Source organism: Simochromis diagramma, unplaced genomic scaffold (assembly GCF_900408965.1).
Source record: "Simochromis diagramma unplaced genomic scaffold, fSimDia1.1 OVJJ01000582.1, whole genome shotgun sequence".
NCBI lineage: Eukaryota > Metazoa > Chordata > Actinopteri > Cichliformes > Cichlidae > Simochromis > Simochromis diagramma.
In genome coordinates this window covers 154,500-225,668 of record NW_024387397.1, presented here as the reverse complement: position 1 = coordinate 225,668, position 71,169 = coordinate 154,500, and the positions used below count along the sequence as shown (strand labels likewise).

The window sequence follows — 71,169 nt, the reverse complement described above, 5'->3', positions numbered from 1 at the left end:
CGTGAGCTCCCTGTTTCCTCCCCTGGGCTGGGGCTGAAGGTAAATGGCTGCACTCTTCCTGTGTCTGTATCAGTCACCTCACACTTCACTGTCTTGTATCCTGCTGAGTAAATAGGGTAATACTTTTAACAGAGAGAGAACATTTCACCTCAATATCAATCTGTCTGGTTTAGTTGTGGCCTTTTCACCGATCTGTCGAAGGTTGATCAGCTGTGCTGTTGTTTCTTGAATAAAAAAACATTTAGTACCATCACAGTTATTCTGGTCATCACATTTAGACGAGGCTGAATGACGTCATCAACAATCTTCATTGAAGAAAACCATAAAAAACATTAGAATACAGCACTTTTTACAATAAGAGTGGAAATCAATTTAGAAACCTTTATAAACATGCTTCCCTGAACAGCAGATCATGCTCAGCTGTCTTATTCATGTTATTGGTAAGTGATTGTAATAATATTGATACGATTATTATTTGACTGCTATAAAAATGTTTCCTCTATCCTTACCTACAATCTGAATCATCAGCATCAGACTGAAAAACATTTGATCCATCTGAATTCATCCATCTGCTTCTGTCTCACTTCGTTCTTGTTCTCAGTCTCAACTGTCACAGTCTCCTGAACTGATGACCCTTCAGGACGGTTTGTACTTCCTGTCATTTGTCATGTTTCACCACAAATTTAGCAATTTTTAGTCGTCTCTCATTTATGTTGATGATTGTTACACAGCTGGAGTAAATCAGCTTTTCTGAAACATTTTTTCTAAAGGAAATTTATATGAAGACTTGGCAGGTTCATATTTTTGTCATTCTCACAGTTGTTTGTGACACTGATGTGTTTGACATTGATGAGAAAATAATGATAAAGAGTCGAATGTGTGATATTTTTGGATAATGCAGCTCCCCTTTTTTAAATATTTTAAATCAGAAGGCGCAGTTAATGTGTCAGACTCAACTCCTTAACCAACATAAGTGAGATGAATTGATTTTACAACTGCAGGTACAGGAAATTAGCAGAAAATGCTATTGGAGTGAAACCCAACAGTTCCTCACCGTTAATCTTAAGTAATTTCCCCCTGATGAGGTCGAGAGGAAGTGTGTTCGTTACAATGTGGTGTGTGCTCATTTTACTGTTTTTTTAAGAATCTGCTGTTACAAGTGAAAATCTAAAAAATTAGGGAAGGTAAAGCCCCCAAATTGGGGCTGCAGCTGCAGTAATGCGGACGCTGCACCGGTCCGTTGTGGTGAAGAGGGAGCTGAGTGTAAAAGCGAAGCTCTCAATTTACCGGTCGATCTACGTCCCTACCCTCACCCCTATGGCCACGAGCTGTGGGTAGTGACCGAAAGAACGAGATCGCGGATACAAGCGGCAGAAATGAGCTTCCTCCGAAGGGGTGGCCTCTCCCTTAGAGATAGGGTGAGAAGTTCGGCCATCCGGGGGGGCTCAGAGTAGAGCAGCTGCTGCTCCACATCGAAAGGAGCCAGCTGAGGTGGTTCGGGCATCTGACAAGGATGCCCCCTGGGCGCCTCCTGGGTGAGGTGTTCCAGGCATGTCCCACCGGGAGGAGGCCCCGGGCAGACACGCTGGAGGATTATATCTTCTCGGCTGGCCTGGGAACGCCTTGGTTTCCCCCGGACAAGCTGGAGGAGGTGGCTGGGGAGGGGAGGTCTGGGCCTCTTTGCTTAGGCTGCTGCCCCCGCGACCGCGCCTCGGATAAAGTGGAAGAAAGTGGATGGATGGATGGATAAAGCCCCCAAATGTTTTGGGTTCGTAGCGACACTCTTGGTTTCTGACAGAAAACGGTAAGTGGTGAGAATAGAGGCTGTGGTTCAGGGGTTATCAGCAGTAGCATTAACAATATCTGTGAAATTGTAATAATGCTCATTAATATGTTATATATAATATATTAATATGCTCGTCAATATGCTCTAGTGTTTAAAACCCTAGAGTTCAGCAAATTAAATTCAACAAATATATCATGAACACATTATTTGTGATAACCAGTGTTTCAGTCACAGGCCTGTTGGTATATTCAAGTTACACAGTGGATTTTTTTCTTTTGGCTAATACAAAATAAGAACAGTAAAACAGGACACCCAAAATCAAAATCCAGCTTGTGCAAGGAAGATAAGATTAGTTAGGGAAACTATCACAGCAAGTAAACTAAAAGGGCAAACAAGACACAATTGGGAGGCAGAAACCGGTGAATGTAAATACACCCAGCTTCTTTTTTTTTTTAACTCAAAACAACTTAATGTTACTCAAATATAACATAACTGGAAAAAATCAAAATAAACTTACACCGGAGGACTGACAGACACACAGCTAGGTAAACGGTAGATCACAACACAGACACAGAGAAACCGGGCTTAAATACACAGAGAGAGCAATCAGGGAATGGGTAACAGGAGGGGAAACACAGTGGGGCAAATCAGGCATGCAGGCACTACAACAGAGGGAACAGAGACGTGGGACCACGTACACTCACTGAGGTCTGATAGCTAAAGGTAAACAGCAGCAACACTTCCTGTGTTGCATCAGTCACTTCACACTTCATTTTCTCATATCTTGATGGATATATTAGTGAGACTTCCAACGGGTCACAGTAGTGGGGCAGTCAGTCTGTGAGGTCAGTATTTCTTTGTTCATATCTTGACGTTTAATCAGCCAATTCACGGTGTGATGACACTGTCCTATGTCACCACAGAGCAGTTTACAGTTTTTCTCAGTTGCTTGGTGCATTTCTCACAACAGAATTGATCTCTGCACCACTACTAAGGCTCTTCTCAAAACATAGTGCAAACTGCAAAACATGGTGGGATAACTTGCAAAAGTGAGTCACTTCATCAAAAGAAAAGTCAGTTGCTCAAAATAGTAGTCAATGCTTCAAAAGCAAGTCCCTTAATCAAAACAGATAATATATTCATCAAAAGCAATCTTATATCAAAGTGTCAGGGCTGTCACAATTACAAGTCATTACACCAGCACCTTTGGTCACAAAATCAAATGGTTTGAACAGGTTCTCATTGTGAGGATTTCTTTGTAGGGCTTCCCAATGACATGTCAAGTCTGGACAGCATGCATGGCATGTTGAAAACATAAATTGTAAAGGAAATCAAGACACTTCATAGCACTCTTGATAATATTTTAATTGAAACTGTTCACAGCATGTGTGCAACTGGGGAAATACGCAAATCAAACATTTACAGCAAACATAAACTCACTTAGACAGTAAACCTTACTGCAGTAGTTATGAAACAAAACACAAACTGAAAAACAGACACGCTGCATATCAATCATTGATATCTAGACGCTCCCGTCTGTCTGCCCACATATTTGCAGCAACATCACAGCGAATGTCAGCTATCATGGCTGTTAAATGGTGTGAAACGTTTTTCAAACATTAACATGCAAAAATGTTTCAAATTTGTTTTGTCTGCTTTATCGCAGCTATTTCGTGGTACATCAATGGAGCTATTGGTTTGGTCGCACTGCTGATAACAGCATGTGTTTCATTATAAGGAAAAGAATGAAAGGTGAGAACATTTACAGATACAACATTTGTAAGTTGTTCTATGAATGTTAGAGTTGACTGTTTTTGTCTTTCCAGGAAACAAAATGCAGAAGAATGAAAATCCTGTGAGTTTTGAAACATATAATTAAATATTCCTATATCTGCCACTAAAAAGACAATTAAATAAACCGCTCATCTTTGAGGGAGTGTTAACAAGAACTAAACTGCCTTCATAGAAATGCTTTTCCACCAGATGTAACCGCACTATTGTCTGTTTTTCAGGGACTGAGTTCAAACCCTGCAGAGACTCAAACCAATCAGAACTCGGTGAGATCACCCACTACACCCAGAGTTAAAAACACTTCTTCTTATTCTCTAAAAAATTGTAAATGCATGACACTAACTGAAAAAGCATCCAAAAGATAAGAAAGTTAGGCCAAAAATAAAATCAGTAGACCACACCATGAATCGTAAACCTGAAGTAAGAGGTCAAAACACAAATGCAATATCTTGAGACATCATTTCTGAGAAATTAAAGTGATGAATGAAGAGTTGTTTATGTTGCATTACAGTGAGACATATTTTCAAGGATAGCTGTTGGCAAAGTAGGATCCAAGTGCAGAACTCAAATCCATGTTAAACTCAAAAAGCAGCTTTATTGCTGACCTTAGCAGGCCAAATGCAAAACACAAAATAATTCAGGCAACACTAAAAACCTGGAACTCACAAACTAGCCTCTAAGGAACATAGAACATAACAAAGAACAGAAGCAAACTGGGGCTTTAAATACACATGAGGAGATTAGGCCATAGTGGAGACTAGGAACTCAGTTGTACGGTGGCCCTGAGAGGCCACTGCAACTTAACAAAACACCAGCAATAAGAAAAATGCTGCAAAAGCACACAAAACACAACGAAAAGAGGAAAAACGACAACGGAAATAGGAAAAAACAGATTTCCAAAAACACAACGTGTTTCTGGGGAGACAATAACCCGACGGACCAGTTGCAGGAACCAAATATGCTGAGAATTGCGCTGGGAGACACTTAAAAGAAGTGGAGGATTTATCGGTGTTGTGAGGAAAGAAAAGATGAGTGGTATATGTGTTAGCCTAACTATTAGCCTAAAAATCCATCATCAGTATTATATGAATCATGATAAAACACACCTAGCATGTTTTGGCTTCCTGCAACTGGTCCGTCGGGTTATTGTCTCCCCAGAAACACTTCCCTTTGCTTTTGGAAATCTGTTTTTTCCTATTTCTGTTTTCGTTTTTCCTATTTACGTTTTTTCCCCTATGTCTGTTACCATTTTTCTTATTTCTATTTTGTTTTGTGTGTTTTGCAGTGGGGTTTTTTATTGGTAAATGGACTGATTCTTATATAGCAATTTTCTACTCTCCCAGAGTAGTCAAAGCACTGTAAACAACATGCCTCATTCACCCATTCATACAAGCACTTCTAAAGGTATAGGTCAATTGAAAACTCTAAATTGCCCATAGGTGTGAATGCAGGAGTGAATGTGAGTGTGAATGGTTGTCTGTCTCTGTGTGTTGGCCCTGCGACAGACTGGCGACCTGTCCAGGGTGTACCCCGCCTCTCGCCTTATGACAGCTGGGATAGGCTCCAGCACCCCCGCGACCCTGAAAAGGATAAGTGGATGGATATTACTGAGGAGTCAGCATGTTTTTCTCTTCATTGTTTAGGTGGATCCTGAAGTTTCCTATGTCACCATCAGCAACACCTAGAAAACCAAGATAAGGTGTTTTGTTTAGTGATATCTGTATGTTTGTTTGTTATTATTTTATCTATATATCAGACAGCTTTTTTCAGGTTCGTGTTGATGATGAAATGATGCAGTGACTTCTGCTCTACTGTCAATTTTAAAATAACATAGTTCAAGCTGTTGGGAAAAAAAAAGAATTTGCATTTAATGGAAAGACAGTTTTTGAATATTGTTTATGGGTCCAACAGATTTAAAGAAACACCAGTTTTTGGGACAGTGCCCAGCTACATTATAATACACTTATTTTTCCTTTTTTAAAATGAAAATATAATTGGTACCAGGAGTTCTTTGCTATGGATGTGAGCAGTTGCTCTAAGAGAAGGCTGGATAGAAAACATACAACTAAAACTATTGCTAGACTATTGAACAGCACACAGGATTCAGTGCCATGGTCCTAGAGTTTTGAGTTGTATTTGAGTTTCAAATTTGTGTTCTGAAGATCTTCCTTAGCTTCTATTTTTATTATTTATTACCTGTTTTTACTGTTCATCTTATTTTGAATTTTTCCTCTGTCAAAAGAAAAGAAATCCAAAGTACTGAAAGGAATCTATGCTCTTTATTTTGTTCTCATTTTTATGATGATGGGTAGGTTGACAGTTGAGGTCAGGCAGGAGTCTCTGGTCTATTATGTTTGTGGACAACATTAAGAAACAGGTGAAAGACGGCCTGTAGCGGTGGAGGAGTGTTCTGGAGAGAAGTTGTGTGAATGAGAGGGAGACAGGTTTAACAGAGATGCTGCAGGGAGTAGAGGTAATATAGGTGGAGAAATTCAAATACCTGAGGTCAATGAGCCAAAGCAACATTTATGATGTTATTATCATTGTGTAACCACATCATTTCTTTAGGGATTAATACATTTTTCTGATTCTGATTATGTTTTGTTTTTGTCGTCCAGCCACTGATCAGCAACATCAACTCAGCAGAGAAAACTGCTGTTATATTATCAATGTCATCTCATCTGGTTTTATAGGTAAATATAAACTAGATGAGAACTTTAAAGCAATGTTAACAGTTTTTGTGTTTCACGCTGTTGTTATTTTAATCTGATAGAAGATGTGTATTCAAGTCTTAATCCTCTCTTATAATATGACTGTTGTTAAATGCCTTTAATGCCTTTATAGTTTGTGTAAGTGAAATATGTGCAGTGCCAAAAGTCCAGTATGAGTTTTATAACATGTCTTTCATGATGATTAAATAGAATCTGAATCAATATCTTGAATATTCTTTTTTATAGTAATGTAATCTGGAAAACATGCATTTCTATTAATTTGGTGAAACTCTATTTTTGCAGAACAAATTTTAAACTCTCACAGTTTATGTCTGAGCACTTTTTTGTGTATTATTCCTTTTATCCGCCAGAGGTCCTCAGTTTTCCAGTATTTGCACAGTCACCTGTTAGAGACTTAGAGACTTAGACTTAGAGCTTTTTATTGTCATTGTGCAGTTTCTTGCACAGCGAAATTGGGTAGCTGAACCACAAAGGTGCTAAAGTAAGAAGAGAAACAAATATACAACGAAGGCGGAAAATAAATAAATAATTAAATAAATAGAATAAAATAAAAAACAGTGTATATGTATACATATGTGAGTGGAACTATATACATGGTGTATGTGTAGGAAACATTGAAACAGACTGGGACCAAAATAATTGCACATGAGCCAAAAATATTGCACAGAACATGGAAAGACTGAGATATTGCACATAGATGATCAACAGCAGTGTCAGGGTGGATGTGTTGGGGAAGTCTTTACACACTCTTAGTTTGCATTAAGAGTTCTGACAGCCCACGGGAAGAAGTTGTTCTTTAGTCTGTTGGTTTTGCACCTGATGGATCTGAGCCTTTTTCCAGAGGGCAGGATGTTGAAGAGGTGGTGGTTAGGATGGAGGTGGTCCTTTATAATTGCCCTGGCTCTGGAGAGACATCTTGAGCTGGCAATTAAGTCCAGGGAGGGGAGTGGACAGCCGATCACCTTCTCTGCAGTTCTGATGACCCTCTGTAGTCTCTTCTTGTCAGCTGTTGTGCAACCAGCGTACCACACAGGGATGGCGTGCACCAGCACACTCTCGATAGTGGCACGGTAGAAGGACACTAGGAGGTCAGTCTGCAGCCTGTTCCATCTCAGAACCCTCAAGAAATGGAGGCGCTGCTGGGCTTTCTTCACTAGGGCTGATGTGTTTGTGGACCAGGATAGGTCCTCGGATATGTGGGTGCCGAGGAACTTAAAGGAGGACACCCTCTCCACATAGTCACCTTTTATGGAGAGGGGAGGAGGGTCAGTTCTTGTTTTGCGGAAGTCCATGACCACTTCCTTGGTTTTCTTGGTGTTTAGCGTGAGGTTATTGTAGTTACACCATTCTGACAGTCGCTGGACCTCATCCCTGTAGGCGGTGTCATCATCGTTGGTGATGAGCCCCATCAGAGTGGTGTCGTCTGCAAATTTGATGATGATGTTGCAGGGGTGCGTAGGGGTGCAGTCGCTGGTGTAGATGGGGTATAATAATGGACTCAGCACACATCCCTGTGGTGAGCCAGTGCTGAGTGACAGGGTGGATGATCGCTGGTTGCCAACCTTAACTAACTGTGAACGGTCTGTGAGGAAGTTTTTGATCCATGCACATGTGGAGGGGGGGAGTCCAAGTTTACCAGCTTGTCTATAAGAATGTCTTGGATGATAGTATTGAGCTGAAATCAACGAAGAGCATTCTTACTGATGTCCCAGGATTCTCCAGGTGATGCAGAGCGGAGTGGAGAGCAGTGGAAATTGCATCCTCTGTGGACCTATTTGCCTTGTAGGCAAACTGGTGGGGGTCGAAGCTGGGTGGGAGGCAGTCCTTTATGTGTTTTAGGACCAGCTTCTCAAAGCACTTTGCAACCACTGGAGTCAGTGCGATGGGTCTGTAGTCACTGAGGCTACTGATGGTGGTGGACTTGGGGACTGGGACTATTGTTGACAATTTCAGGCAGTGAGGGACAGAGGCATGTGTCAGGGAGAGGTTGAATAGTCTAGTGAACACAGGAGCCAGCTGGTCGGCGCAGGCTTTGAGCACTCTACCAGCAGCTTTAATGACACCACTCCCAAGACTTGTCTCAATTTTCAATTTTGTGCCTCCTGCTCATGAGCTGCAAATCATTTTCAGTAAAACAAGTAAACCATGTTAAAGGATGTTTTAACTCAGAGGAAAGAGAGGAGAGGAGACTTGCTGCAGGAGTTACAATCAAGGATGCACAGATGTGTCCTTTGCAGAAACCTTTGCTTCACAACCCTGGTAAACATCTTCTGCTTGCTTGGTCACAATTTCTGTTTTAAATATATCAATAAAACACCAACAGATAGTTTGAGTCTGTCCTGCCTCCTTCCTGCTCTCCTCACACAACTGTGAAAGACTGAACACAAACTCTCTAAACCCTTAAACCGATTTCATACTGTCAGCGTTCAACAATTGTGATAATAGTTTGTGTTTCTGATGTTTAACTGTCCGTTATTATAAAGTCAAACCTCATGAGCTCTGCTGCTGTTGTAGCCACACTCTCACCAAAACACTTTCAGTTCTCAGAAACGTCTTCAGTTCAACAATGAGGAAGAGGAGCGTCTCAGACCTGCTTTATGTTCTGTAGCTGCAGCTGTGTAATCAAATGATCTATTAGACATCAAAAGTCCAACTGTGGTGGCTGAGGTGTTTGACCCTTCAACAGAACCTTGTTATGTGCTTTCATTTTCTTACATTTTAAAGAAAGAGAAGCTGCATTAATAGAAACATTTATCTTAAACTTCACACATTCAACTTCCTCAGTCGTCTGTTTATTTTCAGGGAGTGAAACACATGAAGCTTAAGTTCAGCCTTCACGGGTACAATGAGGAAGACTTATAATCACACTTCTGTCTACTTCCTGGGTGTTTAGTGGCCAGAGCTTTTCATCACTTCCACTTTCGAACACTGTCCAGCTGATTGCTGACATCACTGGTCAAGTCCAATCGTCTTTCTGTTATGAGTGGCTGTGTGCAGACAGGAATAGGACCCAAGGTGCAGACTCCGGAGACAGTCGTGAACTCAAAATGGCTTTAATGTGATACTCAAAATATAACATAACTGAAAAACCTCAAAATAAACTTAAACTGGAGGAATGACAGAACACACAGCAAGGTAAACGGTAGATCGCGACACGGACATAGAGAAACACAGGGCTTAAATACACAGAAGGAGCAATCAGGGAATGAATAACAGGAGGGAAACACAGCTGGGGCAAATCAGAACTGACGAGACAAAAGGAAGCGTAAACTGAACACACTGAGATAAGACAGAGACCTTCAAAGTAAAACAGGAAACACATAACACAGACTCACATGCAGGCACTACAGAGGGAACAGAGACGTGGGACCAGGGCAGACACAAACACTGACTGAACACGGGGATATAGGAACTAAGGATACACAGAGACGCGAACTAGACAAGGGGATACAGGTGATAGGGGAGACAGAGCAACTAAAGAAGACAGAGACATAAACCATAAGACAGAACTCAAAGAAACCAAAGACTAAAAAGTATAAATAATATAATAAACTCAAATACCCTGGGTCAACGACCCAGGCATCCTAACAGTACCCCCCCCTTAAGGGCTGGCTTCCAGACAGCCCAAACCAAAACACCAAAACAAAAACAAAAAAAAACCCCAACCAGGGCGGGCGGCGGGGGAAACAGGATGGAGGGCTCGAAACAAAACCAAACAAGGAGCCAGAAACAAAAAAAAGAACAAACAATGGAGCCCGGAAAGCAACAGAACAAGAAACAGGCTCACGACAGGCGCAGGCGGCCAGGAAAAACAGTTCACAAACAGTTCAGGGGGGCGGGCAGGCAGGAGACACCGGCGGCGACGGAGTAGGTCAGGAGGCCGACCGGGCGGGAGGCACCGGCGGCGGAGCAGGTCAGGAGGCCGGCCGGGCGGGAGGCACTGGTGGCGGCGTAGTTCAGGGAGCCGTCCATGACGGCGGCGTAGTTCAGAGGGCTGTCCATGACGGCAACGACGTCCAGTCATCGGCCGGACAGGACGTGCAGGCCGTGCAGGACGAGCAGGCCGGACAAGATGTGCAGGAACAGACAGCATGGAGACCTCAGGAGCAGGCGGAGCTGCAGAGGCTGAGGCCGGACCAGGCGGTGGAGCCGGTGGTGGCTGAACGGCCTCGCCAGAACCATCAGCAGACACTGGGACGTGCTGGCTGGGTCCTCCCGGACCCCCAGCTGACAAGGCAACAGGCTGAACGGGCCCCTCGGACCCTCCAGGGGAAACAGGTGGCTGAACGGGCCCCTCGGACCCTCCAGCGGCGACTGGTGGCTGAACGGGCCCCTCGGACCCTCCAGCGGAGACAGGTGGCTGAACTGGCCCCTCGGATCCTCCAGCAGGAAGAGGCGGCTGAAGCGGTTCCTCGGACCCTCCAGCGAAGACAGGTGGCTGAAGCGGTTCCTCGGACCCTCCAGCGGAGACAGGCGGCTGAACGGGCCCCCCCTCGGACCCTCCAGCGGAGACAGGAGGCTGAACGGGCCCCTCGGACCCTCCAGCGGGAACAGACGGCTGAAGCGGTCCCTCGGACCCTCCAGCGGAGACGGGTGGCTGAACGGGCCCCTCGGACCCTCCAGCAGGAAGAGACGGCTGAAGCGGTCCCTCGGACCCTCCAGCGGAGACGGGTGGCTGAACGGGCCCCTCGGACCCTCCAGCAGGAAGAGACGGCTGAAGCGGCCTCTCGGACCCTCCAGCAGGAAGAGACGGCTGAAGCGGCCCCTCGGACCCTCCAGCGGAGACAGGTGGCTGAGCAAACAACTGAGGCGGTAACTGAGCAGGTGACTGAGCCGATAGGTGAGCTAATGTCTGAGCTATGGAGAGAAGTTTAATATGTATCGACTGTTGTAAAGATGGTAGTAATGGTGGGTAAGGCGGTGGATTAGCAGTAAGCTGAGCTAGTTCCCCTGAGCCTCCAGAACCTGAAGAAAACTGCTGGACGGGCTCACCTGAGCCTCCAGCGAGGTCAGAAACAGGTGCGGGTACCTGCCGAACACCAGCCACTCCCACCCGAGGAGAAGGTACGGGTGCCGGAGCTAACTGGTTCCCGGTCATCCTCACCCTGGGAGCCGGGACAGGCACCGTCAACGGCTGGGCAGCTGCTGTCCCCACCCGAGGAGCTGGTACGGGTGCAGCGACAGGCAGAGGCTCAGTCAGCCTAGACACCAGAGCAGGGACCAGCTGGACCTCAGCCTCCCTCACCTGAAACAGGTGCAGGGGGATGCTGGGCCCGAGCTGCCCTGGGAGCAGGAACACAATGGTGCGAAGGAGCAGGCTCAGTAAACACAGACTCCTCTAAAATGTTTTTTAGCTTCCTACCACCACCACGTCTGACAGTCTTAACAGTCTCAGTCTTAGCAGTGTTCATATGATTGTTTTTTTTCCAGCTCAGAGGAACGAAAGCAATCATAACTCACCACCGGGAGTTGTTCCGCAGAAAAAGAGTGGTGACGGTGTGAGCGTCGCCTCCTCCGGGAAGTGGGGGGTGGCAAACTGGGCTGTAAATCCTCCAACGGACCGGGCTGCGATGAGGAATCAGAGAGTTTATGAAGCTCAGAACGCTGCAGTCCCAAAAACAGAGCAAAGGACTGCAGTGGAGTGAGTCTAACGTCCGGCGTCACATAATCTTTCTTCCTCCGCCGCTTAACCCTCTTGTCGGACTGGTAATCCAGGGGTGAAGGCGGAGGTGTAGCGACTGGAGAGAATGAGCACGTGCTCAACCTGATCGCCCGAGACATAGGCGCTGGCTCGGCCGTAGCCATGGCAGTTTGGAGGCTGCGGGGCCCTCCCAAAGCCAAACGTGACCCATAGAAGGGTGACTGGAGCTCCTGGGCATGCCTAGCCTCTTGCCTCACGCTCTCCTTGAGGAAGGCAGAAACTGTTATATCTTGTAAAGCACTTTGTGATTTCTATCTAGAAATGTACTATATAAATAAAATTTTACTTACTTACTTACTTACTTTCAAACACTGTCCAGCTGATTGCTGACATCACTGGTCAAGTCCAATCGTCTTTCTCCCGGCCTTCTTCAAGCCAATCAGCCTCCACTTCATGTACTTTAAATCTCCCTGCTCATCTTTCAATCTCCCTTCCAGACATGTTACTCAGCGCTCCATCCAATTCTCCATCTTAACCACCACCATGTCTGGACTGTGGGGGGTCCTGCCTAAATTCTTTCATCAGCTGGAATCCAATCAGCCGTGAAGGCCATCAGAGTCCAATCACCAAATAGCTTGACTGGATTCTGTTTATCAGTTAATCATCTTCAATTCATCCTAACAATCAGTATTTAAATCACTGTCAGTCTGTCACAAATGCTCTGTGGGAATAGACACAAAGTGCACCTGCTGAATGTGATTTCTCATTACAATAAATTATGTTTATAAAAATCATGAATTTCAGACACATGAAAAGCTGACATACTCAACCTATGAAACATTATCATCAGCAAAAATAACAACTGGATCCCTAAAGCTGTGATGAGGAAGTGACATCTCACTGATGACAGGAAGTACAAACAGTCTTACAGAGTCAACAGTTCAGAGGGTGTGACAGTCGAGATCAAGAACAAGAAAGAAGTGAGACAGAGAAGCACGATGGATGAATTCAGATGGATTCAAATGTTTTCATGTCTGATGCTCATGATTCAAATTGCAGGTAAGAATACAGGAAACATTTAAATAGCAGTCAAATAAATATTGTTCATATTATTACAGTCAACAACCTTTACAGTAAATAAGAGAGCTGAGCATGCTCTGTTTATGAACTTGTGTCTAAAATATCTTCACTCTGACTGTAAAAAGTGCTGTATTCTAATGTCTATCATATTTCTCTTCAATCTTCTCAACAGTATCTGTAACTGAAGCCTCCATGTTTATGAAAGTTGGAGATGACGTCACTCTGCCTTGTGTAAATGTGTTAGACGACCAAAATAACTGTGATGGTACTGAGTGGATCTTTACTTCAACAGAGAAACAGTAGAGCTGATCACACTTGGACAGATTGGTGAACAAGCTAAAACTAAATCAGACAGACTGAGAGTTACAGTGAACTGTTCTCTGCTTATAAAGAAGCTCACAGTCGAGGATGTTGGTCTTTATTACTGTCAACAATACGAAGTCGAGGAAACACCATCTAAACACACTCAGGTTCATCAGTCTTTGGCTCGTCTCTCTGTTATTACCTGTGAGTATTTACATCAAAATATTTTCAGTTCAAATCTTTTCAGGACATAAAATGTTCAATAATCATACTGAAACTGATTAAGATAACTTGACTAATTTCCGCTCTGTTTGTCTCACTTTGTTACATTATGTTCACCAGTGACTGAACATAAGGACACTGATACGGTGACGTTAAGCTGCTCTGTGCTGACATATGAACAGTGTCATCACACAGTGAAGTGGCTGCTCGAAGGTCGAGATGTGGACAAAGAGAACAAAGAAATAGTGACTTCACAGACTCACTGCGCTGCCACTGTGTCTTTTCTGAAGAATAATTATTTATACTCATCACGTCATAAAATATTGAAATGTGAAGTGACTGACACTAACACAAGAAGAGTACAGCTGTTTACCTTCGACCGTCAGCCATCAGGTGAAGAAACAGGTGAGATCAGGATCAGCTGTTAATATAAGTAAAATCACATCAAACATTTACTTAAATATTTCAAGTGTGAAAGTAGAATATTGTTTCTCATGTTTACATCAGATGAGAAACATGAAAAACTTTTGTGCTTTTACTTTTTCATTTATTCAGGTGACACAAAAACAACAAAGAATCCAGCCAGAAAAACTGAAATAAGCACAAAATCAGAAACAACCCCAACAATGAAGAGTCCTTCAAAAGCAGGACTGAAGATTAAGCTGATTGCATAAATATCTGTTTATTTTAAATTTATTTGAGCTTTTGAAATGATATGCAAATGAAAACTCACTTTAACTTTGTATATAAATACTTTTAAATACAAATCATATCACAGAAATTTGCACATTTATTAATAAAATGCTGTTACATTTTTAAAAGAAAGGAATTTACACGGAACAGAAAACTGCAACCAAATAATTTTAATAATCACATTTTTTGTGTTTGACAGATTTTTTGTTTCTTTGAGGTTCATTGTTGTCTCTGTGGGATTAGCAGCGCTTTTAATAACTGCTGCAACAGTCAATATAAGGACAAGACATAAAGGTACATTTAAGATTGAATGATTTTGAATTTTAAAACGAAACTGAAATTGACTTTCTTCTCTCATTTTAGGGAACAAAACTCAGATGGATGAAACCACAGTAAGCACAAATCTCAATAATCCAATATTAAATTAAAACTGACCCATAACTGTGGATGATGATGTAGAAGTGTCTTTGGATAATGGGATTAAATAAACATGAACCAGCTGTCCCTCTCTGAGGGAGTGTTAACAAAAACAAAACTGCCTTCACAGAGACAGTTTTCATCCAGATATAACTGGACTGTGTCTGTTTTCCAGGGACTGAGTTTAAACCCTGCAGAGACTCAGTCTGCTCCTCAAACCAGCTGGGACTCGGTGTGATCACACACTTCACCCAGAGTTTAGACTACTTGTCAAAGTGTGCTCTGTAAATACAAATGTGTGTGACTCACTGTGAGAGCAGACGAGAGATAAGAAAGTTGGACAATGCAAAAATGTGTTTTAGTGCAACTGCAATTTTGTATTTACAGCTCACTTGTTTCAAAATTCCATTTTTTGAATAAATTGTTTGGATGATTGATGTTTGTTTTTTTAAATAGCCTCATATTTAAATTTGTTTATTGATCTGAAACTTTCACATGTGAAAAACATACAAAAAAAAAGGAAATAAGGAAGAAGCCAAAGACTTTTTCACTCCACTGTAAATCAAGTAGTTGTAATCTTGAAGGAAGATTTCATGAATGCTGTTTCAGGGTGAAGAGAGTGTCCGTCATTATCACGAGTTTGAAGCTGGAAATCAAATGGATTATGTTGAAAGTTGTCAGTTTGTCGGCCCTGAAGGAAAAGACAATTTGTGGAGTAAGATGGATAAAGATGGAAATGTGCTAAACAGTGAAAAGAGTGTGTTGGGAAGATGGAACGAGTACTCTGAGGACCTGATGAATGTAAAAAATGAGAGAAAGAGGAGGATGAATGGTCAGTTAAAAGTGTCCAATGTTGGGGAAGTCCTGACATGAAGGGAGCTTAGGAGCAGTTACAGCAAAGGCAGCATTAATCTGTTTATCAAACATTAGATTAGAGTCAAAAAAACACTCCTAGGTTCCTTGCAAAGGTTTTTATTATTATTATTATGAATTCGTAAAGGGCCAAAGTCACAGCTGTCAGGGAGTTTTTCATGTTTTATTTGATTATGCTTCAAATGTTATGTTATACTTATGTTCACATATTTCACCAGACACAGTTTTCTGTTGAAACAGGAAGCTGACCCTGTGACTCTGTGACATTTACCGCAAGAGATCAGTACAGAAACACACATCCACAGAAGTTGACTTGCATTATCTTATTCTTAGAAATTGACTTGTAGCACACACACTTTGTGACACACACACACACAGCTTACACACAGACAGCATCAGGACCTGCGTAACAGGAAATGTGATTATATTTGCATATTGACGATGTAACCTATAAAAATAAACGAATACTGCAGTTCGGTGTGTCTCTCTGTCTGAGATTTACCCGTGCCGCACGTTATCAGTAACAAGTGTCTCAGTGTTGTTTACTCACCTGACTGTTTGTTAACTGTAAATCTCTGACATTTAATTGGTCCTTCGAAGCCGTTAATGGACTGGCATTAATAATAATATTATGCTCCATTTCACAGTGGTATCCTTCCTCAAGTCCCGACGCCGTGACAAACCTGCGTTGAAGTCTCTGCAGAGCGCCCTCCAGGAAGGGTTGAAAGTCCAGGGACGTTAAAATTCGGGTCCTGGCCAACGTCTTATACAGGCCCACGGCGGTGGGGCTTGAAGGAGGACGCCCGATAGACCGGCAATAGACTCGGCAGTTTATTGTTTAGCACAATCTCTTTATTCTCAAATAATTTAGTCATCCACTCTGCTAGGGTGGTTTCTCTTATAGACTTATTAATAGGCTCACTAGTGAGAGGCAGCGGAAATTGCCTCCCGTGAACGATTTCAAAGGGTGTGAGCTTTTGCGAACCCTGGGTTAGTCGCATCCACATCTTTACCAGGCCCAAACACTCAGGCCATTGTCTTCCTGTTTCTTCCATACATTTTCTCAATCTCTGTTTTATTGTGCCATTAGTTCTTTCCACTAATCCTGCGCTTTGCGGATGATAAGCGCAGTGATGTTTGATGCTGAAACCCAGAGCTTCAGAGACTTTACTAATTACATCATTAACAAAATGTGTTCCATTGTCCGATCTTATCAGAGAAGGAATGCCGTATGTAGGAATGAAATGGTTGCATAAACATTTTGCTACTGAGATTGCATCTGCTCTTTTTACTGGATAAATTTCTGGCCATTTTGAGAACACATCCACAATTACTAGAGCGTATTTTGATGCTTGACACTCGTTCAGTTCAATAAAATCCATGTGGATTGTGTGAAATGGGTGTGGTGGTGTTGGGAAAACCTCAGGCCTCTTTTAGGCCTGAGGTTTCCCTGTGCATTATGTTTCTGGCAAATCATGCATGTTCTGATAAACTCTTGTGCTGAAGCTTCAAAATTTTGAGTAAAGAAGTTTTTAGAGAGTATTTCAGACATATCTCCCCGTGACAAATGCGTTAAGCCATGTGTCACTAAAGCAGCTGTCTTATGCAGTGATTTTGGTAACATTGGTTTGCCATTGCAGGTCATTAAGTCATCCTGTAGCTGCGCTCCACATTTCAGCCACTTCTTCATCTTTAAGTACATCAAGTGGTATTAGCTGTGAGGTTTCAGACATCAAAGTCTGTACTGGTTGCTGTGCTGCCTTCTTTGCTGCTTGGTCTGCAAAGTTATTACCTTTAGTAATTTCTGAGTTATCTTTCTGGTGAGCTGCACACTTGCATAGTGCTAGTTGTCTGGGCAACGTTATAACATCTAATAGCTCTTTTAAGAGATGTCCATGCTGGACTGGATTGCCATTAGATGTTATCATGCCTCTATTTCGCCATATCTTTGCAAAGTGATGTACTGCCGCAAAGGCATACTGGCTGTCAGTGTGAATATTTATATCTTGACCTGTGCACAGTTGACATGCACGGATGACGGCAATGAGCTCAGCACTCTGTGCTGAAAAAGAGGAAGCTAAAGGTTTCGCTTCTAAAACAGTGTCTATTGTGGTTACTGCATAACCGACGCAGATGCGACCTAAACTATTTCTGGACGCGGACCCATCCACAAAAATATCTACAAAAGTAGACTGGGGTGTACTGAGAATGTCTGGTCGAGGTTTCGTTTCCTCATCTAGCTTCTGTAAACAGCTGTGTTCTGCACCATCTGCTTCCGTAGGAAGGAGAGTGCTTGGATTTAACTGACCACACCTTTCAACTGTAATGTGTGACTGTGAAAGTAAAATGCCTACATATGAGAGCTGTCTGGCATGAGTCAAAAAAGACAAATTTGCTTGTAGCAAAATGGAAGTTACAGCATGTGGAACTTTAACAATCAGTGTGTGTCCTAAAACAATGTCAGCCGATATTTTAACTGCCTCAGCTGCAGCGGAACAGGATTGTACACAACTCGGCAAACCTGACGCGACTGAGTCTAATTTGCAGGAATAGAATGCGAGTGGGCGTTGTTTTTCCCCGAAAGCTTGCGTTAAGACTGCCTTCATGTAACCGGAACCTCCATCGACATACAAACAAAAAGATTTGTCATAGTCAGGCAAAGCTAAAACTGTGCTTGTTTGCAGGGCAAGTTTTAAGTCAATAAATGCTTTATCTGCCTCTGGTGTCCATTCTATTTCATCTTTCAGAGCTAAGTGTTTGCCATAGATCAGGTTTTGCAAAGGTTGGGCCAGCAGTGCATATTCAGGTATCCAACATCTGCAGAAGTTGCAGAGACCTAAATAACTCATCATTTGTTGTTTGGTGACAGGTTTAGGAGCGTTTTGTACAGCTACTTTTCTGCTGTCTAACAGCTGTCTGCCTTGTCCTGTCAGTCTGTGGCCAAGGTACGTCACTTCTTGGCTCCACAATTGCAATTTATGCTGTGAGACTTTATGGCCTTGCTCTGCTAGATGTTGCAAAACTGGCAGTGTGTTTGCTTTGCAATCCGTCTGTGTGTAGCCTGTAATCAAAATATCATCAACGTATAGCAGGAATTTACCTGGGGCAGGAAGCGTGCAAAATGACATGGATTTTCTCAGAGCTTTTGCATAAAGAGTGGGGCTATTCTGGAATCCCTGAGGCAACCTTGTATAGGTATACTTCTGGTTGTCAAAAGTGAATCCAAATAGCTTTTGTGAGTCAAAGTGTAGTGGTACGGAAAAGAAAGCATTGGATAGGTCTATTACAGAAAACCACTGTTCCTTTGGTGTTACTTGATTTAAAATGGTGTGTGGATTTGCCACCACAGGTGGGATTTGTTCTGTTATGTCATTTATTGCTCTAAGGTCATGTACTAGTCGATATTTCCCCGTCTTTGCTTTTTTCACTGGGAAAATCGGAGTATTACAGGTTGCTTCAGTTGTTTTTACTAAAATGCCTGCTTTTTCCATATCTGCAATTACTGGCCTGATCCCTGTTTTTGCTTCTGTGCTTAAGGGATATTGTGGTTTAACTGGCCTGTAAGTTGTGGTAGTTTTTACTACAACAGGATCTGCTCCTTTTATCAAACCTACATCTGCAGATCCTGTGGACCACAGTGTAGTGGGTAGCTCTTTCAGTTCTGGAAATAACTCTAAAGAGAGTGTGTGTCAGTCCTCACTTTCTACTGCATGTAGACTGGCGTTGTCTGTCATGTGAGTTGATGGGAGTGTGGTAAGGACCCATCCTAATGTGTCAGGACACAAAAAGAAAAATGCTGCTACTGAAACTGAGCTCACAGACAGCTGCAAGTGTTGACCTTTAATAGCATTCAGCCTCTGTTCTAAAAACAAATAAATAAAAATAAAAGAAAAATGTGTAACATGCTCATCAACTTAGCAGTGTCCACATATTTAATTCAGCTTCACACTCCTGTAGCCCTAGCTGTTGTCTACAAGGTTTGGCTTATGAGCTCCTATTATAGATGTGCTCTATATCTCAGTAATTTTTTATCTAAGATAAATGACAGGTTATCAAGCAGATCAAGTGTCTCTATGCACTTAATTAGTTTAGATAGTTTCTTTATTTTCTTCATCTCATATGTCATTATACTGACTTTGAGCAAACCTTAAGCTTGATGCAGACTACTTCATAACAATTATCCACCTCACATCACAACTGACCAAGGTGCCACTTATGATTAATATTATATTTTTATTAATATTATCATATTTTTCTTTCTATATAATAACAACAGTATATTACAACATTTTATCAGTGTAAATCACTATACTACTACTGAGCCAATTTAATAGTTAGGATCATCTTACTCAGCAAACAGATGATTTAGAATTCATCCAATCTGTACAATCTTACTCACCTGACTGTTTGTTAACTGTAAATCTCTGACAACAGCGGTCACAGGGACCAAACACAATCACCTCTGTTTTCTGACAACCAAACATATAAGCTTCTGTGTTTGAGCCAGAGACTGCACTTGTGGGTGAACAATACAAACATTTTATATTTCTTATATCAGTAATGTAACTTGCAACAAAACGTTCTGGGAAGCTTAAACTTAGTTTCAGCATAATTAAATCTGAAACTTTGTTTTATTGAAAAGGTTAATAAAGTTTGAAATTGTATCACAAATAAAATAAATTATTAAATAACACCGGCTACAATATTGGTGACATATGTGTGTTGTTCAACAGAACTTTTTCCCAGGCTTTTGTTTATATGCTCAGTCGAAAACCACTTTAACATAATTTTCAGCATAATTACTATTTTTTGTGACTATTCAGTACTTGAGTATAATTTATTGAATTATTTAGTAATAAATATGAAGTAAAAAGTTTTGATCACAAATGGGATTTTTCCAAAACTAAGCTTGCTTAATAGTTCTGAACTGTTACTGTAAAGTTTATAATAAAGTCATAATAACCTGATATTTAGAATCTCCATATATCATTTCCTTTATGCTTATATGTTGTCAAACAATGGCAGTAAGAAACATAGTGTTAAAATAGCTCTATATAGCATTATCTAATCTTGAGAAGAGGTCAAAGGTCAGTTATGGGGTCTTGCTATATGCTATGAGACAAACATAGCACAGTTGTAAGTATCATAGTTTCTAGGCTCTAAGGCTTTGTCAGTTTAATAGTGAGCTTTACAAGATTGATTTTCGTGCTAAAAGCTGGCACAGAACTAAGTTCGCTTATGACCACTAGAGCTGGAAACAACCTCAAGCAATCCTAATAAGGCTAATCAGCACGGCTAGCATTGTTAAATGTTGTCATTGCTAACATATAGCTAGTTTAACAGCATAGTGAGTAGCGAGAACGCTAAGTTATTGTTAGCTTTTAAAAGAAAAATGTTGGCAACCGTAACCATGGCCTGCGGAGGGTATATAAATGCTGCACAAGGTTCCATTCGTCCCTTTACACTTGCTATTGGACTTGTTTTGACCTGCTCCAACCTCAGCCTGTGGAAAGTTAAGTTTTCGGAAAATATTTCACTGAAAGCGGATTTGACTTGCTCGCCACAACAAGTACTTCATCTTTGGATTGTTTGTACTTGTTTTTCATACAGCAAAGCCTGAAGATGGCTCGTCGTGGACTCGACAGCCCCCTGGACTTCGCTGCAGGTACTTTTAACATTTCTTCAGTTATTTTAAGAGCTACTAAATGACTGTAATAATTTAATAAGTTCCAGTGTGAATATCAAGTTTTAATGTTATCAAAATATGCTTATTCCAAGATTTTTCCCCGTAAAATGTTTGTATGCTTTAAATTTTCCGGGAGAGGTGTAGAAATTATTAAGGACTGGTGTATGAATTTGAAAAAAAAGGTGTTACTTTGATTTGAAGGCTTCAAATTTGACACTTTTTTAATGATTTGGTTAAAAATAGCTTAACGGACTACAATTTGTAAAATGCCCCAAAATCAGTCTCCGTGGTAACAGCATCTTCAGCGTGTCATGACGTCAGAACACACAGGTGTAAACACACCAGATCCCGGTCCCCTCCTAACATCCTGTTCTTCTTGGATCAAAGGCTTTATTGAAATAAACTATAATTTTTCCCCTGCTACAAAACATGATAATAAAAAATAACAAAAATAAATGAATATAAAAAAAGAATATGAAAACAGTAATCATAGTACAGTAGTAATAATGGTATCCTTATGTTATGCTACTACTATATCTTATTATATAGCAGTTAATGATGTGAACTTAGTTGACTTAGCTGTTTTTTGCTTGCATGAACAAGTAGAAGTGTCATTCAGTCTGACATAAATGTAGCCTAAAATGCTTTTCTCTCATCGTCTGCTCAAACTAACAGATGTAGCTCTGTTCCTTTAGCACTTGATGTTTATTACATTCTTAATGTTATTTTAAACTTGTTTCCTCACAGGTCGTCTCGACTACGTGGTTGAGCATCCCACAGAAGAAGGCCTTCCTGAAGTCATCAGGATCCTGGATGACACTGATACCCAGCATGTCAGTGAAGGTGAGTATGGTGAGTATATCCTTCTCTCATCCTCACCCTCTTCTCATGAAGCACAGGATCCTGATGACAGCGAAGAGGAAGGTGAGTACCCTCCCTACCTACCTGAGGACGTTGAAGAGGTGAGTGAAGACACTGACAATTCATCTGACTGGAACGACTCAGAAGAGTGGGCCGAGTGGCCTAGTGACGACTCGGGGTATGACACCATGGATGAGAGAGCTGATTCCCCTCTCATCCAGGAGCTCCCTCCAGAGCCGTTTTGGCACGATTGGCGACATCCTATTGCTCCAGGTGCTGCCCCATTCGTCATACCACCTTTCGGCCAGGCCAACGTCCCACTCTTCCCGGTTGGTGATCCGTCAGCTTCTCCTCCTTCCTCTGCCCCTCCCTCAGCTGCTTCCTCTCCTGCTCCCTTAGCTGCTTCCTCCCCTGCTCCCTCAGCTCCTTCCTCTCCTGCTCCCTCAGCACCTTCCTCTCCTGCTCCCTCAGCTCCTTCCTCTGCTGCTCCTTCTTCCGCTACTCTCTCAACTTCTCCTTCAACCTCAGCTCTTACCTCCTCAGCAAAGAGAAGCAGAGAAGACATCTGCACTGATGAGGTAAGTGCAAAGAGGTGCAAGGTAAGTGATGACACGTTCTATGGCCCTTCAACATCCTCGGGTTCTGTTGGTGTCAGACGCTTCTGGGAAAGGCCTTTTAACCTTTCACTTGATGACAGCGACTCTGACTAGATTATGTTAGAACTTGTTTTTAAACTTTAAATGTTTAAGTTGGCCTTTGCAGTGTTTGTAAATGACTAACATTGTTTTTCTCAAGCTCTAGCTCACCATACAGGACAAAGGTAAGTCCGTACTTAATGTCAACACAAATAAGTAGAAAAGGTTTAAAAATGATGTCGTGAACTGACTGTAGTCTCTTGTTTTTACATAAGGTATAGCCTGTGGCTCAGGGATCAGAGGTAAGGTAAAAACACATAACAGAAGAAAAGTAAAGTGAACAACTCTGTGATCTGTGAATTCATGCTTTTCTCTTTGTCTTTTTGTCTTCAGGTGCTTTACACTTGTCCTCTCCCAGCATTCAGCACTTCAGACACTCAACGCCCAGGACGGAGCTAACACAGAGAGATACTCCACCCAGAAGACAGCCTTACCCCAACCCGATGAGAAGGATGGATGACCAAATGACAAACTGGAGAGTGGTGCTGTGTTCCAGCTATGTAAGTTATCACCTCACATTGGCTACAAACTGTCTTGAAGACTAAATCCTTCCAATAGCTGGTGTAAATCATCGTCCTACAGTACTGTAGGTTTAAGTTTATTTATAGTTATTGTGTGTATATGTTGAGTTTAAAATTGCATTTTAACAACATGCTGCAGCTACCAACAATGGAAATGCTGTTTTGTGTTAAAATGACGTCTTTCTCGTGTTATTGCTTTGCAGGGCAGCTGAGAGTGGACAGAGCTGCACAGAGGACCAAAGATCCACTCTCAGCACTTCATACCTGACTGGCCACAGCACCACCCCTCTTCACCCAGGGTGAGGAGGGCCCTGACCCCACCTGCACAGAGGGAGTTGTGAACATACACTTCTGTGTCGGTGGGTTTAGGAGCCTCCTCACACTCACACGGATGAAGACTGTCACTGGAAGATGTTTCCATTGCATCAGCAGGACGTAAGCATTTGTATAATATTACAGTTTGTGATGTTTTATACATGTTTTTATTGCTTCACTTCAAACTAGGAGATATAAAATAAACCAGTTTTCATAATATTTTCTGTGTATTTAGTTGTTTTCTTAATAAGTTATTTGGAACATCATTGCAACCTGTCAGCTTTTTATTGGGGATTTATAAAGTTGCTGGTGGCTCAAGTGTGTACAGTGGGGTGTTGTTTTTGTCACATGGTAAAAGTGACCTCATAGGGAGCGAAAAGAACAACTGAACAATTTGGGGATTCACAGACTTTGGTAATCATTAAAAGATGAAGAAAAATAGTTTTGTGTGATCAGTTTTAAGTAGTGAGCAGCAATTTAATCAAATGCTGGGATGAAATGGGACAAAAGGGTCATGTGACAGCCACATTAGTTCCCTTCCCTCGTTTAACAATGTGTAAGCAGACTGCTTTAACCTGCAATTTACTGCATGTTATTAGGCTGCATGGTACAACCACAGTCTGCTAACCACCTGTGGTGAGCGAAGGTTTTGAGGCATTGTTCGAACTACTGATGAAGCTTTATCAATGCTTGTTAAGTTTCCCAACCACATTTCATCCCGATGGTCCAAGGCTTACATCTTTATGCTCACAAACGTGCTTCTGTAATTAATCAGTAACAAATGTGTTACTTTAAGTTACAGTGTGAGGGGCATTGATGAACATAAATTAGATTTAACTGGATTATGTGTTTAGGGCAAGAGACAAAGACCTTCATCTGTAAGAGGCTTTTCTTAAATGTCTGATCACAATGTTTGTGTTTGTCTGCAGCATCACTGCAGCAGAGAGGGTATAACACAAGGCCACAGTCATGTGGTATTCTGTCCTGCTATTAAGTGAATAAAATACTGAAAATTAAATCTAGACACTAAATACAGTCACTGGCCACTTCATTAGTTACACCTTGCCAGTACTGTTTTGGGCCTTCTTTCACCTTCAGAACTGCCTTAATTCTTTGTGGCGCAGATTCAACAAAGACCTGGAAACATTCCTCACAGACTTAGTTTCATATTGACATGATAGCATCACACAGTTGCTTCAGATTTGTCGGCTGTGCATCCATGTTGCAAATCTCCTGATCCACCACATGCCAAAGATAATCTGCAGGTTTGACATCCGTTATAAGATGAGTATACTGTGGTCATAAAACGATGGACATGGTCAGCAGCACAGCTCAGGGAGGTGAACTCCAAAACACGTAAAAACACGTACTAACACCGAAGCACGTACAAACTCCAAAACACGCAAAAACTCCAAAACACGTACAAACCCAAAACACGTACAAAAGACAACAGAAGTGCTAAAGGATGCTAGGGGCAGTGTTGAACTTTTGTTACCTAGTGGCTACACAAGCCAGCAAGTACCAACGACCGTATTTGGTGTGTGGTAATAACAGGTAAATGAACATTTTTTTAATTTTTTTTTTATTTGACTATATACGAATTCTTGTGTATAAATACACAAACAATACACATATGCTTTCAATTGTGTAATTTAAGTGATCTAGGTAGCATTGTTTTGGAAGAGTTTGTACGTGTTTTGTCTCTAGGGGCCACCGCATATATTTATATATAAACATTTATAAATAAAACCATTTTTTTTTACATTAGTAATTCCTTTTGTGCATAATTTTATATTATCGTTAATAACAAATTAATTAAAGCAACAAAACAACCTGAAGAGCCGGTTCAGAGCCGAAAGAGCCGGCTCTTTTTAGTGAGCTGAACCGAAAGAGCTGGTTCTCTAAAAAGAGCCGGGAATCCCATCACTACTGGACACCACCTGCATGAGGTGTTTTAGGCATGTCCTGGAGGTAGGAGGCCCCAGGGCAAACTGAGGGCTTGGTGGAGAGATTACATTTCACAGTTGGCTTGGAAATAATTCAGTTTTCCCCCAGATGAGCTGGAAGCAGTGACTGGCAAAAGGGAGGTCTAAGTTTCTCTCCTTAGATTGACCAAACCCATGACCTTGAACTTGGATATATAGGACAGGGAGGATAAATAAAAGGATGTTACATTAAACCAGTGGTTCCCAAACTTTTTTTTTTTTTTTTGCTAGGCCCCTGTTTGTTTTACAAGAAATTCTTCGCAGCCCCCCGGCACAAACACACCCTCAAACCACACACAACCATTTATTGTTTTCAAACTCCACTGCAGTTTCTTTTACACCTCAAACCTTTAGAAAACCAAAAGCAAACAAATAAAAGTAAACTACAATAAATTACAAGTTGCAACAAAATAAACTAATACCATCTTTATTTTAAGCGTAGTTGTTTCTTTCCCCCTTTGTAAGAATAATTTTTCAAAACATGCCTCTCTGTGCAAAGTGGGTTTAAAAACATAAAACGTGATTTGGACAGGGGAAATGGGTTTTGGTTTAGACACAAATACATATGATTTAAAAAAATCTTCTTGTGATCGCACATACTTCTTTTTGTGCCTCTAAAACATCCTTGTTTGTCTTACCGGCGGCTCACTGCCAGGGTTTCTAAAAATGGCGTTCTGAGGAAGCTCATCCAGAAGTTTGAGGAAGCAAAGAAACGGTAAGTTGAGAGTAAAGTCGGGCGTCACATTAGGGCTGGGCGATATGGCCTAAAATCCATATTGCGGTATAATTTGAAGCACGTGCGGTAACGATATATATCGTGAAATATTCTTTTCTTCTGTATAACATATTTTCCACACTATATGGCACACTTAATTAATTTTCTCAAAAATCGAAAGTGTGCCTATGTATGAATTCTGGTTGTGCTTACTGACCTCGAACCGATTTTGGCGTGCAGAAATCTGTTGAAAAATGTTTTAGTACAACTTTGGTAAGCTGCACTGCTTGATGGATTGTCAGAGCATTACGGCTGCCGTAGTGAGGAGCTTCACGGAGTAATCTGGGTCCAAAACTCCGTGGGCTTCAGCTCCCAAAGTCAAACGAACACTGAGAGTTAAAAACGGTCTAAATTCTTTCATCTTTAATAAAATCATCAACCTTGCTGCTTTACCAGGTGTAACAATTAAGTTTAACATCCATGCATCAATGAAAACAGAATTTATTAAATTTAACGGAGTTACAAGTTAACAGGAAGTTAGCTTGCTAGTTTCCACCTAAACATTTCATACCATGTTCTGACTGAGAGATTTTTTAAACTAATTAAAACGTACAGCTCTGCTACCACTTCCAACATAAATGAAGACAGAAAACTAAACAGCAGTGGCTTTTGCAGGGTTACTGAAGTTGGACTACCTGGTATATAATGTTGTGCTACGTGATTGCTAGCGACACAGCTCTGTTAGCATAACATTAGCACAGTGAAGCTGGAGGATGAACGCCAGCTTCACTTTTTTCCACTTGATAAAAGTTAACGTGAGGGATTCTGGTGGTTAGGGACAAATGCAATCGCATAGCGATGACCTCTGCTCCTGTTTTGGGTTTTTATATTTTGCTTTATTCGTCTTGTGATTTGTATTTAAACAGTCGTTTTTGGTCATCTTGTTTCTTCAATTTCTGCATTAATACTTCAGTTCCCATTTTATGGCTTCCTCTTAATTTTGCTTTTGTTACTTTTCCAATCAGCGTAAATGAGGAGGAATGGTGAGTCCTTGCACTGCTTTGCTTGTTTTCATTTGACTGAACTAACTTCATTAGTTATTTGATATTGTATTTTGCACTATCCTACTGTATATTACTGTAATAGTAGTATTCTTATTGTATATATGGTATATCTTATTCCTCTGTTCCTCTGTCTCTCTTGCTGCATTGAGTATGTGTATGACTAAAGAATTTCCCTCGGGATAAATAAAGTTCTTCTTATCTTATCCTTAAGATTTGTACAACAAAGTATTTTCAGTTTTAAGCTGGAAGAATGGGGTTTTGCACAGCTTATCATGTTAATGCAAGGAAAAAAGGGCACGTAGCGCATCGGTGATGTGTTCACTAATATAGAACTAAAATGTGTGTTAGCTTAAAATGAGCAAATCCTTTGTCACAAAGTTGTATATGAATACTGCTCATTGTATAAATTCAGTCATTTTAAAGTCTATCAAAAACATGTTTCTGTGCTTGGAAAGTCAAATCCTGACAATATTAATGAGACGTTTCTAAAATTCTTTTACACAGATGGTCTGAATTTGTGAAGCGAGTGGTATCGCTCTCCGTCCCCGGCATTTATCGAAGTCGGCTCCTCGTTGTTTTTTCTAAGCCACGATTAGGCTCATTGAGAGCAGGCATGTGCATGCAGACAGTGTTTGTTTTTACATCTGGTGGGTAACGTCCCTCCCTATATTTTTGGAACAGTACCTCTGAAGCTTGATTTAGATTTCTGCAGGAAATTTACGTTCTAACTTCAGATGTAACACCTCTTAACACTAAACCGGTCCATTCCACGCTAGTGATGTGCGATACCACTGATTTCCTTTCCGATCCGATACCAAGTAATATTCAGGGTGGTATCGACGATACTGATCCGATACCGATACTTTATACAAAAACGTATTTTATTTATTGTATCTCAAATTATAGCGTCATAATAATTTACAGGACATCACATCAGATTACTTGTTCTTATCACTTAATAATGCAGAGTTCATCATATAGAAATAAAAAAAACTGAAGTTGTGCGCTATTTGAACACCTTGCCTGCCTGCAGCACTAAAGGACTCCATGAGAGACGTCTGTCTCGCCCTAGCAGCACCTGTCCCTCTCATCCTCTTCAGTTCGTCTCAACATACACTCCTCATATTCTGTGATATGATTTACTCTGAGGTGTTTGACAAGGTTAGTGATGTTGCCACAACCATACATGCCAACCCTCCCGATTTTTCCGGGAGAATCCCGGAGCCACCATTCTCCCGAATTTCTACCTGGACAACAAAATTGAAAAACCATATTGCAGCCAATTCCAGTTTCCAACAATGGAGGCAGCTACTTAATTTTATTATTACTCTTATTTCTCTTTCTGGGTCGCAAAAAAACAAACAACTTTTAACATGTTTTCAGGTGAGAATGTAGCTGTGTAAACTTCAAATATCTGAGCCGATCGACACATCGTTTTCAAACCCCCGCTGCCTTTCGCTACTCGGGTTAAACATGATATATAAGTCACTTTGATAACTTAAAAATGTTATTGTTTGGCTTTTTCAGTGTTTTATTTGTTCCTGAGTGAATCGGTTTGGCTGAGATTAAAGTTATTAGATTAGATTAAATTTAACTTTATTAATACCTCGGGAGGGTTCCTCTGGGGTTTTCACACAGCTGAATAAACGTCAAACAGAAAACTAATTAAAGAAAGTGTGAGACGGTCGAGAGTTTACGCCAGCGCCCGGTTATATTTTAGATAGCAAGGAGCAGACGGCAGTTTCACTCCACCGAGGGAACTCATGACGTACTACCCGGCTTTCTTTAGACCGCGAAGGGCGGGTCCTCAGGTGGAAGCAGCCTCTGAATTTCGACACCCCTGCTGTTTCCGGGCCGGCTAATAATAACGGTGACATTTAACGTATTTTATCCAATAAATAAACACTGTAAAATGTATTTATCACCCCCCCCCCCAACAGCCCTTTTGAATGTCTCCCTAATTCTGAGGTCTCAAGGTTGGGAAAGTATAGCCACAACACCTCAATGTTGGAGCACTTTTTTGCCACATGTATCGCAAACCACGTCTCAGCTGTTTGTGGAGGAAAAATACGTTCGCACAATTAGGCTCAGCCATTGTTGTGAGTGCGCGCGCCAAGGCGCTGCGAGACATTTATACAGCCGTATTTTGCACATGACTATGAAAGGCGGAAGAGGAAGTAGTTCCTTTGAATGTAGACAATCCGAATGTTATAGTTTCTCTCCACTGTGTTGCTGTTAATGATAAACTACAAATTTACCCTAAATTACTAAAAAATATCGATATTTTAATGTGAGAATCGATTCTAGAACATAAATGACTGGTATCGGAGGAATCGATATTTCAGGATCGATCCGCACATCACTATTCCACTCTGTTGTTTCCAGTTACAGCGTATATTTCCTGTTGAAGCATATTTCAGGCATAAGACAGAAACATTACAAAAATATACACCTGCAGGCCACTCTATTGTCTTTATTTGACTAAATGCACTAAATTACTGCCACAAGCTTTTGAACACATGTACCTAATAAAGTCGCTGGTGAGTGTAAGAGTATCCTCAGTCCCAGCTCGGATACAGATGTGTCTGTGTGTCTTTGTTCCCTGCAGTAGTGCCCTCTCGAGAGGGCACATGCCTGCTCTCAATAAAGCCAAATATTTCAAAATTTCATTTTGAGGCATTTTAAAAATGAATGTGTTTGAGTTTCATTGCTCCAAAGCAATGTTTTCATATAAGCAAGATAACAACCAGTTTGCAACCATGTAAGTACAGTCCTCTATTGTGAACAGACGTGTTGGCAATCTGTCTGCGTTTATAAATTAGACAACAGTTATTTGCAGATCTTCATCAATCTGCCTGAGAGTGATTGCAGTCGGTCTGAGTTGGACTGCAACTGTTTTGAGTCAGGTTGCCTCCAAGGAGGCAGTTTATTATTTTCCTTTCCTAGTTGGAGAGATGGCTGTTGTTTTGTTTTTACTGTAGTGTGCTGGGCCATTAATGGCTCAGGGGCTGCAGCGTATCCGCGCCAACACCTAAGGCCAACGTGGAATCACCGGTCAGACTAACATAAAGAAAAAATCTTAAATTACACATTTGTATTCATTAAGTCACAGACAATGAAAACAAGCAGAAATCAAGATGTAATATTTTTATAATTTTATTGATGTTAAATTAAAGTTCCAGCTTAGTTATGTTGTCAGTGCAAGTCACTTCAATCTGTATAGCACCAAAGGAAACAATGGTGTTTTCAAGGTGCTTCACACTGTAAGGTAACAACTTACAGTATTAAAAAGAAAACCCCAAAAGAACAAATCCCTCTGAGCAAGCACGAGGCGACAGTGGGAAGGAAAAACTCCCTTTTAAGAGGAAGAAACCTTTGACAGAACCAGGCTCAGGGTGGGGTGGCCATCTGCCGCGACCATTCCTGGGGATTTCAAAAATGACTTGATCTGATCTAAATGTAAAACTAGCTAATTTAAAGTGTCCAGTGAGTTTTAGAAAATATTTTGCTGTTGATATCACGATGTCACTATAAAGTGGAAACTTTGTTTCTTCCCATACACCTCCCAAAAAATGCCCGCACCGATGAGAACCACTTAGATATGCAACTTGGTTCTGTGAATATCTTTCTTTTGAAAGTTTTAACAATATCTTCATCAGGTTCTCGGAAGTTTAATTGCCAGAATGTCACAATAACCGCTGCATGCTTCCATCTTTTACAGAGGGATTTGAAAACCCTCTCGCTGAGTTTCTTGAACTTCTCTGGGGGGATTTTGTCGTATTCGGCCCTGATTTCAGTCCATATTTTCATGGTAAGCCGGTTGGAGATAGCTTCAGCACTTTCAATACTGAAGACTGTCTCTGAATTTTTTGCAACCTGGGAAATCAGTCCTTTCACAAAGATTTCCACTGAAAATCTGCATCTTTCTTTCTTTTCATATGATTCCAGTCTGTCGATAACTGTTACTGCCAACAGGTGTTCTTGGAATACTGAAGTAGTTATGATATTAAATATTGGTTGTTCCATTAAATTCATTGAATCCTCCCCACTCCTCCCCATTTCCAATGATATTAGTGACCAATTATGTAATTTGTCACAAATATCAGTGAAAATGACATTAGCAATGCAGTCAAAATAATTCTGCACTTTTTGGTCTAAATGCAAATCCATCCCCTTGAATTTGTCCAAGAGTAGATCCAACAAACGTTTTTAGTGAGAATGAGGGCACTTTAAAAGTTTACCAAGCTTTGAAAGCACAGCCTGAATTAATGTCTCTAACCATCTTTCAAAGTCTAAGGTTTTTTCAGGTGGCTCACAGTCTACAGAAGATCTGTGATTCTGTATCTTTTTATATGACTCCGTTTGACTTATGTTTGTTAACGGTGGGATGCTGGCTTCATGTTCAACACAGGATTTCTGCTGCTGGGGATCTGGAATTGCATTGTTTTCTGCTTTTGCAGCACTGTGTTGGTCAGCATTTTGACAGCTTTCTTCTGTGTTAGCTATTTTATCAGAATCGTCCAAAAATTTCACAGATGGCAATAACATTTTGCCAGTAGTGGTGTGGACAGAACAGTTTTCATGTACAGGGGAGTTCTGGGAAGACCTCAGTGGTGATACTGCTACTGACTGTTCACACAGGTCCATTACGTCCTCTACAAAACCTACAAGCCGCTTAGCGGTGAAGCAATCCGGATAGCCTGAGGTAAGCTCTTCCCACTGCTTGTTCGAAAAACTACTGAACAAGTTATTCAAGAGGGATACCAAAGCATGTACTGTAGAATTATCCCCATTGGTCTGAACTGTTTCATCATTTGTCATTGTGTTACAGTTTGAGCTTGCCATTTCACTTTTTTGTTTTTTATGTCTAAAATGTTGTTTTGTGTTAAACTCCGTGTTTGAACGTTTAAAGCGCTGCTGTCCCGCTGTGTGAATGCGTTTCAACTGAACAGCCAGGTCTATATATAAGGTCAGTTTAAGGTGACGTTACAAAGAAACGTCACCAGTCAAAGGACTGGCCCGCCCCGTCATAACGAAAGGGGCGGGACAAATCTGTTGCAACTGAAAAAAAGGCACACCGCGCTGAATGCTACATCCGGCCTGCGACGGTACACCGCCTCCGGGCACCACCGTTTAAACATGAAGTGTGGATGTTAGAAGATAATATGGTGAGCTACTGGAAAATTACTCACGTTTTTGTTCTTGAGAGTGAGCGATAATAAGCGACATTTTATTGAGAAATTACAGTAGTCTGTCTGTTTCTCTTCATAGCTCTTTTCAAAACACGGTTACCTTTGGTTTGTTTGGCTCGCAGCTTAAAACGTAGTTTTGTGGAGGTAAACACAGACGACACGAGAGCTCTCGATAAACACTGCTCATTTATTACTCATCACCACAGAACTGAACACTTTCCCTCCAAAACACAGCAACAACACTTCCTGAGAACTGGGTGTGAGTGGAGCCCTCCAGTGGTCCACCACAGTTTCAGTGTTTTTTCGCCTTCTGTGATTAATTCTGGTTTGCCTGCTTTATGGAGCTCAAACCAAGGCAAAATTGAAGTATCAGTATTTAAATGTAAATAGACTCAAACTAGGAGTGGATCAAAGGGGGTCCTTTCAGGTGCCAAATCTCCACTGCTAACATTTTATGCATGTTTAGCTTAATTGTAGAAAAGGTGCTTGTAATAATGTTTGGGTGAATAGGTGAATGAGGCATGTTGTATAAAGCGCTTTTTAATGCACGAGCAAAATACAAAAACCCTATATAAAAAGCAGTCAGTTTACCATTTATGTATTTGTTCCATTGAACGCTTCTGTGAACATCACTTTGATACTTGTTCAAATAAAAAATTTGAATCGATTAGTTGTTTTCTCAACATTTATTAATCGACTATATGCAGAAAACTGTGACACTGTGGAACCCTTATTGCCGTTGTTGCCCTGAGGCAACAGACCAATTTCAATAGCATCAATAGAGGGTTAAAATAATTTAAGGAAAAATGAATTCAAATGATTTTCTGTAACTACAAAAATGACCTAAATAAGACAGAAGTACACATTCATTTTTATCGTTTTGTCAACAACAGGGCGCATGAGGTTTGTTCAATATTTGTTGTGTCTACAAGGCTCAGGCGCCCCCATGAAGTGTCTTATTTGTATAGTTGAAAGCATTATAAAGGAACGCAAAACTAAATTACATATAATTATAATTCTTGGCACTTTCTGGTGTGTGTGAGTTAGTGTTTCTCTTTTCTGATTTGTGGGTCCAGCATCAAATTCAGAATCCTTCCCATCACACATGAGGTCTTGAATAATCATCTTATTTTAAAGACCTGGTAGTTTGATAGTTTGCTCTCAGACTGTGGGCTTACTTGTGGTTTTTAGGATATTTAGAAGTAGAAGGGGATCATCCTTCTGTGGAACCAGCTCCCAGTTTGAAGTTTCCTTTTTGCCAATGCATATAGCTAGGGCTGAATCAGGTGACCATGAATCCTCCCTTAGTTACCCTGGGACTACCCTGCTGGGGGATTCCCACCATGTGTTTATACACCTCTCTGCATTCAATAATTAGTTCTTGTTCATCTCTGGCTCTCGTCCACAGTGTGTCTTTTGTCCCCTTTTTCGTCTCCTCATCCCCAAAGGGTCGCAGCGGGCCGCCCCTCCCTGACCGTGGTTCTGCCAGAGGGTGCTTCCTGTTAAAAGTGAGTTATTCCTTCCCACTGTATTGAGGTTTTTTCTTTTTAATTGTAGACTTTCTACCTTACCTGCTCTTATGGTAGCAAAATAAATTCAGAAAATCTCCATCAAAAAGCAGCTCAGCAGCAGAAATATATATGGTCAGCTGGTTGTGAGTTAATGAGCATGTGAAATCAGTGTGAACATTTTGAAACAACAACTCTCCAACCTCGTAATTGTAAGACTGCCTGTGCAGCCACAGGAGCCTTCAGAGAGTCTTCCTGCTTGTCTCTTGGGTTGATTTGCTCGTGTTTTCTCACCCACTCAATGACTGTAAAAGGGCTGGACTAATTGGAGGCAGGTGTAATTGATTGCACTGATATGCTAGTCTACTTATAGCCCACATTACAAACACTGCTGTGTTATTTTGTCTCTCAGTGCAGGTATGTAATGTGACAAAACCTCTAATGATCTGATATGTTTGGGATGGATGGGCTGTGAATTATATAGTGAATTGTCTTATTTTGTCGCTCTGTGCAGGCTTTCTACTTACAGGGTGGTGGGTCTCAGAGGACAATTGCTACCCCTGTTGAAGTGAACAACGTGTGGAGTGCAACTGGCTTTGTGGCATAGCTGGCTCTGGCCTTGGACTGTGTGTTTTTACTTTGTACCTAAATGGGACACTGGACTTTTAACTATTATTCATTGTGTTTATAAATAAAATTTTAGAATTTTATTGACTGTCATCTTTTTGCCCACGGCGGAGACGGTTGGTCAGACCTAGAATCTCTTTGTGTGTGTGTGTGTGTGTGTGTGTGTGTGTGACATCAGCAGGGTTTTGCATAAAAGAGTGTGAGCAGGTCAAAAGGTCAATTCATTTATTGTAGTTTTATGGCAGCACCCTCTAGTGGCCTTGAAGCAAACAGTCTCCTAACTAAGCCATGGCATCTCCGGTCTCTCCTACTTTTGTGTGCTCTGCTGGCTATTATGTTTGACCTGTACTTGCAGAATACATTCCAAAGCTTTTGTTCCCTAAAGCATTCGTCCTTCTTTGTGAGCAGTTTGTGACAAAAGAAAAGCCCAGAAACAGGCACCAGTTCAAAGGCATTTCTCAGATGATTTGCTGTAAACTTGAATACAAGCACAGATGAATAAATGTCTTGTAAAACATTGTACTGAATACATTCTTCACTACGAATATCAAATTAAGATCACACGTTAACAGCCCAGAGTTAGTATCGTGTCTTTGCCTCACCACATCTGGGGGTTAACTGGGTTAAATTCAACATAGCAGCGTCTCTAAATGACTGATTCTAAGCCTGGCACAAAAGATAGAAATCCCTGTTGTTCTGGCATCTTATGCCTGCACACATTATCCTGCTGTTCAGTGGTGCCTGACTGCAATACCTGTTTACCAGATTGTAGTGGGTCTCGTGTGAATCTGTGCAACCCATCTGAACCTCCAGTTGTCACCGCTCTTTCCTCAGACACCAACGTAAGGCTGACAGCACTCTGAACACTTCCTGTTGATCATCTGAAGCACGACAGGGGACTGAAGGCAGGGCAGGGATCAGGAAAATAAAGGTTTATAATTTGCACAAATCTTACCCTGCTGGCTGGGAATTTCATTGGGTGGTGGGTGGTTTGGTGCTGACACTGAGCAATTCTGTGAATGCATTTTTTTTTTTTTATTTATAGAGTTGTCATACAGGGCAAAATGTGAAAAAATTTGCTGTCCTTGCAATGAGTTACTCAGAGTTCTAGACGAGCGCTGGCTAAAAACAGAGGGCCTAGATGGCGCAAGATTTGCCAGCTTTTTCTGCAAGGTTGGGATGGGCGGAGAGGGCTGCCTCTGCAGGACGACAACTAGATTCTTTCTTTGTCATTCTTTGACAACGACACAGCGAGCTGAAGCACTCCTGTCTTTTCAGGCTTACCGTACCTCATAATTCAACCGTGAGTCTCTCTCCACCCTGGTGGTCTGAGGTACCTTCTTAGTCTCTTTTTCCTGCCTCACCACCTTTTCCTCCTTCTGCTGACGTGTTTCAGCTTCATGGATCCTGCCTTGGTTTTTCAGCTTATGCTGCAGAGTAGATAAGACTATCTCTCAAAGTCCACTCCATTGTGATACATATATATTTAACATTACTGTTTCTCATTTTCTAAAGCTTAAAACAACACTAATTTGCTTTAAGACCAAGAGTGCAGCAGGTCAACTATCACAGTAAATATAAGGACTTTTTGTTAATAGGTTGTTGCATTTTCTTTGTAATGCTGACTTCACACAAACTGGACGGCAACACGTTTTTCAACTCGAGCAATCTAAACATCACCACAGTTAAATCAAACCAGTCGTCGTCTGATTTTTGTTATGTTTAAAAACTATAGTGTCACCGTCTGCCTGAGAAATATTCTGCTACAAGTGGGCTTTGGTATTGTTTTTCTCTCCTTTTCTCTCCCTCTATCGCCTGGGCGGAGGCCATTGTGGGCTCCCGCCTTTGGCCTACATACCTGGGAGATGGTGAACACCTGCGTCTCATTAACCGGCCTCTACTTACGGGAAGAAGTTAGACTGCTCTTTGCTGGATTGTTGCTTGACTCATGTTAGTGAAGTCCTGGCTAGGACACTATGTAATGGTGGGCGGTAATAACCAATCCTCATGAAGAACAGTGCTCTTTAATGAATTCAGCACAGACTAACATCGAAGAGGTAGCAGTGACACACATCAGTTATCAGCTAGCCATCTAACTGTATTCTATCTCTAAACCTTTACCGACTCCGCTTTACTCTTATTTTGCGACACCACCCTCTAGTGGTGCAATATGATATAAACATTACAGAACACAACATCTCCTCTCTCTTTATAAAAAGAGTTCACCAAATAGCGTAGTACAGAAATCAAGTAATTCACTGTTTAGCAAACCAAACATACACTGGTGAACTTAAATGTCGCAATAGTCATAACATCAGAATACTACAACTAGAAAAGCTAAATAAGCCTGAAATTGTAAAATGAAAAGAAATTATTCCAGTTTTTCCATTACAATTTTTTTCTTAGTGCATTGGTGGCAGGAAATCAGTTCTTCTTAAACCCAAAATAGAACAAGTAATGACATTTCTCTAATGTCCTTTTCAAGCAACCTATTATGGTACAATATAGTCTTTGTGCCAACGAGGCTTGTACTTGACGCGGGGCAGTCTTCTGGCAGTAGGTGAGCCAGTCTGGGTGTGGTGCAACCTAGCAGTGTCAGCGTTCTTTTCAGTCACAGGGCGACAACGTGCTAGATGAGTGGCATTCCAAATCTTTCCATTACTCAGCAAGAAGGCATTCGAGCCTTTGGCTTTTGTTACTGTTACAGGAGGGGTAAATCTGGGATGTCCTTTGGGAACATGGTGGGGTTTCCTTATCCTCACACTCTCTCCTGGTAGAAAAGAAGGTTTCCGTGCGTGACGCCTACCATCAGTGTAACGTTGCATTTTCAACTGATATTTCTGAACTGAGTGACGTGCAACGTCATCCAGTGGAGACACAGCAGGAGGCAAAGGGAGGACATCCAGTTTAGTACGCATCTTCCTGCCATACAGGAGTTCATAGGGAGAGAGAGAAGTAGTTGCATGTGGTGTTGCACGGTAAACCTGAAGCCAATCCAGCACAGTCGCCTTCCATGGTTTTGACTGCTGGATTGCTGTCTGGATACAGGTGCGGAGGGCACGATGAAACCGTTCGATTGCTCCGTTTGAAGCTGGGTAGTAGACAGATGTTCTGCTGTGGGAGATGCCTCTATTCTGGAGGAATGAGGTGAACATTACAGAGGTGAACTGTGTACCATTGTCAGTCACGATGTTCTCTTGGTTGCCATGACGACTAAAGACAGATGAGAGAAACTGAATGACATCATCAGTAGTAGCAGAAGGTGAAAAGGCAAGCTCAGGCCATTTGGAGTAGTAGTCAGTCAATGTTATGACATATCTACAAGCAGGTATAGCAGTATCAAAAGGCCCAACAATGTCAAGACCAAGTTTTTTCCACGGTCCATCAGGCAGTGGGACGGGTTGGAGAGGAGCAGGGTTAGTATGTGCAGTTTTGTCATTGGACTGACAGAGGAGGCATGAGGTTATGGCAGACTGAACTTGTGAGTCCATTTTTGGCCACCAGTAGAGATCTCGTAGTCTTTGTTTTGTGCGCACAATCCCTTGGTGACTTTCATGTGCCAGTGCAATGAGTTTAGGTCTCACTGAAAGTGGTGCAATGAGCCTTGAGCCTCTGAGAACATAATCACTTAGGGTTGAGAGTTCATTACGGATTTTGTAGTAAGGTGCAAGCGTGACATCGAGTGTTTTGATTGAGGCAGGCCAGCCACTTTGTATTTGCGAACGCAAAGCAACCAGTTCAGGGCAAGTTGAACAGGCAGAGTCAAAGTCCGCAACAGGAAGAGAGGACATGGCAGCAGAAACTTGGGCTACCATTTCATGATCTGCATCCGATGTAGGATGGGAAGAAACAGGCAGGGGCAGGCGAGAGAGACAGTCAGCTGTATAGTTCTGAGAACCTGGGCGGTAAATAACATCATAGTCAAAACACAGGAGGCGGGCAGACCAGCGGGCGATGCGCATTCCAGCCCTATTAATCCCTTTGGTGCTCAGCAGTGTTGTCAGAGCTTGGTGGTCTGTCCGCAGAGTAAAACGTCAGCCCCACAAATATGTTCTCCATTTCTCTGCAGCCCACACACAAGCATAAGCTTCTTTTTCAACAGTTGAGTACTTTTTTTCTGTTGCAGACAGTGTGCGGGAAGCAAACGCCACAGGTTTTTCTGTGCCATCAGGTTGCACTTGAGCAAATACAGCACCAAGCCCATAGTCACTTGCATCAGTAGAGATCACGACACGCAAGGCAGGGTCAAACAGTGCCAGTGCAGTGCTATTCACCAGGAGTTTTTTTACTTCTTCAAAGCTCACTTGTGCATCTGAAGTCCATGTGAAGGTGTTCTTGTCGTTAGCACAGGCACGCATAGGGGCTACAACAGTTGCAAAGTTTGGCAAGAACTTGGAGTACCATGACACCAAGCCCAGGAAGGATCTCAGAGCAACAGCATCAGATGGGGGAGGGGCTCTCAAAACAGCATCAATATGCTCCTCATCAGGAAGAATGCCATCAGCAGTGACAACATGACCTAGGAAGCGTAGCGATGTCTTCCTAAAATGGCATTTGTTTTCGTTAAGCACAAGTCCAGCATCTTTGAGCTTCTGCAGGACAGTGCTAAGGTTTTGGTCATGCTCAGCTGCACTTTTACTGTAGACAATAAGGTCATCCAGGTAGTTTTGGACACCTGGGAGGTCTTTAAGGATTTCAGCCATCATTTTCTGAAAAGCTGAGGGGGCAGAGGCCAGTCCATAAGGTACTCTACAGAATCTGAAGAGTCCATCATGTGTAATGAATGCTGTCAAATCTCTGCTACCTTCATGCAGGGGCAGCTGGTAGTATGCATTTGCAAGATCAATTGTAGAAAACACTTTTGCACCCTGTAAGCTGGCAAACAATTCATCCACATGTGGTAAGGGGTAGCAATCAGTGATCACAGCTTTGTTTGGTTCACGGAGGTCTGCACACAGCCTTATTCCACCAGTTTTCCGTCCTGTGACAACAATTGGGGATACCCATGGTGATGCATCAATCCGTTCAATAACACTAGCTTTGAGTAAACGATCCAGTTCTGCTGAAACTGAAGCCCTCACAGCAAACGGGAGACGTCGCAGCTTCTGACGCACAGGTTTGACTGTTGGGTCAACTTTCACTTTATGCACAAAGGCAGGGATGCAAGAAGCAGGTGACGGATTTGTAGACATCACAGAAGCAGTAGGATCAGTACATGGAGGTAGAACGGTATTGCCTGCAATGCTGACATTCAGCGCTTCCATCAGATCTCTTCCAAGAAGAGGAGTTCCTTTCCTTACAACAAAGAACACAGCTGAGGCAGATGCATTTCCTCTGCTCACTGTGACTTGCAGGCAGCCTAACACAGGGATTGTTTTCTTCGTGTATGTAACTAGTTGAAGGTCAGGTGGTTTTAGTGGCGTACCACTGAAGTGCTCTTCGTAGATGTGGTTAGGCAGGATAGAAACTGCAGAACCTGTGTCCACAATCAGTGCAATATCCTTAGCTGATGACGTAGGTGTGCTCACATTTATGCTGCATTGCAATCCTTTTGATGCATGAGAAGGATCTGTTAAGTAAAGGACTGTGAGTTTTGGTAAATGGACTTCCCGTACATCTCTTGTCTTGGATGAGCAGCAGACACGAGCAAAATGTCCAATTTTATGACACAGTTTACAAGTAGCTTTGGCAGCAGGACACTGATGAAAGTTGGCTAAATGACTGTTTGAACCACATCTAAAACAATTCTTAGATGTTTTTGTTGCATGACATGGCTTTGCAGGGTGAGCATTGTATTTATGTTTCCTCTGCTTGGAGTGCGAGTGAGACTGCACAGCTTGGACTGGGGTACTACTGTCTGCAGCTATGGATTTAGCTTGTTGAACTGCAGATTCCATTTGTGTTGCCAGTGTAACAGCTTTATCTAGTGTCAAATCAGGTTCCAGCAAGAGTCTTTCTCTTATGCTGGGGCTAGACACATGTTCAACTAGCTGATCACAGATCATTTCTTCTGTCCTGTCATCAAACTCACATTTAGAAGCAAGGTCACGCAAGCTGGCCACATACTGGATAACAGTCTCATGTGAAGCTTGTGTTCACTGTCTGAAAGCATGTCTTTCCACAACAACATTTACCTTGGGTGAAAAGTATTGTTCTAGGGCAGTAACAGCAGAGGCGAAAGTGTCACCTCTATTTGGCAGTGAGTAGAAAATCCTTTGTCCCTCAGTTCCTAAGCAGTGAAGTAAAGTAGCTCTTCTTCGTGCTTCAGGCCAAGCATTCCCTGTTGCATTGATCACAAGCAAATAATTGTTGAACATACGCATGCACATGTTGAATGGCAAAGGAGGGTCTGCAGGGCAAGGCAAAAACATCGGTGGCGGATGGACGTTTGCAGTCATGATGACTCGGCAAAAAACTCAAAGCAGAGAAAAAAAAACACGCAGGGTTACTCGTCGCCAAAATGTAATGGTGGGCGGTAATAACCAATCCTCATGAAGAACAGTGCTCTTTAATGAATTCAGCACAGACTAACATCGAAGAGGTAGCAGTGACACACATCAGTTATCAGCTAGCCATCTAACTGTATTCTATCTCTAAACCTTTACCGACTCCGCTTTACTCTTATTTTGCGACACCACCCTCTAGTGGTGCAATATGATATAAACATTACAGAAAACAAAACACTCGTAATCTAGTTCTCTTGGATTTTGAATCTTGTGCTAACACGTCGTTTCCCTGTGTACAGACACCCTGGACCTGCCCTTGTTCCTTACAGAAATTCTGGTACGAGAGAGGAGTGAGAGACTGGTGAGACGCCAAGAGAGACAGAAGGAGAGTGAGTGTGTTCCCCCTGCTTTTCCCTGCAGATTCCCTGGAGACCTGATCCCTGCACCCTTGTCTATAGCACTTTGACACTGTCGCACATTTAACTTGGTCTAACACAGGGCCATATAGGTTTTCCCCCTCTTAATAATAAACAACTTCATTTAGGAATTGCATTTTGTGTTTACTTGTGTCATCTTTGTCTAATATTTAAATGTATTCATCAATTTCAGAGAAAGCTCACATACTCAATATCAACAAGAAGAAAGAAAGAACTACAAATGACTAAAGTTGCAGTGAGGAAGTGAGATCTGACTAATGACAGGAAGTAAAAATAGTTTTAAAGAGTCATCAGTTCAGAGACTGTGACGGTTGAGATCGACAACAAGAAAGACGTGAGGCAGAGAAGCACGATGGATGAATTCAGATGGATTCAAATGTTTTTATCTCTGATGCTGATGATTGTGATTCCAGGTAAGGATACAGGAAACATTTTATTAGCAACAAAACTAAATATTATCAGTATTACTATGGTCAATAAACTTTACAGTAAATAAGAAAGCTGAGCATGTACTGTTGTTTTAGGGAAATATGTGACATGTTTACAGACCCGCGTCTAAAATCTTCGCTCTGATTGTAAAACTGCCTGCATCTAATTTATCTTTCACTATTTCTCATCAATCTTCCTCAACAGTATCCTGAAACTGAAATATCCATTTTATGATGATGAAAGTTGGAGAATGACGTCACTCTGCTTGGTCTCTAAACTGTGATAGCATGAGCAGAATAACTGCTGACAGTACTGAGTGGACCTTTGTTTCAATGTTATTTCATATCAAAACAACAGTCGTAGAAGCTGATCACCCTCGGACAGACAAAGTCACATCCGCCGACTGAGTTTTACAGCGAACTGTTTCTCTGGTTATTAAGAAGCTCACATTTGGGAAGTGGTTCTTTTTATTCATGCCTACAGTACAAATTAGGAGAAATACAACCTAACGCTCTGGTTCACTGTCTCAGGTTAATCTTTTTTTTAGTTTGAGTTTACTCTCTCTCATTTTCAGAAACTGTTGTAGAACAAATGCTCTTTTCGTCGTTGACCCATTATTGGACAGTGTCATCACACCGTGAATTGGCTGATTAAACGTCAAGATATGAACAAAGATAACAAAGAAATACTGACCTCACAGACTGACTGCTCCACTACTGTGACCCTTTGGAAGTCTCACTATATCTATCCATCAAGATATGAGAAAATGAAGTGTGAAGTGATTGATGCTAACACAGGAAGTGTGCAGCTGTTTACCTTTAGCTATCAGACCTCAGATGAGGAAACAGGTGAGCTCACGATCAGCTGTTTAAAACAACTAAAAATAGCTAAAATATTAATTAGATGTATTTCAGGTGTTTGGGCAAAATAGCTTTTGTTGTGTTTATAATTTTGGGGCGATCGTGGCTCAAGAGTTGGCAGTTTGTCTTGTAATTGGAAGGTTGCCGGTTCGAGCCCCGGCTCCGTCAGTCTCGGTCATTGTGTCCTTGGGCAAGACACTTCACCTGTTGCCTACTGGTGGTGGTCAGAGGGCCCGGTGGCGCCAGTGTCCGGCAGCCTCGCCTCTGTCAGCTTGTGGGGATAGGTTAATTGATTAATCCAAAGTGCCCATAGGTGTGAATGCGGGAGTGAATGTGAGCGCGAATGGTTGTCTGTCTGTGTGTTGGCCCTGCGACAGACTGGCGACCTGTCCAGGGTGTACCCCGCCTCTCGCCCTATGACAGCTGGGAGAGGCTCCAGCAGCCCCCGCGACCCTAAGAAGGATAAGCGGAAGCGAATGGATGGATGTATTTCTAACACGCGAACAATGTGAAAAAACTTTTGATTGTTCTTTTTTCATTTATTCAGATGACAAAAAAACAACACAGAAACCAACAAGAAAAACCAAGAGATACACAACTGAAGCAGAAACAACCACAACAACAATGAAGGATGATTCACAAGGTACTTACATAACACATCCTTATGTCATGTATACTCTTGTAATCCTTTTTAATCATAATATTTAGTGGAACATAATAATTTAGATTTAAATGTGCCAGATTAAATAAATGAAGAACCTAAATAAGGACGACATAAGAAGAAAAAATGAAAATGTTTCATGAGATATAATCACATTTATTTTAAAATATTTGTTTGATATAAAGTTATTGATTTTTTATTATGTAATGCCAAGTTTGGATGTTTTCTTTTATTCAGATGTTTCTGTATCTTCGAGGTTCATTATTGTCTCAGTGGGTTTAGCAGCACTTTTAATCACTGCTGTGACAGTCAACACATGGAGCAGAACTAAAGGTAAATTTAATATTGAGGAATTTGAATGATTTTTAAGTTTGATTTGAAACAGAAAAAATGTCTTATCTCATTTTAGGTCAGAAAACACAGATGGATCAAACCACAGTAAGTAACTCAGCAAGTTAAAAGTCTTTTGGTTGTTTTTCTCATCCTTGTTATTTTCTAATAACTGCAGATGATGTTCATGAGATTATTTTGGATTTCCTGAGTTTAAGTGGTTCAGCAGATAATCGAGAGTCAGATGTCTACAACTGGGAGGATATTAAAAACCATACGTGAGAGTTTTGTAAAATTAAATTAACACTGCTTATAAATTAACAGTGAAGTTATGTTTATCTCGCATGCAAACACAGAGAAAAGTAAAAAACACAGACACAATACAAAATCCAGTAAATCCAGCAGGAGAAAGGGACAAGGAAAACTCTGGAATATTTACAAAACAGGGAGAAAGATGAAAAGCACAGATAAGGTCGGTTAAAGTAGGAAGCAATAACACAAAAAGCCATGTGACAAACCTTCAAAATAAAAGTGAAAATAACTGCATAAAAAACCTCTCAGATTATATAGTTTGTTTTGTTGGACGTCATTGTGGTGCATTTTCTCCTCTCAGTAAAATAAAGAGAGAAAAGAAACACTCAATGTTGGGTCTGCGCTTCAGCAGGCCCGCTAGTTCAGACTTGTTCCCGTGAACAAAGCAAGACGAACAGCTTTAACCGGGTTTTTACTTGCTAGGAAGGGGAGACCTTGGCAGTACAATAATGGTAACATTTAACAATTTCAACCTAACACTCAAAAACACAAAAGAAAAGAAAACTAAGAACTAATGGAAAGAATATAACCGAAACCACAGGTAATAATAAACACAATGCCAATTTATTTGTCTCACAATCTGATACATTTGGTTTTGGGTTTTTTGCTTGTTTTTCACAGGTACATTATGATAAAGATGATGTTTCAATAAAGTATGAAAGCACTGGAGGCTCTGGTGTTTCTGTCAGATACCACTGATCCACAACATCAGCTCAGCAGAAAAAAACTGCTGTTGTATTATCAGTATAATCTTATCTAGTTTAATAGATTTAATCCTATTGTTACGGCTCTGGCCATCTTTTGAATCACAGTGGCTGGATTTTGCTGGCAGCTGCTGATTGGTTCCATCATCAAGTGGCTGTTTTAAAAATCCTCTCCAGCAGTCTCCCCGGCAGTAGCTGACAGCAGCAGCAGGCCCGTCCTTGGCCTCCAAACCATCTATGACAGATCTGGGTGTGTGATTTCAGAGAACTGCCAAGTTTTGTATTTAGTGTGTTGATAATTTGACTTTTAACTAAGCACTGAAGCAGAAAGAGAGAACTGCCTTATTATTTTCTATCATTTTTTTTCTTGTTTATTCAATTAGTGAGTTGGGGGTAGCGCTCGGCTTTTGTTTGTTTTAGATTTCTAAATGACCGTTATGGGTTTTGTAGCGTGAGTTTATTGACCGTTAAATACCATTAAATCTGTATCAGTTTCTTCCTTTTTATTGCTTACAATAATGTCATCTGGAGATAAAATGTTTTTCTATTCATTTGTTATCTACCCACAACTAGTTTTGCTCTAAATGAATGCCTGGCTCATTAGGTGTTTGCCTGGTCTCTAGATTTATTTGTCTTTTTTCATTTCCTATTTTATTTTGGTTAGTTTTCTTTAATTTCTTGGTAGCTTTACTAACACCTTTGCCAACTCTGCCGTGATTGCCTTGAGCTGGGTGTATTTACATTCACCGGTTTCTGCCTCCCAATTTGTGTCTTGTTTGCCCTTTTTAGTTTACTGCCTTTGCTGTGATAGTTTCCCTAACTAATCTTATCTTCCTTGCGTCAAGCTGGATTTTGATTTTGGGTGTCCTGTTTTTACTGTTCTTATTTTGTATTTAGCCAAAAGAAAAAAATCCACTGTGTAACTTGAATAATACCGACAGGCCTGTGACTGAAACACTGGTTATCACAAATAATGTGTTCATGATATATTTGTTGAATTTAATTTGCTGAACTCTAGGGTTTTAAACACTAGAGCATATTGACGAGCATATTAATATATTATCTATAACATATTAATGAGCATACTTATTTACCAATTTCACAGATTATTGTTAAATGCTACTGCTGATAACCCCTGAACCACAGCCTCTATTCTCACCACTTACCGTTTTCTGTCAGAAACCAAGAGTGTCGCTACGAACCCAAAACATTTGGGGGCTTTACCTTCCCTTAATCTTTTTAGATTTTCACTTGTAACAGCAGATTCTTAAAAAAACAGTAAAATGAGCACACCACATTGTAACGAACACACTTCCTCTCGACCTCATCAGGGGGAAATTACTTAAGATTAACGGTGAGGAACTGTTGGGTTTCACTCCAATAGCATTTTCTGCTATATTTCCTGTACCTGCAGTTGTAAAATCAATTCATCTCACTTATGTTGGTTAAGGAGTTGAGTCTGACACATTAACTGTCATGCGCCTTCTGATTTAAAATATTTAAAAAGGGGAGCTGCATTATTCCAAAAAATATCACACATTCGACTTCTTTATTCATTATTTTCTTTTCTATGTCAAACACATCAGTGTCACAAATCAACTGAGAGAATGACAAAAATATGAACCTGCCAAGTCTTCATATAAATTTCCTTTAGAAAAAATGTTTCAGAAAAGCTGATTTACTCCAGCTGTGTAACATTATCATCAACATAAATGAGAGACGACTAAAAATTGCTAAATTTGTGGTGAAACATGACAAATGACAGGAAGTACAAACCGTCCTGAAGGGTCATCAGTTCAGAGACTGTGACAGTTGAGACTGAGAACAAGAACGAAGTGAGACAGAGAAGCAGAATGGATGAATTCAGATGGATTCAAATGTTTTCATGTCTGATGCTGATGATTCAGATTGTAGGTAAGGATAGAGGAAACATTTTTATAGCAGTCAAATAATAATCGTATCAATATTATTACAATCACTTACCAATAACATGAATAAGACAGCTGAGCATGATCTGCTGTTTCAGGGAAGCATGTTTATAAAGTTGTTTCTAAATTGATTTCCACTCTTATTGTAAAAAGTGCTGTATTCTAATGTTTTTTATTGGTTTTCTTCAATGAAGATTGTTGATGACGTCATTCAGCCTCGTCTAAATGTGATGACCAGAATAACTGTGATGGTACTAAATGTGTTTTTATTTCAAGAAACTAACAGCACAGCTGATCAACCTTCGACAGATCGGTGAAAAGGCCACAACTAAACCAGACAGATTGATTATTGAGGTGAAATGTTCTCTCTCTGTTATAAAGTATTACCCTATTTACTCAGCAGGATACAACACAGTGAAGTGTGAGGTGACTGATACAGACACAGGAAGAGTGCAGCCATTTACCTTCAGCCCTCAGCCCTCAGGTGAGGAAACAGGTGAGCTCACGATCAACTGTTTAAGATGACCTCAAATATTAGTTTGATAGATTTTACATTTTTAAGATCTTTTTTTTCATTAACAACTTGTGAAATAATGACAAACTTTTTGGTTTGGTTTTGTCATTTATTCAGCTGAAGCAAACACAACAAAGGAACCAGCGAGAAAAACTGAAAGCAGCACAAAATCAGAACCAAACACAATCAGCAATCCTTCAAAATCACGTAAGATTATGATGATTATGTCACGGGTCTGGGTCCGTTGGACCCAGTATGTGGAGTTTCATGTTTTTGTTATTCCATGTTTGAGGTTATTATGTTTTGGTTTTAGTTTGCATCAGGGATTGTTTTCTTGTTCTCTTGTTGTGTTTATGATGATGATGATTATGATGTTTATTATTTGAGTTTCATGTTTAAGGAATTGTTCTCGGTTGTATCTCACGTTTAGTTTAGTTCGGGTTCCATGTGTCATTCTGTCTGTCTCTCAGTGTCAGGTCTGCGTCTTGGTGTGGTGTTCTCATTTCCTGTTTTATTGTGAAGGTCTGGGTCTCATGTGAGTGTGTTCAGTTTTACCTCTGTCTCGTCTTGTTGATCATTCCCAGCTGTGTCCACCACCTGTGTGTAATTCCCCTGTGTTTCTCTGGGTGTATTTAAGTCATGTCCTCCGTCATTGTAGTTGCTGGTCCGTCTGTGTATTCCACCCTGCCTCATCTGTGTATCTACCATGTCTCACCCGTGTGTTCTCCCTGCTGTCCATCATCATTCTCCTCTTCTCATTCAGGTTTGTGCTTTGTAGTTTTAGTTGTTTCCCAGTATAGTTTAGTTCTCCGTGTTGCCGTTTGCCTCTCCTTTTGTGTTCAATAAATCACCTTTTACACCTTCACGACTGCCTGCGTGTGGATCCTCCTTTTCCTCCTCCACACGGCTCCTCTCACTCGCCGTGACAGATTAAGCAGGAAAAACACGTTTTCTTTTAGAGTTTTAAGGAGAGTTCATACTTTAGTTTACATCTTTTTTCCTAATGAATATTATTTACATTTTGATGACAGAAAATCACTTGCCTATCCTATAGGAAACATAAGATGTAACATTTGATATGATGGTGTGGTTTTGGCAGGAAACATTGTTCACTTGAGTATCATGGCTGTTAAATGGTGTGAAACGTTTTTCAAACATTAACATGCAAAAATGTTTCAAATTTGTTTTGTCTGCTTTATCGCAGCTATTTCGTGGTACATCAATGGAGCTATTGGTTTGGTCGCACTGCTGATAACAGCCATGTGTTTCATTATAAGGAAAAGAATGAAAGGTGAGAACATTTACAGATACAACATTTGTAAGTTGTTCTATGAATGTTAGAGTTGACTGTTTTTGTCTTTCCAGGAAACAAAATGCAGAAGAATGAAAATCCTGTGAGTTTTGAAACATATAATTAAATATTCCTATATCTGCCACTAAAAAGACAATTAAATAAACCGCTCATCTTTGAGGGAGTGTTAACAAGAACTAAACTGCCTTCATAGAAATGCTTTTCCACCAGATGTAACCGCACTATTGTCTGTTTTTCAGGGACTGAGTTCAAACCCTGCAGAGACTCAAACCAATCAGAACTCTGTGAGATCACCCACTATACCCAGAGTTAAAAACACTTCTTCTTATTCTCTAAAAAATTGTAAATGCATGACACTAACCGAAAAAGCATCCAAAAGATAAGAAAGTTAGGCCAAAAATAAAATCAGTAGACCACACCATGAATCGTAAAACCTGAAGTAAGAGGTCAAAACACAAATGCAATATCTTGAGACATCATTTCTGAGAAATTAAACTGATGAATGAAGAGTTGTTTATGTTGCATTACAGTGAGACATATTTTCAAGGATAGCTGTTGGCAAAGTAGGATCCAAGTGCAGAACTCAAATCCATGTTAAACTCAAAAAGCAGCTTTATTGCTGACCTTAGCAGGCCAAAATGCAAAACACAAAATAATTCAGGCAACACTAAAAACCTGGAACTCACAAACTAGCCTCTAAGGAACATAGAACATAACATGGAACAGAAGCAAACTGGGGCTTTAAATACACATGAGGAGATCAGGCCATAGTGGAGACTAGGAACTCAGTTGTACGGTGGCCCTGAGAGGCCACTGCAACTTAAGAAAACACCAGCAATAAGAAAAATGCTGCAAAAGCACACAAAACACAACGAAAAGAGGAAAAACGACAACGGAAATAGGAAAAAAAACAGATTTCCAAAAGCACAACGTGTTTCTGGGGAGACAATAACCCGATGGACCAGTTGCAGGAACCAAAATATGCTAAGAATTGCGCTGGGAGACACTTAAAAGAAGTGGAGGATTTATCGGTGTTGTGAGGAAAGAAAAGATGAGTGGTATATGTGTTAGCCTAACTATTAGCCTAAAAATCCATCATCAGTATTATATGAATCATGATAAAACACACCTAGCATGTTTTGGCTTCCTGCAACTGGTCCGTCGGGTTATTGTCTCCCCAGAAACACTTCCCTTTGCTTTTGGAAATCTGTTTTTTCCTATTTACGTTTTTTCCCCTATGTCTGTTACCATTTTTCTTATTTCTATTTTGTTTTGTGTGTTTTGCAGGGTTTTTTTTTATTGGTAAATGGACTGATTCTTATATAGCAATTTTCTACTCTCCCAGAGTAGTCAAAGCACTGTAAACAACATGCCTCATTCACCCATTCATACAAGCACTTCTAAAGGTATAGGTCAATTGAAAAATCTAAATTGCCCATAGGTGTGAATGCAGGAGTGAATGTGAGTGCGACTGGTTGTCTGTCTCTGTGTGTTGGCCCTGCGACAGACTGGCGACCTGTCCAGGGTGAACCCCGCCTCTCGCCTTATGACAGCTGGGATAGGCTCCAGCACCCCCCGCGACCCTGAAAAGGATAAGTGGATGGATATTACTGAGGAGTCAGCATGTTTTTCTCTTCATTGTTTAGGTGGATCCTGAAGTTTCCTATGTCACCATCAGCAACACCTAGAAAACCAAGATAAGGTGTTTTGTTTAGTGATATCTGTATGTTTGTTTGTTATTATTTTATCTATATATCAGACAGCTTTTTTCAGGTTCGTGTTGATGATGAAATGATGCAGTGACTTCTGCTCTACTGTCAATTTTAAAATAACATAGTTCAAGCTGTTGAAAAAAAAAAAAAGAATTTGCATTTAATGGAAAGACAGTTTTTGAATATTGTTTATGGGTCCAACAGATTTAAAGAAACACCAGTTTTTGGGACAGTGCCCAGCTACATTATAATACACTTATTTTTCTTTTTTTTTTAAATGAAAATATAATTGGTACCAGGAGTTCTTTGCTATGGATATGAGCAGTTGCTCTAAGAGAAGGCTGGATAGAAAACATACAACTAAAACTATTGCTATTGCTAGACTATTGAACAGCACACAGGATTCAGTGCCATGGTCCTAGAGTTTTGAGTTGTATTTGAGTTTCAAATTTGTGTTCTGAAGATCTTCCTTAGCTTCTATTTTTATTATTCATTACCTGTTTTTACTGTTCATCTTATTTTGAATTTTTCCTCTGTCAAAAGAAAAGAAATCCAAAGTACTGAAAGGAATCTATGCTCTTTATTTTGTTCTCATTTTTATGATGATGAGTAGGTTGACAGTTGAGGTCAGGCAGGAGTCTCTGGTCTATTATGTTTGTGGACAACATTAAGAAACAGGTGAAAGACGGCCTGTAGCGGTGGAGGAGTGTTCTGGAGAGAAGTTGTGTGAATGAGAGGGAGACAGGTTTAACAGAGATGCTGCAGGGAGTAGAGGTAATATAGGTGGAGAAATTCAAATACCTGAGGTCAATGAGCCAAAGCAACATTTATGATGTTATTATCATTGTGTAACCACATTTCTTTAGGGATTAATACATTTTTCTGATTATGTTTTGTTTTTGTCGTCCAGCCACTGATCAGCAACATCAACTCAGCAGAGAAAACTGCTGTTATATTATCAATGTCATCTCATCTGGTTTTATAGGTAAATATAAACTAGATGAGAACTTTAAAGCAATGTTAACAGTTGTTTCACGCTGTTGTTATTTTAATCTGATAGAAGATGTGTATTCAAGTCTTAATCCTCTATTATAATATGACTGTTGTTAAATGCCTTTAATGCCTTTATAGTTTGTGTAAGTGAAATATGTGCTGTGTCAAAAGTCCAGTATGAGTTTTATAACATGTCTTTCATGATGATTAAATAGAATCTGAATCAATATCTTGAATATTCTTTTTACAATAATCTGGAAAAAGTGTATTTCTATTAATTTGGTTCTATTTTTGCAGAACAAATTTTAAACACTCACAGCTGAGGTTTGAGCACTTTTTTTGTGTATTATTCCTTTTATCCGCTAGAGGTCCTCAGTTTTCCAGTATTTGCACAGTCACCTGTTAATCACACCCCTCCCAAGACTTGTCTCAATTTTCAATTTTGTGCCTCCTCATCTCCTGTGTCCTCCTGCTCATGAGCTGCAAATCATTTTCAGTAAACCAAGTAAACCATGTTAAAGGATGTTTTAACTCAGAGGAAAGAGAGGAGAGGAGACTTGCTGCAGGAGTTATAATCAAGGATGCACAGATGTGTCCTTTGCAGAAACCTTTGCTTCACAACCCTGGTACACATCTTCTGCTTGCTTGGTCACAATTTCTGTTTTAAATATATCAATAAAACACCAACAGATAGTTTGAGTCTGTCCTGCCTCCTTCCTGCTCTCCTCACACAACTGTGAAAGACTGAACACAAACTCTCTAAACCCTTAAACCGATTTCAAACTGTTAGCGTTCAACAATTGTGATAATAGTTTGTGTTTCTGATGTTTAACTGTCCGTTATTATAAAGTCAAACCTCATGAGCTCTGCTGCTGTTGTAGCCACACTCTCACCAAAACACTTTCAGTTCTCAGAAACGTCTTCAGTTCAACAATGAGGAAGAGGAGCGTCTCAGACCTGCTTTATGTTCTGTAGCTGCAGCTGTGTAATCAAATGATCTATTAGACATCAAAAGTCCAACTGTGGTGGCGGAGGTGTTTGACCCTTCAACAGAACCTTGTTATGTGCTTTCATTTCTTACATTTTAAAGAAAGAGAAGCTGCATTAATAGAAACATTTATCTTAAACTTCACACATTCAACTTCCTCAGTCGTCTGTTTATTTTCAGGGAGTGAAACACATGAAGCTTAAGTTCAGCCTTCACGAGTTCAGTGAGGAAGATTTATAATCACACTTCTGTCTACTTCCTGGGTGTTTAGTGGCCAGAGCTTTTCATCACTTCCACTTTCGAACACTGTCCAGCTGATTGCTGACATCACTGGTCAAGTCCAATCGTCTTTCTCCCGGCCTTCTTCAAGACAATCAGCCTCCACTTCATGTACTTTAAATCTCCCTGCTCATCTTTCAATCTCCCTTCCAGACATGTTACTCAGTGCTCCATCCAATTCTCCATCTTAACCACCACCATGTCTGGACTGTGGGGGGTCCTGCCTAAATTCTTTCATCAGCTGGAATCCAATCAGCCGTGAAGGCCATCAGAGTCCAATCACCAAATAGCTTGACTGGATTCTGTTTATCAGTTAATCATCTTCAATTCATCCTAACAATCAGTATTTAAATCACTGTCAGTCTGTCACAAATGCTCTGTGGGAATAGACACAAAGTGCACCTGCTGAATGTGATTTCTCATTACAATAAATTATGTTTATAAAAATCATGAATTTCAGACACATGAAAAGCTGACATACTCAACCTATGAAACATTATCATCAGCAAAAATAACAACTGGATCCCTAAAGCTGTGATGAGGAAGTGGCATCTCACTGATGACAGGAAGTACAAACAGTCTTACAGAGTCAACAGTTCAGAGGGTGTGACAGTCGAGATCAAGAACAAGAAAGAAGTGAGACAGAGAAGCACGATGGATGAATTCAGATGGATTCAAATGTTTTCATGTCTGATGCTGATGATTCAAATTGCAGGTAAGAATACAGGAAACATTTAAATAGCAGTCAAACTAAATATTGTTCATATTATTACAGTCAACAACCTTTACAGTAAATAAGAGAGCTGAGCATGCTCTGTTTATGAACTTGTGTCTAAAATATCTTCACTCTAACTGTAAAAGTGCTGTATTCTAATGTCTATCATATTTCTCTTCAATCTTCTCAACAGTATCTGTAACTGAAGCCTCCATGTTTATGAAAGTTGGAGATGACATCACTGCCTTGTGTAAATGTGTTAGACGACCAAAATAACTGTGATGGGACTACGTGGACGTTTACTCTGAGAAACAAACCAACAACAGTAGAGCTGATCACACTTGGACAGATTGGTGAACAAGCTAAAACTAAATCAGACAGACTGAGAGTTACAGTGAACTGTTCTCTGCTTATAAAGAAGCTCACAGTCGAGGATGTTGGTCTTTATTACTGTCAACAATATGAAGTCGAGGAAACACCATCTAAACACACTCAGGTTCATCAGTCTTTGGCTCGTCTCTCTGTTATTACCTGTGAGTATTTACATCAAAATATTTTCAGTTCAAATCTTTTCAGGACATAAAATGTTCAATAATCATACTGAAACTGATTAAGATAACTTGACTAATTTCCGCTCTGTTTGTCTCACTTTGTTACATTATGTTCACCAGTGACTGAACATAAGGACACTGATACGGTGACGTTAAGCTGCTCTGTGCTGACATATGAACAGTGTCATCACACAGTGAAGTGGCTGCTTGAAGGTCGAGATGTGGACAAAGAGAACAAAGAAATAGTGACTTCACAGACTCACTGCGCTGCCACTGTGTCTTTTCTGAAGTATAATTATTTATACTCATCACGTCATAAAATATTGAAATGTGAAGTGACTGACACTAACACAAGAAGAGTGCAGCTGTTTACCTTCGACCGTCAGCCATCAGGTGAGGAAACAGGTGAGATCAGGATCAGCTGTTAATATAAGTAAAATCACATCAAACATTTACTTAAATATTTCAAGTGTGAAAGTAGAATATTGTTTCTCATGTTTACATCAGATGAGAAACATGAAAAACTTTTGTGCTTTTACTTTTTCATTTATTCAGGTGACACAAAAACAACAAAGAATCCAGCCAGAAAAACTGAAATAAGCACAAAATCAGAAACAACCCCAACAATGAAGAGTCCTTCAAAAGCAGGACTGAAGATTAAGCTGATTGCATAAATATCTGTTTATTTTAAATTTATTTGAGCTTTTGAAATGATATGCAAATGAAAACTCACTTTAACTTTGTATATAAATACTTTTAAATACAAATCATATCACAGAAATTTGCACATTTATTAATAAAATGCTGTTACATTTTTAAAAGAAAGGAATTTACACAGAACAGAAAACTGCAACCAAATAATTTTAATAATCACATTTTTTGTGTTTGACAGATTTTTTGTTTCTTTGAGGTTCATTGTTGTCTCTGTGGGATTAGCAGCGCTTTTAATAACTGCTGCAACAGTCAATATAAGGACAAGACATAAAGGTACATTTAAGATTGAATGATTTTGAATTTTAAAACGAAACTGAAATTGACTTTCTTCTCTCATTTTAGGGAACAAAGCTCAGATGGATGAAACCACAGTAAGCACAAATCTCAATAATCCAATATTAAATTAAAACTGACCCATAACTGTGGATGATGATGTAGAAGTGTCTTTGGATAATGGGATTAAATAAACATGAACCAGCTGTCCCTCTCTGAGGGAGTGTTAACAAAAACAAAACTGCCTTCACAGAAACAGTTTTCATCCAGATATAACTGGACTGTGTCTGTTTTCCAGGGACTGAGTTTAAACCCTGCAGAGACTCAGTCTGCTCCTCAAACCAGCTGGGACTCGGTGTGATCACACACTTCACCCAGAGTTTAGACTACTTGTCAAAGTGTGCTCTGTAAATACAAATGTGTGTGACTCACTGTGAGAGCAGACGAGAGATAAGAAAGTTGGACAATGCAAAAATGTGTTTTAGTGCAACTGCAATTTTGTAGGGCGGCACGGTGGTTAGCACTGTTGCCGCACAGCAAGAAGGTCCTGAGTTCAATTCCATCATCAGGCTGGGGTCTTTCTGTGTGGAGTTTGCATGTTCTCCCCGTGTTTGCGTGGGTTCACTCCGGGTACTCCGGCTTCCTCCCACCGTCCAAAGACATGCAGCTTGTGGGGATAGGTTAATTGGATAATCCAAATTGCCACTAAGTTTGAATGTGCGAGTGAATGTGAGTGCGAATGGTTGTCTGTCCCTGTGTGTTGGCCCTGCGACAGACTGGCGACCTGTCCAGGGTGTACCCCGCCTCTCGCCCTATGACAGCTGGGATAGGCTCCAGCGCCCCCCGCGACCCTGAAAAGGATAAGCGGAAGCGAATGGATGGATGCAATTTTGTATTTACAGCTCACTTGTTTCAAAATTCCATTTTTTGAATAAATTGTTTGGATGATTGATGTTTGTTTTTTTAAATAGCCTCATATTTAAATTTGTTTATTGATCTGAAACTTTCACATGTGAAAAACATACAAAAAAAAAGGAAATAAGGAAGAAGCCAAAGACTTTTTCACTCCACTGTAAATCAAGTAGTTGTAATCTTGAAAGAAGATTTCATGAATGCTGTTTCAGGGTGAAGAGAGTGTCCGTCATTATCACGAGTTTGAAGCTGGAAATCAAATGGATTATGTTGAAAGTTGTCAGTTTGTCGGCCCCGAAGGAAAAGACAATTTGTGGAGTAAGATGGATAAAGATGGAAATGTGCTAAACAGTGAAAAGAGTGTGTTGGGAAGATGGAACGAGTACTCTGAGGACCTGATGAATGTAAAAAATGAGAGAAAGAGGAGGATGAATGGTCAGTTAAAAGTGTCCAATGTTGGGGAAGTCCTGACGTGAAGGGAGCTTAGGAGCAGTTACAGCAAAGGCAGCATTAATCTGTTTATCAAACATTAGATTAGAGTCAAAAAAACACTCCTAGGTTCCTTGCAAAGGTTTTTATTATTATTATTATGAATTCCTAAAGGGCCAAAGTCACAGTGGTCACAGGGACCAAACACAATCACCTCTGTTTTCTGTTCATTTAGGTTAAGGAAGTTAAAAGCCATCCATGCCATCCTTATCATCCTCCAAACAATCTAGCAAACCCTTCAGACGACTCACAGATTCACGTTTCAGTGGCAGGTAAATCTGTGAGTCGTCTGCATAGCAATGGAATGAGATCCCATGTTTTTCAAAAAATTGAACCCATGGGGAGCATATAAATAGAAAAGAGAACTGGACCAAGATTGGACTCCTTGAGGACCCCACAAGAAAGTGAGGCTTCTGAGGACGATGTTTCCCCCAATCTAACAGAAAAACTTTGGTTGGACAGGTAAGATTTAAACCACTCCAAAGCAGTCCCTTTGATTCTGACACGGTGCTCAAGCCGAGCGATAAGAATCCCATCAAATGCAGCACTGAGGTCTAACAGTATTAAAATGGCAAAATCTCCCAAGTCAGTAAAAGTTAAAAGGTCATTAAAAACTTTTACAAGAGCAGTTTCAGTGTTGTGGTGCGTTTTAAAACCAGACTGAAATACTTCACTAATGCCATTTTTATCTAGAAAGGTCTGGAGCTGAAGAAGGACAACTTTCTTTAGGAATGTCTGGACTGACAACCAAACATATAAGCTTCTGTGTTTGAGCCAGAGACTGCACTTGTGGGTGAACAATACAAACATTTTATATTTCCTATATCAGTAATGTAACTTGCAACAAAACGTTCTGGGAAGCTTAAACTTAGTTTCAGAATAATTAAATCGGAGACTTTGTTTTATTGAAAAGGTTAATAAAGTTTGAAATTGTATCACAAATAAAATAAATTATTAAATAACACCAGCTACAATATTGGTAACATATGTGTGTTGTTCAACAGAACTTTTTCCCAGGCTTTTGTTTATATGCTCAGTCGAAAACCACTTTAACATAATTTTCAGCATAATTACTATTTTTTGTGACTATTCAGTACTTGAGTATAATTTATTGAATTATTTAGTAATAAATATGAAGTAAAAAGATTTGATCACAAATGGGATTTTTCCAAAACTAAGCTTGCTTAATAGTTCTGAACTGTTACTGTAAAGTTTATAATAAAGTCATAATAACCTGATATTTAGAATCTCCATATATCATTTCCTTTATGCTTATATGTTGTCAAACAATGGCAGTAAGAAACATAGTGTTAAAATAGCTCTATATAGCATTATCTAATCTTGAGAAGAGGTCAAAGGTCAGTTATGGGGTCTTGCTATATGCTATGAGACAAACATAGCACAGTTGTAAGTATCATAGTTTCTAGGCTCTAAGGCTTTGTCAGTTTAATAGTGAGCTTTACAAGATTGATTTTCGTGCTAAAAGCTGGCACAGAACTAAGTTCGCTTATGACCACTAGAGCTGGAAACAACCTCAAGCAATCCTAATAAGGCTAATCAGCAGAGGTGGGACCAAGTCATTGTTTTGCAAGTCTCAAGTAAGTCTCGAGTCTTTATCCTCAAGTCTCAAGTCAAGTCTCAAGTAATGTCAGGCAAGTCAGAGTCGAGTCTCAAGTCACTGGTGTAAAAGTCCGAGTCAAGTCACAAGTCTGAAATTTTGAATTTCAAGTCCTTTCGAGTCTTTAAAAAAAAAAAAAAACGAAAAAAAGCATGTTGCAGTTATATGCTAAATGTAAATATTAGACCATGTAATTTTTAAATCTGTGTTTTTCTCAACACATGACAAAATAGTGAACTTAGAAAATATACACAAATTGTGAAATTGCACCTCTTTAAAATGCAGCTCAATTAAACCTAGCTCCAAGAATAATTTTCACCGACAGTTCTGAGATAAGCTGCATGTTATTCTTGGATGCGGTTGTAGGACCGGTGTCGTGCCAAAGTAGGTATCCCCGACAGAATTTGTTTCCCCTGTGCTGGGAGCACGCAGGAAGTACTGATGTTTTCATTTTGTGAAAAATTAGTATCATTACATTACCATTCAGTTTGAGGGTTACAACAGAAAATTATATATTTATTGCTCACGGGGTATCAGATGGGATTATTTTAATAAACCATAAACATTTTGGCTAATAACTATTTTTATTCTCCTGTAACTTTATTATATAAAGAGCTAAATCCTCCAAAGTTTCAGGAGAAATGCGTCATAATAAGAAGTGTTTGTGAACGAAAAATCAGCAATGTGGGATACTGTTTGTCCGTGATTTACACAGGGGGAACAAATTGTGGCAGGACCAGCCTGATATTATTTGTATCCCACTATAACTTCGTTGTATAAAGAGCTAAGATCTCAAAAATGTCAGGAGTAGTTAGTCATTATAAGAAGTGTTTGTAAACTAAAAATCAACAATGCGGGATACTGTTTGTCCGTGATTTGGACAGTCCAGCGTGTGCTCCCGACGCAGGGGAAACAAATTCTGTCGGGGATACCTAGTTTGGCACGATAGTAACTTCCGGTCACTGCAACAAGCCCAGGTACAGTTTACCGACGGATGGGTGCAGGACCTTGAAATGCACCGTGTAGAATGAAAGACCATCGTACGTATCATAAGTTTACCAGTCTCACAAATCGTCGTCATAAATACACATTCGTTAACCGTTTATTAATAGGACCTTTGAGCTCAACGGTAATTAATTAGCAGTGGAAATAATTTCTGGTACGCGTTACAGAAATGTAGCAGTGACAACAATATTGTATGCTGTAATCGTACTGGGCAATTAGTGATACAAAACAACTGTTTTATCCTGTGAATAAAAGTATATGTTTTTGTCAATGTACCATAATAACAGAAGCGAAACGCAATATTGTGTCAGGACAATTCACTATTTATGCACAATAAACAAAGGAGCATAGCGCGACCATTTCTGTTCAGCGCCAGACTTGCTTGTAACCTATATCACCAATTATGTTATGAAAATGACGTATTAACTACAACAGCAGACTGACCTTTGTGTAAATGCTTGGAGCAGACTAACCTGTGAGCTGGAGTGTTCTGGGACGTTATATTTGGTCTTTGAATGGCTGCAATCCAGGCCACCCGTCGCCTCTTTGTTACTTCGGAAACATGGCTCGAACAATTTCTCTTCAACGACGTAATCCGATAACAACCGATCTCTTTACCCGTCGGCTTCCCGTGGCTGTCATGCGACCGGCTATTGCAGTTAATAATACAACAGCTTCTTGACATTTTTGTGTTTCTTTTTTATCGCTGTGATTTCAATTGAAAGCCTGCGTGCGCTAGTACCGCTTGCCACGAGTTCCCAGAATCCTTTGCGGTTTTACCCCTGAATGACGTCACATTTTCAATCTCTATATAATATGCATGTTAAATTTTATATTTGGGGTGAAATATCAAGTCTTTTCAAGTAAACCGGTTCAAGTCCAATTCAAGTCCCAGGTCATTGGTGTAAAGGTCCAAGTCAAGTCACAAGTCTTAGAACATTTTTTCAAGTCAAGTCTAAAGTCATAAAATTAATGACTCGAGTCTGACTCGAGTCCAAGTCATGTGACTCGAGTCCACACCTCTGCTAATCAGCACGGCTAGCATTGTTAAATGTTGTCATTGCTAACATATAGCTGTTTAACAGCATAGTGAGTAGCTAGAACGCTAAGTTATTGTTAGCTTTTAAAAGAAAAATGTTGGCAACCGTAACCATGGCCTGCGGAGGGTATATAAATGCTGCACAAGGTTCCATTCGTCCCTTTACACTTGCTATTGGACTTGTTTTGACCTGCTCCAACCTCAGCCTGTGGAAAGTTAAGTTTTCGGAAAATATTCCACTGAAAGCGGATTTGACTTGCTCGCCACAACAAGTACTTCATCTTTGGATTGTTTGTACTTGTTTTTCATACAGCAAAGCCTGAAGATGGCTCGTCGTGGACTCGACAGCCCCCTGGACTTCGCTGCAGGTACTTTTAACATTTCTTCAGTTATTTTAAGAGCTACTAAATGACTGTAATAATTTAATAAGTTCCAGTGTGAATATCAAGTTTTAATGTTATTAAAATATGCTTATTCCAAGATTTTTCCCCGTAAAATGTTTGTATGCTTTAAATTTTCCGGGAGAGGTGTAGAAATTATTAAGGACTGGTGTATGAATTTGAAAAAAAAGGTGTTACTTTGATTTGAAGGCTTCAAATTTGACACTTTTTTAATGATTTGGTTAAAACTAGCTTAACGGACTACAATTTGTAAAATGCCCCAAAATCAGTCTCCGTGGTAACAGCATCTTCAGCATGTCATGACGTCAGAACACACAGGTGTAAACACACCAGATCCCGGTCCCCTCCTAACATCCTGTTCTTCTTGGATCAAAGGCTTTATTGAAATAAACTATAACTTTTCCCCTGCTACAAAACATGATAATAAAAAATAACAAAAATAAATGAATATAAAAAAGAATATGAAAACAGTAATCATAGTACAGTAGTAATAATGGTATCCTTATGTTATGCTACTACTATATCTTATTATATAGCAGTTAATGATGTGAACTTAGTTGACTTAGCTGTGTTTTGCTTGCATGAACAAGTAGAAGTGTCATTCAGTCTGACATAAATGTAGCCTAAAATGCTTTTCTCTCATCATCTGCTCAAACTAACAGATGTAGCTCTGTTCCTTTAGCACTTGATGTTTATTACATTGTCAGTGCACCCCAGGGCAGCTGTGGCTACAATGTAGCTTGCTATCGCCAGTGTGTGAATGTGTGTGTGAATGGGTGAGTGACTGAATGTAGTGTAAAGCGCTTTGGGGTCCTATGGACTAGAAAAGCGCTATACAAATGCAGGCCATTTACCATTTACATTCTTAATGTTATTTTAAACTTGTTTCCTCACAGGTCGTCTCGACTACGTGGTTGAGCGTCCTGCAGAAGAAGGCCTTCCAGAGGTCATCAGGATCCTGGATGACTCTGATACCGAGCGTGTCAGTGAAGGTGAGTATGGTGAGTATATCCCTCTCCCATCCTCACCCTCTTCTCCTGAAGCACAGGATCCTGATGACAGTGAAGAGGAAGGTGAGTACCCTCCCTACATACCTGAGGACGTTGAAGAGGTGAGTGAAGACACTGACAATTCCTCTGACTGGAACAACTCAGAAGAGTGGGCCGATTGGCCTAGTGACGACTCGGGGTATGACACCATGGATGAGAGAGCTGATTCCCCTCTCATCCAGGAGCTCCCTCCAGAGCCGTTTTGGCACGATTGGCGACATCCTATTGCTCCAGGTGCTGCCCCGTTCGCCATGCCGCCTTTCGGCCAGGCCAACGCCCCACTCTTCCCGGTTGGTGATCCTTTAGCTTCTCCTGCTTCCTCTGCTCCTCCCTCAGCTCCTTCCTCTCCTGCTCCCTTAGCTGCTTCCTCTCCTGCTGCCTCAGCACCTTCCTCTCCTGCTCCCTCAGCTCCTTCCTCTCCTTCTCCTTCAGCTGCTTCCTTCCCTGCTCCTTCAGCTCCTTCCTCTGCTGCTCCTTCTTCCGCTACTCTCTCAGCTTCTCCTTCAACCTCAGCTCTTACCTCCTCAGCAAAGAGAAGCAGAGAAGACACCTGCACTGATGAGGTAAGTGCAAAGAGGTGCAAGGTAAGTGATGACACGTTCTATGGCCCTTCAACATCCTCGGGTTCTTTTGGTGTCAGACGCTTCTGGGAAAGGCCTTTTAACCTTTCACTTGATGACAGCGACTCTGACTAGATTATGTTAGAACTTGTTTTTAAGCTTTAAATGTTTAAGTTGGCCTTTGCAGTGTTTGTAAATGACTAACATTTTTTTTCTCAAGCTCTAGCTCACCATACAGGACAAAGGTAAGTCCGTACTTAATGTCAACACAAATAAGTAGAAAAGGTTTAAAAATGATGTCGTGAACTGACTGTAGTCTCTTGTTTTTACATAAGGTATAGCCTGTGGCTCAGGGATCAGAGGTAAGGTAAAAACACATAACAGAAGAAAAGTAAAGTGAACAACTCTGTGATCTGTGAATTCATGCTTTTCTCTTTGTCTTTTTGTCTTCAGGTGCTTTACACTTGTCCTCTCCCAGCATTCAGCACTTCAGACACTCAACGTCCAGGACGGAGCTAACACAGAGAGATACTCCACCCAGAAGACAGCCTTACCCCAACCCGATGAGAAGGATGGATGACCAAATGACAAACTGGAGAGTGGTGCTGTGTTCCAGCTATGTAAGTTATCACCTCACATTGGCTACAAACTGTCTTGAAGACTAAATCCTTCCAATAGCTGGTGTAAATCATCGTCCTACAGTACTGTAGGTTTAAGTTTATTTATAGTTATTGTGTGTATATGTTGAGTTTAAAATTGCATATTAACAACATGCTGCAGCTACCAACAATGGAAATGCTGTTTTGTGTTAAAATGACGTCTTTCTCGTGTTATTGCTTTGCAGGGCAGCTGAGAGTGGACAGAGCTGCACAGAGGACCAAAGATCAACTCTCAGCACTTCATACCTGACTGGCCACAGCACCACCCCTCTTCACCCAGGGTGAGGAGGGCCCTGACCCCACCTGCACAGAGGGAGTTGTGAACATACACTTCTGTGTCGGTGGGTTTAGGAGCCTCCTCACACTCACACGGATGAAGACTGTCACTGGAAGATGTTTCCATTGCATCAGCAGGACGTAAGCATTTGTATAATATTACAGTTTGTGATGTTTTATACATGTTTTTATTGCTTCACTTCAAACTAGGAGATATAAAATAAACCAGTTTTCATAATATTTTCTGTGTATTTAGTTGTTTTCTTAATAAGTTATTTGGAACATCATTGCAACCTGTCAGCTTTTTATTGGGGATTTATAAAGTTGCTGGTGGCTCAAGTGTGTACAGTGGGGTGTTGTTTTTGTCACATGGTAAAAGTGACCTCATAGGGAGCGAAAAGAACAACTGAACAATTTGGGGATTCACAGACTTTGGTAATCATTAAAAGATGAAGAAAAGTAGTTTTGTGTGATCAGTTTTAAGTAGTGAGCAGCAATTTAATCAAATGCTGGGATGAAATGGGACAAAAGGGTCATGTGACAGCCACATTAGTTCCCTTCCCTCGTTTAACAATGTGTAAGCAGACTGCTTTAACCTGCAATTTACTGCATGTTATTAGGCTGCATGGTACAACCACAGTCTGCTAACCACCTGTGGTGAGCGAAGGTTTTGAGGCATTGTTCGAACTACTGATGAAGCTTTATCAATGCTTGTTAAGTTTCCCAACCACATTTCATCCCGATGGTCCAAGGCTTACATCTTTATGCTCACAAACGTGCTTCTGTAATTAATCAGTAACAAATGTATTACTTTAAGTTACAGTGTGAGGGGCACTGATGAACATAAATTAGATTTAACTTGATTATGTGTTTAGGTCAAGAGACACAGACCTTCATCTGTAAGAGGCTTTTCTTAAATGTCTGATCACAATGTTTGTGTTTGTCTGCAGCATCACTGCAGCAGAGAGGGTATAACACAAGGCCACAGTCATGTGGTATTCTGTCCTGCTATTAAGTGAATAAAATACTGAAACTCTGGCAGTAGACTGGAGCGAGGCAAAGAGTATGTAAAGGGACAATAAGAGGAAATGATGGGAGAAAAAAAAACAAACATGTCTGAGAAACACAAAGGAAGAAGAAAAATAAAAAAAATGGTGGAAAAAAGGATTAGAGCCTAAATTCTAAAGCTGCAGCTTTGCATGCTGGCAGCTCCAAGATCTCACTGACATGTAATCATAGACTGAATAAACATAGGCCAGTGTGATGTCATTGATTTGTAGACTTTAATTTGTAACAAAGGGCAACCTCTGGGTACACACGACACAACACTGGGAAATATACCATTCACATCTGTGCCAAATTGAAACTCTCAAAACCTAAACTCTGCTGTCAAAACCTAACATTCCTTTGTCAAAATGTAACTGTTGACAAAATGACACATACTTGCATCATATGCAAACACTTACAGATCAGGGGGAGCACACTAGTCTACTTTATATAAAACACTGCAGTCTTTCATTGTTTATTCAGAAGGCATATTTTCAGGAGACACATTTTCAAACAACCAAAAAAACAAATAGGCCTACTCAGTATTGTACATTGCAGTACCATGAGAATGGGTGAATGACTGAATGTAGTGTAAAGCACTTTGGGGTCCTTAGGGACTGAGTAAAGCGCTATACAAATGCAGGCCATTTACCATGAATTCAGAGAAAGCAAAAAAAACCAAAAAACACCATAATACAGTAATAGAAAAAACACCATACTGTAAACACAAAAAATCATGACAATTGTGCATACATGGGCTCATGGATCCCGCCGTCTGTTGGGGTCTGGCCACAGGACCTCATCGACATCGCAAGCAATGTCTTCTCTCGCTAGGCACCGGGGAAAATATCCTCTTGCATGTCGAAACCATCCATGGATTGCTGTCACCTGAATGTCGCCGCAGGCCTGTTCCATTGCCTGCAGAAGAGGCATGCGGGCATGTGGTTGGCGGTCATATACACGCCATCTCCAAGCCGAAAAAAATTCCTGTATAGGGTTTAAAAATGGTGAGTAAGGGGCAAGTATACCACTTCAAGTTGGTTGTGGTTGGAGAACCAGGCCTGGACCAGAGCAGCCTGATGGAAACAAACCTGGGCTGATCTGGTCTGTTCTGTACAACTATGTTATGGAGAGCATCTAGAAATGTGAGTATATGTTGGCTATTGTATGGACCTAGTTTTGCATGATGATGCAGAAGCCCTCGAAGGCTTATGGCGGCACACAATGTGATATTTCCCCTGCGCTGCCCTGGGACGTGCACAATTGCCTTTGACCAATGACATTACGACCCCGTCGTCTTGTTTTGCACAGGTCGAATCCAGCTTCATCAATGAAAATGAATTCATGAGGCTGTGCAACTCCATCCATGGCCAAGAGAACATATTACTGTACTACAGTGCTACACATACAGAACCCCATCACACAGGTACCTGTGTAGCTCTCAGAATGGATCCATGTGGTACTGATATGGTACATATTCAGCTGCTACTGGATTTCACCAATACTGTATTGTACATGTAAAGGACAGTTACACTTACCCGTACATATTCAGCTCGAAGTCCTTTGACCCTGTCACTGTTCCTCTCAAATGGGACTCTGTAGAGCTGCTTCATGGTGATGCTGTGTTTTCCCAAGATGCGTCTGATGGTGGTGATGCTCACATGGTTTATGCTGTTGAACACTTGCCTGTCTGCAAGTATTTGCTTTCGTAGCTGGTGGAGACGGATGGCATTGTCTGCCCTCACTAGGTCCACAACGGCAAGTTCCTGCTGTTGTGTGAACAGGCGTTGGCGTCCTCCCCCAGAAGGTCTTCGAGTCAGTCTAGAGAAATACAACCACATATTGTCATCGCTTTGCTTATTTTTCTTACAGTACTTTACTGTATATACTGTATCATCCACTGTACAACACTGTACTTCAATATAAGTAATCATGCTATGTTTCACAGAAACTACCACTTTGGCTGCAAAAGGAGCATTAGCACCCTGCAATACCCTGTACACTTGATATGGTAATGGTATATACTGTAGAACAGTGCTATAAAAACCATCTGAGTGGAGTAGAAGGTAGAGAGGTGAAGACAGACCTGTTTTCTAGTCGGAATGTTCTTATTACAGATGCCACTGTGAAGCAGCTTAGATGTGGGTGGACTCTCTGCCCAGCTTCCCTCATAGTCAGGCCATGGTTGATGACATGGTCCACCAAAGTTGCTCTTATATCATCAGAAATATGGGTCCGTGCATGGCCTCTTCGACCTCTACCTCGACCTCTACCTCTCCTCCTCCTCCTCCTCCTCCTCCTCCTCCTCTTCTTCTTCTTCTTCTTCTTGCTCTCCCTCCATCCATGCTTGCAAAGTTCTTGAATTGGCTAAACTGAGGGCTTTTTGTAGTTGGCTAATTGGTGTTCAGTTTTACAAGTAAGTGCCTTCAGGTGTGTATTTGAGTGGTTGCAATTACCCGATGTGTTTTGTATTTTGGATACATGTGTTTTCCAAATGGCACCCTGAAATTTCATTTTGTGAACAAAGTGTCTTATGTATGAAATAGAGTGTAGCATGCAGGACCATGTGTGTTGCATAAAGGAGTAAGTGTGTTGCATAATTGCAACTAGGGTGCAAAGCAGCGCTTTTGTTTAAGGTAGGGGTACATGTGTTTGAGGTATGGTAACAAAAGCTTCAAGTTGTGTTACTTTAGTCTAAGCATGGGTTTGTAGTGTTCAAGCAACGGGCAAAAACTGTAATATCTCAAAAAGTATGAAAGGTATGACCACCAAAAGATATAGCTGGCATTAGCACAGGGAGCAGAACAGATTCAAGTTTAAATGGTGGAAATCGGCTGAAAACGGAGGGAGTAGTTAACCAGCAAAGGTCGGAGCAACTAGAATAAGGTAGAATAAAGTTTAAAGAGAAACAGGATCTCAATAGTGTGAATTCACACAATAAACAGAGGAGACAGTTTTCTGGTTGTATGAATCTCAAACATACTGGTTCCAGTCTGAGTACATATACTGGGTAAGTGACCTGGAAACTTCCTGGAAGGTGACTCTAACGCATGATAGGTGGAGCAACATGTGAAACCACAGCCCCTAAATGTTTGTTTACACTGTCTTCTTGAAATATCTACTTGTGTGATTGTGTCTTAAAAATGTTCTGTGTCTTTAAAACAGAGAAACCTATGCTTTTATATGAACTTTTCAGACGACTAAAAAGGACGATAACTAAAAGGTGTTTCTCGTAGTTCTGTCAGTCTGTGATAAATATCTTATAAAAATCATTGATGTGCCACAGCTGTGGCTGTCAAAAATGATCTTAAATAAATACAATGAACTTTGCAAATTCTTCTTTAAGCTGACTGTCCAGAGATAAGCTATCAAACCTGTGATCGATCAATATGCCAGATCTACAAGTTTTTTAACTGAAGGAAAAAAGTGTGTGACTGAGGAAACTTAGTTTTGCAAAACACCCCAAAAACACATTTTCAAGAAAATGATAAAAGGAATCTTGAGTCTATGTAAACCTGTTTAGAGCAGATGGTTTACTTTATTTTTACAAACATATAAACTTCATAGAAAAAGTAAGGAAACTTATATTTGGACAATCAGTTCTTTGCTGTCGCACTTCTTCTTGGCAAAAAATCTTATGCTACTGGAAAGTGTTGGGTCTGCGCTTCCACAGGACCCGCTGCTTTAGAGACGTATTCCCGTTAATGAAACAAGACGAACAGCTCAATCGGTTTTTCACATGCTAGCAAGGGAAAGATCTCAGAGCAGCCCCTCTGCCCTCGGTGTCAGACCACTACGAAGAACCATCACGCCACAGCAGCCTTTTATTTCTGTGGCACACAGTTTACACAAACACCCATTAAAAAAAAAAACCTGTGGTTATAAAAAATAAGGCACTTTCATGTATACTTTCAGTTATCTCCTAAAAGCAGGAAAAGTTGATTTCAATCAATAAGAGACCCTCTGACTGAACTGTGCTTTATTTTAGGTCCCCTTCAGATATGCGATAACATGCTAAATGAAATATAACTCTCCAAATGATGCTATAATTGACTCTTGCACACAGGATGTGGGGAAGAAAAGTATTTAAACTTCAGTTTCACGTGGTTATTGCTTCAAGAACGTAAAATATGATTTTGTGAGTTTGAAAACACATAACATTGTGTGCTAAAATCCTTCAATTCAGAGCCTGGAGACATGCTTACAGCTGAGTTTTACTAAAGACATTGCCCATATTAGGAAAGAGACATGTGTTTGGCTTCACTGATTATGTAATTTTCTGGCTGTTGTGATATTTTGATACCATGGTAGCATTTACAGGATATTGTTTTATAGTGATATTATACAGGAAAACTGTTACTCAATAAGGCCCATTTACTAGTTGTTTTTCTCTTTCTCTGTGACCCAAGAATTAATGTGTAAGAATCACAGGATGGTACCTCAAGGTTGAAAACACCACAGAGATCACTTCCTTACTCCCATCCTCCCTTCTTTATCTCCTAGAAAAGAGCTTGTTAAAAAGCCAGGTGGTTTGTTTCAGAATTCACTAATGAAGAACTCTGTATTCTATGTCTAGGAGTGTATTTTGCTGGGATGATCATAAATTGTAGCTGAACTGATAAACTACACAAAGGATACTTCTTTGCTCAGAGGGCAGGAAGACGTTTCCTTATTTGGTCTGTACCGGTTTGAACTGAGAATCTGCTGACACACGAACCTTTTTCCTCTATATAAGCTGTTGTGTACTTAATAAACCTTTGAGTTGATTTTGGAAGAGCAACCTGAAGCAGTCTGTGTTTCCTTGTTCTCCCAAGCTGCTCCCGGCGCTGTAACTAACCCGCTGAACGGCATACCTGAGTGTTACTTTGAATAATTAGGAGTCTTATAAGGAAAGGACAAAACTCTGCTTATCGGTGCTCACGCCTTGGAGGAAACCGGGGACGGAAATTTCCTTCACTGGCCCTCTTTCAATGTGACAAATCAAATACAGTCCACTCCGGAGCTGCAGACATTTCACAACTCAGAAACCACAACCGAAAAAAAATCTGCTTGATTTATTTATGCACTTTGTAAAAGACATGATCCACTTTGTCTGACTTTCATTATCTGTATCATTATTATATTATATGTAAACAAGGAAAGCTTTCCCCTCATAGACATAGAAGTACTCCTGATCATTTTATCACAGCTGTGGTAATGTAAGCCACAGCTGGCCAAACAACATGCTAACATGTGAAAAGGAGAATCCACGTCTTCATATATAGAGTGCACGATGGTTCTAGTGTTCACAAACACAACATTTGTTGAGCTCTGTTCATGGCTGAGACAGTTTATCAAGTAAGTATCTGCTTATGCTTCTGTATTTAATGAAGCAGGAAGTGCAGAGGACTGGTGAGAAGGAAGTGAGGGCTGCTATGAAGAGGATGAAGAGTGGAAAGGAGGCTGGTCCTCTGCACATCATCCTTGATGTGCAGAGCTGTAGTAAGAGACAGATAACTGTGTCTTTGTGGATGCAGAAAAAGCAGATGATAGAGTACCAGGAACAGGACTATGGTGCATGAAGAAGTCAGGAGTGGCAGAGAAGTGTGTGAGAGTGGTACAGGAGGAGATGTGTGAGGAGGTGTGCACTGGGAGAGACAAATGGGTTCAAAGTGGGGATAGGATTAAAGTGTGGATCTGCTCTGAGCCCATTCTTGTAAACAGGTGAAATAGAGGCTGTAGAGGTGGAGGTGTGTTCTGGAGAGAACTTGTGTGAATGAGAAGGAGACCAGTGTGACAGAGATGCTGTGAGGAGGAGACGTAATGAAGGTGGACAAATTTAAATACCTGAGGTCAACCAGCCAAAACAACATTAATGATGTTATTATCTTCATGTAACCACATCATTTCTTTAGGGATTTATACAGTTTTCTGATTCTGATTATATTTTGTTTTTGTCATCCACAGGTCAATTATGACAAAGATGAAGATGATGTTTCAATAAACTATGAAAGTGTTGGAGACTCTGCTGTTTCTTTCAGACACCACTGATCAGCAACATCAACTCAGTAGAGAAAACCGTTGTTATATTATCAATATCATCTCATCTGGTTTTATAGGTAAATATAAACTAGATGAGAACTTCAAGAAACAGAGAAACAGCAGAGCTGATCACACTTGGACAGATTGGTGAACAAGCTTAAACTAAATCAGACAGACTGAGAGTTACAGCGAACTGTTCTCTGTTTACAATGAAGCTCACAGCTGAGGATGTTGGTCTTTATTACTGTCGACAATTCATCAGTCTTTGGTTGATCTCTCTGTTATCACCTGTGAGTATTTACATTAAAATCTTTTCAGAAGATAAAATGTACAATAATCATACTGAAACTCATTAAGATCACGAGAACTTTAAAGCAAAGTTGACAGTTTTTGTGTTTCAAGCTTTTTTTTTTAATTGTAGTCTGACAGAAGATTTAAGTCTTAATCTTCTCTCGTCAAATATGACTGTTGTTAAATGCCTTTAATGATCCATTTAAGTCACAGTCACTATAGTGACACAACAAACTTCAGCTATTAAAAGTTTCTAAAAGTGTTTCTGAATTATGTATCAATGCATTTTAAGCTAACATCAAAATAATAAACTCTCTAAGTGAAATATGTGCTGTGTTAAAGGTCCAGTATGAGTTTTATAACATGTCTTTCATGATGATTAAATAGAATCTGAATCAATATCTTGAATATTCTTTTTTACAATAATCTGGAAAAAGTGTATTTCTATTAATTTGGTTCTATTTTTGCAGAACAAATTTTAAACACTCACAGCTGAGGTTTGAGCACTTTTTTGTGTATTATTCCTTTTATCCGCTAGAGGTCCTCAGTTTTCCAGTATTTGCACAGTCACCTGTTAATCACACCACTCCCAAGACTTGTCTCAATTTTCAATTTTGTGCCTCCTCATCTCCTGTGTCCTCCTGCTCATGAGCTGCAAATCATTTTCAGTAAACCAAGTAAACCATGTTAAAGGATGTTTTAACTCAGAGGAAAGAGAGGAGAGGAGACTTGCTGCAGGAGTTATAATCAAGGATGCACAGATGTGTCCTTTGCAGAAACCTTTGCTTCACAACCCTGGTACACATCTTCTGCTTGCTTGGTCACAATTTCTGTTTTAAATATATCAATAAAACACCAACAGATAGTTTGAGTCTGTCCTGCCTCCTTCCTGCTCTCCTCACACAACTGTGAAAGACTGAACACAAACTCTCTAAAC

The 71,169-nt window shown here is 40.6% G+C and overlaps 2 protein-coding genes and 4 long non-coding RNA genes across 17 annotated transcripts; all 6 read left to right on the top strand.

The window, feature by feature from the left end:
* The first annotated feature begins 3,493 nt into the window (after positions 1-3,493).
* LOC120720386 lies at positions 3,494-6,442 on the top strand. The gene is made up of 5 exons (XR_005692911.1): positions 3,494-3,538; positions 3,613-3,641; positions 3,799-3,843; positions 5,221-5,276; positions 6,196-6,442. It is a non-coding gene; the product is annotated as an uncharacterized LOC120720386 (long non-coding RNA).
* Positions 6,443-12,332: 5,890 nt separating this feature from the next.
* LOC120720401 lies at positions 12,333-15,098 on the top strand. 5 transcript variants are annotated; one of them, XR_005692924.1, is made up of 6 exons: positions 12,333-13,009; positions 13,203-13,537; positions 13,676-13,960; positions 14,111-14,542; positions 14,612-14,640; positions 14,841-15,098. It is a non-coding gene; the product is annotated as an uncharacterized LOC120720401 (long non-coding RNA). The 5 variants fall into 5 exon arrangements; XR_005692922.1 differs by having other exon boundaries at positions 14,612-15,098; XR_005692923.1 differs by having other exon boundaries at positions 14,111-14,640.
* Positions 15,099-22,553: 7,455 nt separating this feature from the next.
* Positions 22,554-24,100, top strand: LOC120720400. Its single transcript, XR_005692919.1, has 3 exons — positions 22,554-23,022; positions 23,114-23,280; positions 23,505-24,100. It is a non-coding gene; the product is annotated as an uncharacterized LOC120720400 (long non-coding RNA).
* A 7,077-nt stretch (positions 24,101-31,177) lies between these two features.
* Positions 31,178-34,084, top strand: LOC120720405. Its single transcript, XR_005692927.1, has 2 exons — positions 31,178-32,548; positions 33,981-34,084. It is a non-coding gene; the product is annotated as an uncharacterized LOC120720405 (long non-coding RNA).
* Positions 34,085-34,162: 78 nt separating this feature from the next.
* Positions 34,163-52,406, top strand: LOC120720390. 3 transcript variants are annotated; one of them, XM_040010060.1, is made up of 11 exons: positions 35,831-36,657; positions 41,453-41,542; positions 43,427-43,522; positions 43,778-43,873; positions 47,215-47,310; positions 47,446-47,535; positions 48,533-48,619; positions 48,694-48,722; positions 48,880-48,924; positions 50,287-50,342; positions 51,263-52,406. In XM_040010060.1, the coding sequence occupies exons 1-10, from the start codon at positions 36,426-36,428 to the stop codon at positions 50,326-50,328; spliced, it is 903 nt and encodes a 300-aa protein (XP_039865994.1). In that variant the 5' UTR covers positions 35,831-36,425; the 3' UTR covers positions 50,329-50,342; positions 51,263-52,406. The 3 variants fall into 3 exon arrangements, with proteins under 3 accessions (XP_039865993.1, XP_039865991.1, XP_039865994.1); XM_040010059.1 differs by lacking the exons at positions 50,287-50,342; positions 51,263-52,406 and having other exon boundaries at positions 34,163-36,657; positions 47,215-47,298; positions 48,880-49,531; XM_040010057.1 differs by lacking the exons at positions 50,287-50,342; positions 51,263-52,406 and having other exon boundaries at positions 35,830-36,657; positions 48,880-49,531.
* Positions 52,407-53,212: 806 nt separating this feature from the next.
* On the top strand, positions 53,213-63,906 carry LOC120720391. 6 transcript variants are annotated; one of them, XM_040010061.1, is made up of 10 exons: positions 53,213-53,327; positions 53,521-53,860; positions 53,999-54,283; positions 54,434-54,963; positions 55,990-57,055; positions 60,242-60,296; positions 61,226-61,330; positions 62,274-62,300; positions 62,392-62,558; positions 62,783-63,906. In XM_040010061.1, exons 6-10 carry the CDS (start codon positions 60,254-60,256, stop codon positions 62,789-62,791), a joined length of 351 nt encoding a protein of 116 aa, XP_039865995.1. In that variant the 5' UTR covers positions 53,213-53,327; positions 53,521-53,860; positions 53,999-54,283; positions 54,434-54,963; positions 55,990-57,055; positions 60,242-60,253; the 3' UTR covers positions 62,792-63,906. The 6 variants fall into 6 exon arrangements, 1 of the variants encoding a protein (XP_039865995.1); XR_005692914.1 differs by lacking the exon at positions 62,783-63,906 and having other exon boundaries at positions 53,999-54,271; positions 61,226-62,300; positions 62,392-62,489; XR_005692913.1 differs by lacking the exon at positions 62,783-63,906 and having other exon boundaries at positions 56,442-57,055; positions 61,226-62,300; positions 62,392-62,489.
* Positions 63,907-71,169: the final 7,263 nt, after the last annotated feature.

Coding starts and splice junctions, on each gene's coding strand:
- LOC120720390 (XM_040010057.1), top strand. CDS start 36,426: ATGTTTAAAAACTATAGTGTCACCGTCTGCCTGAGAAATATTCTGCTA. Junction 43,523..43,777: donor AATGAAGGATGATTCACAAG/GTACTTACATAA, acceptor TCTTTTATTCAG/ATGTTTCTGTATCTTCGAGG. Junction 47,311..47,445: donor GCCCTCAGGTGAGGAAACAG/GTGAGCTCACGA, acceptor TCATTTATTCAG/CTGAAGCAAACACAACAAAG.
- LOC120720391 (XM_040010061.1), top strand. CDS start 60,254: ATGGCTCGTCGTGGACTCGACAGCCCCCTGGACTTCGCTGCAG. Junction 60,297..61,225: donor CCCCCTGGACTTCGCTGCAG/GTACTTTTAACA, acceptor GTTTCCTCACAG/GTCGTCTCGACTACGTGGTT. Junction 62,301..62,391: donor CTGTGGCTCAGGGATCAGAG/GTAAGGTAAAAA, acceptor TTTTGTCTTCAG/GTGCTTTACACTTGTCCTCT.